At 47.2% G+C, this 72,089-nt stretch overlaps 2 protein-coding genes across 2 annotated transcripts; both read left to right on the top strand.

Moving 5' to 3' along the window:
• The first annotated feature begins 13,619 nt into the window (after window positions 1–13,619).
• On the top strand, window positions 13,620–15,078 carry LOC125549605 (gibberellin 2-beta-dioxygenase 8-like). Its single transcript, XM_048712964.1, has one exon. It carries the CDS (start codon window positions 13,902–13,904, stop codon window positions 14,889–14,891), a length of 990 nt encoding a protein of 329 aa, XP_048568921.1. The 5' UTR covers window positions 13,620–13,901; the 3' UTR covers window positions 14,892–15,078.
• Window positions 15,079–34,533: 19,455 nt separating this feature from the next.
• Window positions 34,534–38,075, top strand: LOC125546424. The gene is made up of 2 exons (XM_048710689.1): window positions 34,534–35,380; window positions 35,900–38,075. Exon 2 carries the CDS (start codon window positions 36,149–36,151, stop codon window positions 37,910–37,912), a length of 1,764 nt encoding a protein of 587 aa, XP_048566646.1. The 5' UTR covers window positions 34,534–35,380; window positions 35,900–36,148; the 3' UTR covers window positions 37,913–38,075.
• Window positions 38,076–72,089: the final 34,014 nt, after the last annotated feature.

The raw sequence follows: 72,089 nt of genomic DNA, 5'->3' as shown, positions 1-72,089 counted from the left end.
TGAGTTCGCCCTTCGCCTCGAGTTCCAACACCCAAGGCTCCAGATTTCAGGCGCTTCGGACCTTCGACAATGTCCGGTTCCGACCTTCGAGGCCGATGGATGCCCTCCTCCGTCACGGAGGAGGACGTGCTGAAGTTGAGAGAGGCCAGGTTCTTGACCGGCGAAATCTCGCATAGGCTGCCTACTCAAGGGCAGGTCATTCCCACTCCCAAGCCTGGTGAGAGTGTGGTGTTCATGTCTCACTTCCTTCGGGGGCTAGGATTCTCGACCGATCCCTTCGTGAGGGGTCTCATGTTTTATTATGGGCTGGAATTTCACGACTTAGCTCCGGAGTCCATCCTCCATATTTCCTCATTCATCGTCGTGTGTGAAGCCTTCCTCCGTATTACTCCTCACTTTGGACTATGGCTCAAGACCTTCAAAGTAGAGCCGAAGATGATCGAGGGACGGCACGCGGAGTGCGGAGGTGCTTTTATAAGCAAGAATGCTGGTTCTCCACGGCCCGAGGGCTCTTTTCCAGGGGAGTCCAGCTTATGGCAACGAGAGTGGTTTTATGTCACAGCTCCCAGGAGCACCAAGTGGGTGGCCCTGCCTACTTTCCGCTCGGGTCCCCCACCACGACTGGCGTCATGGGTCAATAAGGGGCTGGACTGGGGGCCGGCAAAGGACGTGCCCCTGTTGCAGGGCCGCATCCGAGATCTCCTAGAAAGAGACATCAGTCTGGTCGTGGTGACACAGGTTATGTTAATTCACCGAGTTCTACCCTGCAAACATCGCCCCTCCACCTGTGGGAGTTCAACCCGGAGGGACCATGAGTTCTCCAACATTTTCTTGGCATGACGCCCGTGGAGATGTACAAATTGTTCTTCAGACCACAAGTAGTGTGTCCGGATTCTACGGAGGATGCAGGTCTGAGCTGCAATCGTCCGGATACTCAAGTAAGTAGCCTTGTGCCCGGACTCGCTATCTGTATATTTATCATAAAATTGCCCCTAAAAGAGCTGTCCTTTAAACAGGAGTGGATAGCGAAAGCAAAGCTAATCAGGTGTCCGGCCCCCCTCCCCGAGACCATGCTGGGTCCCGTGCTTGTCAGGATGTTGGAGGTTGTGCCTTCAAAGGAAAGCGAGGGAGGGGACAAGGAAGCTACAGCCTCCTCGAAGGAGGTTGTCCGGAAGGGAGGAATCGAAAATTCCTCTCCTCGGGGGAAGAAGAGGACCGCCTCTGAAGACCCGGAGACCATGGCCTCAAAGCGGGGGAAGAATTCTTCGCCAGAGGGTCCTGTGCTGGGGGATACTTCGGCCGAATTATGCCCTCAAGGGGATCAGCCCTCCACCGTGCCGTAAGTAGAGAGGAGTTTTCTTTTTAAGGAACGAGAGAAATCCTTGCTTTGTATCTGAGAAAAGTAATCGAAAATTTACCTTGTAGCTCGGACCTTAGCCCTTCTCAGCAGAGCTCGTCTTTGGGGGATCTTCTTCCGGAGATGATGGAGAGCGGAACGCCTCCCCCTGCCGTACCGCCTCGCGAGGCGGGTGACCCTGAGGTATCGTCGCGGAGGGTTTCTCCGAATCCGGCAGGGCCGGAAGGCAGTCATATGGCCCCCCAAAGTCCTCCGCGTCTCGCCTTCGAAAAGGGCCATCGGACGAGTCCGGCTCCGTCTGGTGCTCGGTCGGAGGAGCTGAAGGATCTGCTAGGGCGAGCATCTATCTCAGAGGAGCACCATGCATTGATGGGTACGGTGATTGAGAGGATTTCATCCGCGAAGAACGGATTGCACGAGGCCGTCAGGAGTTTACTGACAGGTTTTGAGGTACGCAAATAATGTACCCTTTTTGGACAGTTGCGCATAAATAAGATGCGCCCTGTGTAGATAGTAGCCCCTGAGACTCTGTGCGTTGTCAAAAGTGACGGCACGCGGAGGATCATAATCCCAGGTCTAATATGCCACCTTCATACGTAGGTGGCGAAGTGTCCAGTGGCAAGCCGGACTGATGAATTTGCCGAGCTAAAGCGGCAACTTGACGTCGTAGATGCCGACATCGCGCTTGTCAACAAGCGGCTTGACGAGGCGCAAGGTATGTAATTCCTCCGGCGGCACCTGGTAAGAGGAGCTTTATGCCAGTATCTTACAATGTGTGCGCTTGATGCAGATGGTGCTGCCGCCATGGAGAATCTTCGGGCGGAACTTGCCCAAGCCAAGGAGCAAGCCAGGAAAAGTGATGCGGCTGCCGGAAAGGCAATTGAAGAGCTGAAAGCCGAACAGGCTGCTCACTGCCGAAGCAAGAAGGAAATGGCCGAGATGGCCGTGAAGCTGAAGAACGCTGCTGACCGTTACAAGCTTCTTGAAAAAGAAGATCGGGCGGAACAGACGGACCTGGAGAAGGCCGTTGCCGATGCCAAGGATGCTCGCTCTGCGATGAGGGCTATGAAGGAGGAGCTGCGTCAGGTCGGAGAGATCGCGGCTAGAAAGACCTTTATGCTGCGGAGGAAGTTCTGTGATCCTAAACATGCTCCGTTAGACCAGATGTGGAGTACAGCGGACACCTATCTGGATTTGGCAGCGAGTGCCGCGGATGCGGCCGAACACTTCCAAGATCAAGAAGATCGCGAAGTGGAAAAGCTCTTTTGGTCGCAGATCCACAATCCGGAGCGTCCACTGTCATTAGCCGATCATTTGGCCGAATGGGCCGAGCTAAATAGGTTGTCCGGACTCGCCATGAAGTATGTCATGAGTCATCTGTGGCCAGAGAGGCCAGGGCCGAAAAGTTATTTCAACTTGGTGCAGCAGTTCCTTGGTGCGGCACCGCATATTAATGCGATGAAGAGGTCAGCGTGCATAGAGGGTGCGCGGATGGCTCTTTCCTGTGTGAAAACATACTGGGCGGAAATGGAGGCCACCGCTGTTGCATCCCCAGACTCGGATGGAAGCCGAGTACCTGTCGAGCACTATTTTCAGGAAGTTCTGCAAGGCGCTCGTTTAATAGAGACGCAGTGCTCGAAGGATACTATATTTGAATAGCATATATTATTGTAAAACAATATTTTGATAAATTGTAGAAGCTTTTTATACTTTTGCCTGCAAGTATTATAATACCTCCTGTGCGGCCGTTTAACATATATGTATATATAATCTGAAAGATGGTAGTCGTAGGCTTCAGCCCCCATGCACATAATGCGGGGGTGTTCGCAGAAGGCGCATTTTCACACTTGATCCAACGTCTTGGTCCTAGAAAGGAGGTGATAGCGCAGCGAACTAGGCAATCGGACTATGATGCTTTATCACTTTCACTTAGCCATAGGAGTTTGACAGTGAGGCTACTTATATAGCCCCTGGTGGCGCCTGCGCTCGCCCGAACTCGGGGCGCGTATGTGCCTGGCCGGGAAGCGGCCCTTCGTTAATGCGGAGGAATCCTAAAGATTCCGGTAAGTCATCGAGTGGTTGACCAGCCTCACGCTATATCATGACAGTCAGTTTTCGGCTTTCTCTACTGAGGTGCTCGCCTGGCCGAACCGGGGCACAATCGCAGTAGTTCTCCTGGTGCCGCCTTAGCCGATAGAGCGGAACGTAAGGTAGCAAAACATAGGAGCCGGGCAAACCCAACATGTGACCAAAGACATGATTCGGAGCTGATGCATATAAGGCCAAACTCGCGACATCGAACACTCCCTAAGGTATTCGGTCTTTATGAGGGCGGGCGGGATAACGCCCTTAGTAATAAGCCCCTGGTGTCCAGGTACGCGCAAAAACTCTGACGTGGCCACATGCCAAAACGCCAGCCTCCTCCTTGGTTATACCAAGAAACCAGGGGATGTGTATCAACAAGAGACAGTAAAAAAGGTTTATGCAGGGTCTTAATCTGAAAAGAATCCTTAGAACGGGTCCCTGCTGCACGTCTGCGCCTGTGTCTCCGTTGTGCCATATCCTGGACGGGTGTAGCACGGTGTTCATCTGTAAAAGAGAGGAACTTAGTTAAAGAAAGATCGTGCCGAACATGAGTTATACTAAATAAACGAAGTATAAATCAAAATGGGTAAAATTGAGCTTTATTGTCTCTTGTTTTATATGCGCGGAGCCCCTAGTACAGGGGCATACGGCTATTAAGCCTTTATCAATTGTATGTTTATGCCGGACTCTTCTAGCCGTGTCCGTGGTCTTGACGACCTGTTTAGGTGCTTTGGCTGGTGAAGCCGCTTTATTGTGGGGCTGTCAAGGCAGCCGCACTGTCTTCCGCGCGGGGGGAACATTCAATGTTTTCCCTTTAATGAGATGATGCCTCATGGACCGGGCATCTTAAGCGTGAGAGATGCATAATGCGGTATTGCGTTAAAGCGGGCGAAAGCTTCGCATCCCAGCAGTGGTTGATAGCTACTTGAGAATGGGGCAATGTGGAAAGTTAGCTGTTCGCAATGGAAGTTATCAAGGGAGCCGAACATAACTTCTAGCCGGAGAGAACCCATGCAACGGGCATCCGGGCCTGGCGTTACCCCTTGAAAGGTGGTTTTGCTATGGCGAATTTTTGTTGGTTCTATCCCCATGTTGCGGATTGTGTCCTGGTATAACAGGTTTAGAGCACTGCCGCCGTCCATCAGGACGTTTGTAAAGTGGAGTCCGCCGATTATTGGATCTAATACCAAGGCAGTCTAGCCTGTGTTCCGGATACTTCTAGAGTAATCCTGATGGTCGAAGGTGATCGATTTTAACAACCATTGGTGAGACTCCTTTGGGATAGGCCGTATGGCGCATATTTCTGTTGGCGCCATTCTGTTCGTCATGTGAAGTAAGTTTACTGTTTTGACTTCTTGTGGGAAATCCTTTTGTTTCCTGGTGCTCTACTTGTGGGGTTCATCATCGTCCTCACTTGGTGTGTCGAGCCCCTTGTGTTCGGCGTTGAGTTTGCCGGATTGCTTGAAAACCCAACAATCTCTGTGGGTATGGTTCGCAGGATTCCCGGGAGTACTGTGTATTTGACATATCTTGTCCAAGATTTTGTTTAAGTTGGATAGCTCGTCCCTGTTATCCTTGAGGGGCGGCTTTCTCTGATTCTTCCGCGAGCTTTTGAATCCAGTGTTGACCGCCGTGCTCTTTGGGCTGTTTCTCTTATTCCGGCGCTGGTCCTTGTTGCGTCGGGGTTTTTCGTTTCCATCCCTAACTTCGGATGTACTTGGGTCACTGGTGCTACATCTTGCCAACCAGCTGTCCTCTCCTGCGCAAAAGCGGGTCATGAGGCTTGTTAATGCGGCCATTGTTCTTGGCTTTTCTTGGCCGAGGTGTCTGGCGAGCCATTCGTCTCGAACGTTATGCTTAAAAGCTGCTAGGGCTTCGGTGTCCGGACAGTCGACTATCTGATTCTTTTTAGTAAGAAATCCGTTCCAGAATTTCCGGGCTGACTCTCCGGGCTGTTGAGTTATGTGACTGAGATCGTCTGCATCCGGAGGGCAGACATAGGTCCCTTGAAAATTTTCCCCGAAAGCATCCTGAAGCTCTTCCCAACTTCCAATGGTGTTTTCGAGAAGGCTTTTGAGCCAATGCCGGGCTGGCCCTTTAAGCTTGAGGGGTAAGTATTTTATGGCGTGGAGGTCATCTCCTCTGGCCATGTGTATGTGGAGGATATAATCCTCGATCCAGACCCCAGGGTCTGTTGTTCCGTCGTACGCCTCTATGTTTACGGGCTTGAATCCCGCTGGAAATTCATGGTCCAGCACCTCATCGGTGAAACATAGGGGGTGTGCGGCACCCTGTATTTGGGTGTGCCGTGATGTTCGGATATTTGTTGTGTTACATTGCTTACTAGAGCTTGCTTTCTTGGCCCGTAGATAGATCTGGCTGGGCCATCTTTTTGATGCGGATCCTTTGGTGGATCGCGTGCCGGCTTGTGTGCGTCGCCGCTTGCCGCTCCATGCTGGCCATGCGGTCGTCTATCCAACCGGGTGGATTTCCTATTTTTTGACTGTGGGGGCTCTAAGGCCTCCTCGTCAAATTCAGGCAGTAGCTTTCGCTTTGGATAGCTTTTTGTGCGGCGACTACCGCCATATTTGTCTGCGGTGTTGCGTACTTTGCTCCATCTGATTCTGAGTGCATCTTCCACAGTTTTGAGCTTCTGCTTCTGCTTTTTCAGGCTACGTGCAGTAGCGACGAGCCCTTCGTGGAGGTTCTTCTGCTCCATGAGCTTATCCGGCGTAAGGTCATCCGGACTGTTGTTTTTGCCGGGGACGGGGTGTTCGGTTTGTTTATCCAAGTTGCCCTGTTCGGACGGTTGCTCGAAGGCATGTTCGTCGTCCACCGGCTCATCCTGCTCTATGGCTGGGTCTGTATGGCTGCTGTCTCTGTCGAGGCGGGGCTTGGAGCAGCGCTTACGTCGCCGCTTTGATTGCTTTTCGAGTGAACGATCCCTCGTTGCATCCCTGTGTTCCTCGTCGTCGCTTCCTTTGGGTGTGTCCACCATGTATACATCATGAGATGAGGTGGCTGTCCAGTGCCTTATAGGCGTTGGTTCATGTTCATCTCCTACATCATCGTCCATACCGTCGATGTCTTCGGAGTCGAAGTCGAGCACATCGTTTAAATTATCGACAGTGGCTACGAAGTGGGTGGTGGGTGGGGTTTGAATTTCTTCATCATCTGCATCCCAACCTTGTTGACCATAGTCCAGCCAGGGCTCTCCTGATAAAGAGAGAGACTTTAGTGAATTCGGAATATCGCCGAAGGGCGAGTGCTGAAAGATGTCCGCGGCGGTGAACTCCATGATCGGCGCCCAATCGGGTTCGATCGGTAGGGGCGCGGAGGGCTCGAAGTCTAGAGAGGAGTCCGGCTCCTTGGAGTCACGGGCTTCGCAGAGAATAGGGCTGGTGTTCGGCTCGATCGCCGTAGAGATTGCAGCCCCCGAGGCGGTGTCCAACCACCCATTCTCGATTGGCGCAGTTGGCTCCGAATTAAGGGTCGGAGCTGATGCGGGTGCGGCCTCCAGGGCACTGTTCGGCGGCAGAGCTAGATCATGCCCATCGTGACAGTGCATCGCGCTCGGCTGTGGCTCGAATCCGTCGAAGATCAAGTCTCCGCGGAGGTCCGCTGTGTAGTTTAAACTTCCAAATCTGACCTGACGGCCAGCGGCGTAGCTTTCGATCTGCTCCAGATGGCCAAGCGAATTGGCCCGTAGTGCAAAGCCGCCAAATACGAAGATCTGTCCGGGGAGAAAAGCCTCACCCTGGGTCGCATCGTCGTTGATGATCGGAGGAGCCATCGGGCCTAAAAGTGATGACACAGAGGAACTCTCAATGAAAGCACCAATGTCGGTGTCAAAACCGGCGGATCTCGGGTAGGGGGTCCCGAACTATGCGTCTAGGCGGATGGTAACAGGAGGCAGGGGACACAATGTTTTACTTAGTTTCGGGCCCTCTTGATGGAGGTAAAACCCTACGTCCTGCTTGATTAATATTGATGATATGGGTAGTACAAGAGTAGATCTACCACGAGATCAAGGAGGCTAAACCCTAGAAGCTAGCCTATGCTATGATTGTTATTCGTCCTACGGACTAAAACCCTCCGGTTTATATAGACACCGGAGAGGGCTAGGGTTACACAGAGTTGGTTACAATGGTAGGAGATCTACATATCCGTATCGCCAAGCTTGCCTTCCACGCCAAGGAAAGTCCCTTCCGGACACGGGACGAAGTCTTCAATCTTGTATCTTCATAGTCCAGGAGTCCGGCCGAAGGTATAGTCCGGCTATCCGGACACCTCCTAATCCAAGACTCCCTCACCCATGACTCACCATATTCGATTCACCCAGGAAATACCAAGATGTACCTGGATCTGAAAGATAGATTCTGGCGGACCAGAATGAAGAAGGATATTGCAGAGTATGTAGCAGTTTGTGATGTATGTCAGAGAGTGAAGGCAGAACATCAGAAGCCAGCAGGATTGCTGCAACCATTGCCGATACCCGAATGGAAGTGGGATAAGCTAGGCATGGATTTTATCACAGGATTACCCAGGACTCGTTCAGGCTATGAATCGATATGGGTTGTAGTCGATCGCTTGACGAAAGTAGCTCATTTCATCCCAGTGAAGACCACTTACACCAGTGCTAAGTTGGCAAAGATATACATGACCAGGATCGTATGTTTGCACGGAGTTCCGAGAACAATTGTATCAGATAGAGGATCCCAGTTTACCTCAAAGTTTTGGAATCAGTTGCATGAAACTTTGGGAACCAGACTGGAGTTCAGTACAACTTTTCACCCGCAAACAGATGGACGGACCGAGAGAGTCAACCAAATTCTGGAGGATATGCTGAGAGCTTGTGCACTAGATTATGGATCTAGTTGGGATGACAACTTGCCCTACGCAGAGTTCTCATACAACAACAGTTACCAAGCCAGTTTGAAGATGACCCCTTTCGAAGCATTGTATGGAAGGAGGTGCAGAACACCATTGTTATGGGATGAAGTTGGAGACCGACAGTTGTTTGGACCAGATTTGATTAAAGAATCAAAAGAGAAAGTTAAACTAATTCGCGATAGACTCAAGGTAGCCCAGTCCAGGCAGAAGAGCTATGCGGATTCTAAACGCAAGGAGACAGCTTACGAAGTTGGAGACAGAGTGTATCTTCGGGTATCACCACTCCGAGGAGTTAAGCGCTTTGGAGTTAAGGGAAAGTTAGCACCACGATTTGTGGGACCATACAAGGTTTTGGAACGTATGAGAGAAGTTGCTTACAAGTTGGAATTGCCCAAATGATTGACAGGAGTTTACGATGTGTTCCACGTTTCTCAGTTGAAGAAGTGCCACACGGAGATGGCCGATATTCCTCTGAAAGATACAGTGCCACTGAAAGCGATACAGTTGGGAAGCGACTTGACTTACGAGGAGAAGCCAGTCAAGATTCTCGAGTTTGCCAGCCGGGTTACACGCAACAAAGTTATCAAGTTCTGTAAAGTTCAGTGGAGCCACCATACCGAGGATGAAGCCACCTGGGAACGAGAAGAAGACCTACGCAAGGACCATCCACACCCATTTTCTAGCCAACCCGAATCTCAAGGGCGAGATTCATCTTAAGGGGTGTAGGTTTGTAATATCCCAAATTTTCAATTTGGAATCTTATGCATTAGATCATCATTGTATATCATATTTTCTGCATTTTGGCGTGATCCTAGAAATTCTACGCAACTCAAGGACCTATGGAGAGAGTTGGGGATTTCAATATTTTCATATTCGTGTTTTCGCGAATTTTGAAAAGAGGGTCGTTTGATTTTAATTATTTTCTCTTCGAATATTTCTTTTATAAAAATAAAGAGAGAGGATAAAATGACTTCCTCAAAATAGAGAAATATCGAAGATTTTATATTAAAATCAAATAAGATTTTTATTCGGAGTTTTATTGTTATTTATTGGAATTAGGAAAAAAGGTGTTTTTCAAAATTGCATTTTAGGTCCAAATAAATGTTCACCTTGTCCGGCTTATTTTAGAGGACGGGGAAAATTTATTTCGGAATTTTTGAAGTCCGTTTAGTATTTCTTTTCTTTCTTTTTCTGCATGTCGGAATTTTTTAAAAAAAAAGTCAAACCGACACCGGGCCGTACCCGAGCGGGACTCCGCCCGGGGAGGCTTTATAAGCCGCGCCGGCCGAGCCCCGAAACCCTAGCCGCCGCGCCGCCGCTGCCGCACCGCGCCGCGCCGCCTTCGCCGGACCACCGCCGGACCCGAGGTAGCCAGCTCGGTTTTCGCGAGAAAACCGTTTGGTTTTTTCGAAACCCTAGATCCGTTTTTTTATTTTAGATCCGGTTCAGTTTATTTTCGGTTTAGTTATTTAGCGAACGCCTGTTTTTACATTCGTTTTAACGAACGGTTTTCATTGTTTAGCCGCAGACAGCAAACGTTCGTTCGTTAGCCTGTTCGTCAGTTTTCTTTTTCTCGGGTTTTCCGCGGTTATTTTTCGATCGCGATTTCTGATCCGATTTTCGTTTTAGTATAACTTTTCGCTCGTTTATCGGAATCAGGCGATTCAAGCGCCTAGAGTTTCGTCTCGAAACCCTCTTTTCGTTTAATCAACTTAAACAAGTTTTTGCTACTGTAAAATTTGACTTTAGTCTAGATTAGTAAACGAAGCTTGTTTCTTTCGCAGTTTGAGTTTCGTTGCTCCATTTGATTTGATTTTTTTGCATACCAGAGTTCTTAAGTTGAACTTTATGGTTAGACTTCTTATTTGAATTTTACCGGTGCCCTAGCTTGATTGCTTATTGTATGCTTGTTTGATTGCGATAGAGTAACCGGAGTGCGAAGCGTGCTACATCGAGTCTCTAGGTTTCCCGGATCATCAGCAAGGCCAGTAACACTTTGATCATACCTCTTTACTACCCAGTTTTATTGCATTAAATCAATCCTGAAACACTTTCATGGTTAGGATCTGAAAAATTATGGGTTGGGAAGTAGATGAGGTAGTATCTATTCACCTGTTTCATTATCAAACCCTGGGAGTTATTTCTACGTTGCTTATATTGCTATGCTATGCTAGTAGACGTGGTTTGGGTTTGAGTGTATTCCATGACAGATTGTGAGATTGTTTACTTAATGGTTCAACTTAAGGTGGCAAACTTTAATGCACATCTGGGTGGATTGAGGCACCTGGGGAACCCAGTGATTGCCTGTATTTTTTAAAATCCCGGGGTACCGTGTGATTTTCCTATGGACCGCCACCCAGGCTCAAAGGGATCATAAGATTATTCATGCTGGAAACTTCCGTGTGCAGCCACATGCCATTATGGGCTCTGGCATAGTTGATTAAGTCATGTGAACTCTTACAGTGGTAGACTAGCAGATGTAGGGGATGTAGGTGTACCGGTCTACCCATCGTAAGGTGCTAACGCTTCTGAAAGATTGTGTCTCGGTCATCCGTTTCTCAAACACCTTGTAGTGCGAGATATCCAACGGAGGAGATCGAGTCTTGTGAGGTAAAGTGCACAAACCTCTGCAGAGTGTACAAACTAATCATGGTTAGCCGTGTCCCCGGATATGAACATCTTGAGTATCTAGTTCTTGGATTATCATGTGGATCTCATCACTCTAAATTAATTTTGTTGGGTTAATGATTAATTTTAATTGGGATTGAGAGGGGGTTTACCTTCTCAATGTTTTCAACCAACTTTGTAGTTAAATAAAATATATTCCTTTGCAGTAGGGAAAAATTGGCTTTTCGCAGAACCTATTAATCATACAGCCTCCACCAGCCATATATGCATGTAGTGATAGCTTTACATTGTTCATTACTCTCTTGTGTTACAATTGCCAGCATATTCCATGTGCTGACCCATTTCGGGCTGCAACGTATCATGTTGCAGACTTGTCAGACAACGAGTAAGGAGCCTTAGGTCGTGGTCTTTCACTCAGTGATGTCGTTGGAGTTGATGGACTCACTTTATCGTCCAAGCCTTCCGCTGTTATCGTATTAGATGGCCTTAAGCCATATTTATTGTAATAAGTTCTCTTTTGAGACATTCGATGTAATAAGTGTGTGATTGCTACTCTGTTATAAATCCTCAAATACTGTGCGTGTCAGCATTACCGATCCAGGGATGACACTGATGCACAAAGATCAGACTGTTTGAGGTCTGGTCGCTACAATAAGGCACAACACAACATAAAAACACTAAAAAAATCATTCCGATCTAAACGATGATAATATGAAGTTCTTATAAGTAGTTTGACATATGTGTAATTGATTACTTATGCATGCTTACTCAAAGTCCTACTATTTTATAGATGGTGCATTATATTGAGGTAAAGTCTTGATTGCTTCAATTTGTTGGCTGGAATGAACCAAAAGCTGATTTTTTTTTCTACTCAAAATGCATCATACCGTGCTAATTTAATATTATAATTGTCAGATGCGGTGAAAGGTACATGCGTCACAGGTTTTGGCATACACTTTTCAGTTTTATATATATTGTTATTGCAACACGCTCGTTCTGTTGGCTGCTAGTTTGAAATGAAAGGTGCATGAAGGCCCAAAAGCTAGCAAATGGTTTGGCTCTCGTAGTGCGACTACAAATAGTAAGACATGATAATTATTGGCAAAGCAGTGACTTGCAAGCTTAACATGATAATCTGAGCCAGCATTTCGCAAAGCACAATAACTAAGAAACTCAATCACCCATTAATGTTATTATCGCTACAAGGAACACATGGCAACCATATATAAACTCAATGAAGATATAGAGTCACATTATACTCGATGATATCTCCCTTGGACGGGTTCACGGAGTTGATGCAGTTAATGCATACGGTCCTGAGCAAGCCGTACCCTTTGGCCATTCGAAATGCACCACGGCCTCCAATAACGGGGAGCTCTCTGCTTGGTTTACTGAATTGATTTCTTGAGAACATCACGAACGAGCTGCCTTTGAACGGACCATCTGTCATCTCACAATCAATAGTTTCCAATATCGTGTACCCATCTTTCCCCGTTTCAACGTACATACCCTGTGCATTCCCAATCACCTTAGAAGTACTCGCAGGCCCCTCGGTGAGCACGTCATCAAACACGTAGACGGAGCTAAAGGGCACTAAGCCATGAGCATGAGCTGTGGCATTCTTGTTTTCAGCGACAAGGACCGAGGATGGATCATTCACACTATGGGTGTTGTGAAGGTAGAAGCGGATGTTTGTCACCTTCTCGCTTCCACTAACCGGATAAGCATTGCATTGGAGAGATATAAGGAGGACGGTGAGGAGTAAGAATCGAATTCTCATCTTGTGTTCTTGTGGTTTTTGGATTGTGAATTGAACATGATCGGTGAGAAGGTTTGGTCTGTGTATTTATAGTTGGGGAGAGCATATCATTTGGTATTCTTTATATGGAAAAAAATTAATGAATATAGATAGGAGGATATCTTTTGGTATAAGATATGTACACATAATTAATGATTATACTTAAGTACTGCCTATCTTTGGAAAGAAATTAATATGAGCCATCTATAGAATATTTGGTGAAATGACGATAATATATTTTATCATGAATCTAATGCTACTAATTTGATGGCATAAATGTTGGTCTATTATTGTGTAAATGCGATCAAACATAAAAAAGTTTGACTTTCCAACAAAATTGGAAGTACACTGTTTCAAGGACGAAGGGAGTAGCCTACTTAAAGCCAGGACATTGCAAGCCAGTGGGCATCACCTTGGTTGGCCGTGTGTGGCTCGACCACAGGACAGAAATGGGCCCAAACAGGATGTGGCATCCAGGTGGCACATTTGGTGGCTGAGGCTTAGTACATCCAGGCTCCACCACAACGACATGCTAAGATGAGATGCATGGAAAAAGATGAATCAAACCATTCAACCATGCATGTCAAAACTATTACACTACTTGTATTCCACAAATATCTTACATATATTCAATAATCAAATATCCATGTTTCAACTTCATCAAAATATATAACAAATAATTTCCACAACAACATGCGGAGTATCATCTAGTTCGTTTTATGTCGTCGTTTGTTGTCTTCGTGTTGAGATTCACATTGAGGTGGCAAAAAATCGAGATTGAATGACAAATTAGCAAACATAAGTACATCTAAGACATCCTGGAAAAGCTAAGCCAACTCAAAGTATCTATAACCCCTCCCTTAAAAACGTTGAACCTCTCAACTAAAACTAGCCCTTCTTCTAAAAAATAAAAGCTTTAGCCCCTTTGCCTGATAAAAGGGAAAAAGAAATAGTGAGGCACACTAGGCGACAAAAGAAGGTAACAGACAAAGAGCAAAGTCTGCTCATCATCAGTTGTCCACTAGAGTATAAAGAAAAAGTAAAGGTTGTCCCTTTGCCTGCTCTCTTGTACTATCTCTAGTAGTAGAATTCTAGATCCATCAACTCAAGTAGCGCTTGATCCAGCCGAGCAGGGGATCCATGGAGCAGCTGCCGGACGAGTGCGGGCTGGAGGAGCTGGAGCTGCCCACTGTAGACCTCGAGGCGGAGGAGCCGAGCCTGACGGGGCAGCTGGTGGCGGCGTGCCGGGACCCGGGCGTGTTCCGGCTGGTCAACCACGGCGTCCCCTGCGACCTCACCGCCCGCCTGTTCGGGCTGGCGCGCGGCCTCCTTGAGCTGGACGCGGCCAACAAGTCCCGGCTGCCCGGCTACTTCTGTGGCACGCCGGCGCTGGCGGCGCTCCCCGTCAAACAGCTCAACTGGCTAGAGGGGCTGCACGTCGACGGCGACCGTTGTCATTCTTGTCCTGACGCTGCTGACGGTGAAGCAGACGGCAGTGCCTTGTCGCAGTTCATGGAGGCGGTGAGCGGGGAGTACGTGGCGCACATGGCGCGCATCGCCCGGAAGCTGTTCGACGCCCTGGCCAGCGGCGAGCTGGGCCTGGATGAAGAGCAGCGCGCGTCGTACCTGACGGAGCGCGGCAGCATCTTCCGGGCGTACCGCTACCCGGCTACTGCGTCAGGGCGGCGGCAGCTGGGGATGGAGGCGCACACGGACAGCTCGGTGCTGTCCATCCTGAACCAGGACATGGTGGGCGGCCTGCAGGTGCTCTGCCGAGGGCGTGGGGATCGGGATAAGGAGGAGGCGAGATGGCTTGCGGTGCGGCCTGTGGAGGGAGCGCTGGTGGTGAACGTGGGGGACATGCTGCAGGCGATGAGCGGGGGCGCGTACCGGAGCCCGGAGCACCGGGTGGTGGCGCCGGCCTGGACGGAGGTGGACAGGATGTCGCTCTGCTACTTCGCGTTCCCGCAGGAGGACGCCGTGATCGTGGGCCCGGCGTCAGCTTGTCGTCAGGAGGTGTACAGGGCGTTCAGCTACGGTGAGTTCCGGGAGCAGGTGCAGGCGGACGTGAAGGCCAGCGGCTCCAAGGTCGGCCTCGCCCGATTCCGCGTCGCCGTCGGCCAATCATAATCATTAATCATTGGACCAAGCCTGATCGATCAATGGATGGATGTTTTTCTTCTTCTTCTTCTTCTTCTTGTTGTCATTTTGTATATGTATATGTTTGTAGCGGGCCGAGAAAGCTTTTACTAATTATTAATTAGTGGGCTGGGCTGGGCTCTCGTGCGTGCCCACCCACGATGCTCTTTGTTTTGTTTGGATCCTCTGCGTTCTCTCCCCATGCGCCATCTTCATCGTCCTGCTCACAGTCATCGTCACGGAACATGGCCGGCGACCAACGGACCAACTGGCCAAAGCCGACCACCCCAACGGACGGCCCAAAGTCGTCGTCGTCGTCGTCCTTGTCGTGGATCCAGAGCCAGAGCCAGAGCCAAAGCGAGCCATCTTACTCCTGGGTCTGGTGACGCTGTCGATGATGGCCTTGACCATCCGCCTGCCGGGCCCTCAGGATCCAGTGTTGGACTTGATCATGAGGATCGTGTGCATCGCCGCAGCCTGCAGCTTCTTCATGCTCATGCTCATGCTCGCGCTACTCGTCACGGAGCGACCACCTTCCCCTCCAAGTCCACGGACCCACCTTTAGCAGGCTTCTTCTTCTTCTTCTTCTTTGATTCATTTTATTTATTTATAGATTGATTTTCTGGCCCCTCCATACGCGTATGCACATGATGACATATTTTCTTCCTCATGTTTCCTACTCTCCACAATTATACTAGTATGCACGCTGCGCAACACAAAATAACTACACAGAATTGAGACAATGAACACACGCCGTGCGGAGATTTTGGGAAAAGTTTACCAATTAAAAAAATAACGAATTTTGAGAAGTTCACAAATTTTAAAATAGTTTGTGGACTCAAAGAAAATCATAAGTTTGATTTTTTTTCTGAATTTAATAAATGTTCATAAATTTTAAATAATGTTCAACGATTGAAATAACTTGACGAATTTGAAAAACCTTCTCGGGCTTAAAAAAAGTTCATAGATTTTGTGGATTTGAAAATTGTTCATGGATTTGAAAAGAATTTGAGAAAAATTCACTAATTCTGTGGATTTGAAAAACTTTAACAAAGTTGATTCACGGCCGGTGCATGGCGATCGTGTTCATGGGTCTGGTGACGCTGTCGGTCGTGGCCTTGTCCATCTGCCTGACCCTCCCACACGACAGATGTTGCTCTTGTCCGGAAGGATCCTGTCCGTCGTGCTCGCACTAGTCGTCACGGAGCAGGGCCGTTGACGGACTTCTTTTTCTTCTTCTTTGATGATTTGATTCATTTTATTTATTTATAGATAGATTGATTTTCTGGCCCCTCCGTGTATGCACACGATGACATATTTTGTTCTTCTTTGATTCTTATACTCTCCAAAAATATAGTATGCACGCTTCACGAGACAAATTTACTATTTATAAATTTCTGACTAGCTAAAAATCATCCGAGTCTAATTTTGAAATCAATGTAAACAAAAATTAATAGCCATCGTTTGAGTATATAAGTTGAGGGAGTTTTATGTGGTAATTTTACAAAGCACAACAAGTCAATATCAACCATTATGTGATCATCATCGCGCTACAAACAAACCCAAAATACATCAACTCAACTAATGGTGCCAGAGCGTCACATTCAATGGGAGGGTTCACAGAGTTGAGACAGTGAACACACACTGTCCGGAGCATGCTATACCCTTGGGCCATCCGGAATGCACCACGGCCTCCAATAACGGGGAGCTCCTTGGTTGAACGCAATGGGTTTCTTGAGAACAATACAAATGAGCTGCCATTGAATGGGCCGTTTGTGATCTCGACGTTGATGGCCATCACAATCGTGCACCCATCTTTTGCTGTTCCGATGTACTACATGCCTTGTGCATTCCCAAGCACCTTGGACGTAATCGCAGTTCCAAACATGTCACAAAGAATACATGATCATAGATAGAAATCTACCTCACTAAAGAATACATGCAAGTAGGCAGCGACCAACGCTGCGCTGGATGAAACCACCGGATCCTCTACCAACGCTGCGCTGGGCGGCGACCTTTTCCACCGCCGGGATAGATGGTTCGCCGGAGTGGCAAAGTGGCTCACTATTCCTAGATCGACCCGGCCTGTGTTTCCTCCGGAACGGCGACGGAAAGATCGTCGAGGGGCGGCATCTCCGATCAGGTGAGAGGATCAAGAGCGGAGATGAGGTGGTGCTTCTCGGCTGCGTCGTGCGTGTCGGCGTTCGCGTCTTTCTGGATCGGCGGCGGCTGACGCTAGCTCCGGGTGCCCTTTCGCCGGCCTCGCGGTCACCCTCCTTGTCTTCCTCCTCGCCATGCTCCGGATCAAGATTTCAAGCCTTAGCTGACGTCGGGGAGGAGACGGGTGAGGTCTCGGCTGCCGGGCGCTTAGCAAATGAGGTGGTGGACGCTGTCCTCTCCAGGGATGATGTTCACGGATGCGATGATACCCCGGAGGGTTCCTGGTCAATGGTGCGGCCCAGGAAGAAGAAGTCGGACGCAGAGCTACTGCAGGAGTTCTGGAATGACGTGGGATACCCCACACCGGCGTCCAGGGTGTGGGAGAAGGGCAGCGGCAGCTCATCCGGCAAGGAACAATCAGATTCTCCTCACGATTCTTTGTTGCCGTGCAGGAATGAGACTACTGCTGGTTCGGTTGGTTCGCCGGAGTTGCCACGGCCGCCGACGGTGCCAGCGCGTCAACGTCGCGGGGTTTGCATCCGGCCATGGAAGGGACCGCTCCCGCGCCCCAGGATAACGCCGCCGGTGGCGCTGGCTGCGTTCCTGCCGGCTTCCCAGACGGGTGCGTTGGCAGCGGCGGTGCAATCTCCATCGGAAGAAACGGCCGCGCTTTCAGCGGCAAGCGATGATTGCGCTCGCGGTCTCACCGATGGAGCCTCGGTCTTCAGCTGCCGGTGATCGCGCTTCTGTTCGGATCATGCAGACTCGGCCTTCGGCCTTGTTGCAGGATCGTGGGCCCTGCCCTAGCGTGGCCAATCAGGCCTTGCGGTTGGGCCGTACGATCAGGAGGGTGGACCTGTTCCAGTACGAGGAGTTGGGATGCCCTAGCCGTGTCTTTGGTCATCCACATCGGCACACCTCGTCATCTCGGGATCCGCCGCCGCCGACCTACGCTGCTGTGCTGCGCCGGAGCTCCTCGCCACCCATGGCTGGCCGGAATGGGAGCCAGCCCAAGGGGCCGCCGCCGCTGGTTCAAGTTGCTCCGAGCCCTGGAATCGCCGCCGGTTTTGGTGTACAAGCCGGGCCTCTTCGCTTTGGAGTGCCGCATGCATCGAACTCCACTACTCCTCGGGCCGTCCAGCAGGCCGCGGCTCCGACGCCGGCACCGGTCGTCTTCAGTGCACCCAGCAACCAACCTGCGCCTGATGCACCCCCCGCTCGCCGTCCAAGGAACAAGCGCAAAGGGGGACGTCGTGATGCTGCTGCGGTCACCACGGCTGCGCGATCTTCGCCGCCGTTTCCACCGCCGGCAGTGGTGGCAGCCCCTGCTGCTCAGTTACAAGATACAAGAGATATCAAGTCCGTACCTTTGGCCACTGTTGACGCAACTGGACAAATGCCGAAAGGAAAAAGAACTGGTCTATGGTGTTTCAAATGCAGATCAGATGGTCATCTTTCCAAAGATTGTACGGTGGTTCACTATTGTCATATCTGCAACAACCACAAGCATCCTATGCACCGCTGCCATGTTCTCAAGCAACCAAGGCCATGTGCTTTCCTCGGTGGTTGTGGTCTAGTAAACGCAATGTTCGTATAGCTACCAGACTCGCTCTTCAAGGAGCATCTTGCACCACCAACTTTGCCGACAGCTTTGGTTACGATCTCTGGTGGTTCTTTGTCTGCTGCTGTGGTCGAGGTTGAGGTTGCTAAGATTGCCTCGGTCCAGACTTCGTGGAAGTGGGAGGCCGTCCCTCATGAAGCCAATACTTTCTTAGTTTCCTTCCCGTCTGTCGAAATTTTGCAGCGTGTTGCCACTTTTGAGTACAATGTGAAATCGCATGGCGTGAAGATTACTTTCAGTGAATGGAAAGCTGAGGAGCTTCCATCCGTTCTTCCTTTGCAGTCTGTATGGGTTCATGTCACGGGAGTCCCACCACCACTGTGCCATTTCCTTGGTCTATGGGCGGCTGGATCGGTTATAGGCGCCACTCAGGACGTTGACTTGGTTTGCTTGCGCCGACATGGTATAGTGCGAATCCAGGTGGCTGTTCATTCCTTGGATATTTTCAGCAAAAAGCATGGGTCTGATGAAGCCTCGGTCTCCTCTGATGTTTACGTCAAGCTTAATGGATATGCGTTTCGGTTTGTACTGGAGGATGATTTTGTCCCCGACGCTGACTTCATTCCGCGGATTTGGGAAAACCATGATGATGGACATAATGACGGTGCTAACGGGGATGAAGATATGCCAGATAGGGATGCGAACAAGAGAACAAAAAGTGTCCAGTCCGTTGGTGAAAATGCAGCGTCTGGAGCTTACACAGGTCCCAATGTTCCCATGCAGACTACTCATGCGGGCTTTCAGAATGCTACAGTTCCAACCAAAGGCAGTTTAGTGCATAATGATCTGAGGCCTTCTTCGCTACAGGTGCAGGCGTCAGTTGACTGTGCAAATATTGTGTCCATGCAGAGGGCCTCAACTATGTCCGCACCAGGCCATGCAACGGCTTCTACTGCGCCCATGCAAAGGCCAGAACCTACGCCTACACTTGGCCATGCAGTGGCTCCTATGGCGCCCGGACAGCAAGCCGTGGATAGGGCTGCTGCGGGGCCCGTGGCTGCATGTGCACCCAAGCAGTCTTATGCAGAGGCTCCTGCTAATCATGTGCACGCCTCACCTGTGCACCCTGCCGTGGGAGGTGGGGTACTGCATGCGGCTGCTCCTGCCTCGGTGCTTGTGCAGCTGGGCGTGGGTGCGGGTGCGCCGTCACCCGTGCAGGCTACAGCTGCTGCTTCGGTGTATGCGCAATGTTCAACGACGCCGTCCATCCAGACTTCTTCAGCTCCTGCTCCGGTTGCCGTGGTCCCCCTTGGCCCAGCTGCGGATCGTCCGAGTGGATCAGCCACGACACCCCTTGTGGCCGTTTCAGTGGGACTTGCGGCGCATCCCTATTCACCAACCTTTGGGACAGTTCAGATGCCGCCGAGCTCGCAACAATCAACACCAACATCTCAACATAAGACACCGATGTGTACTATGTCTGGAGGGCAGGCTTCGCCCCTTCGACGTAGTAACCGTCACGCCGTCTCCGCGGATGGTTCCTCTCCGACCGATGAACATTCACTTGTAAAGGCAATGCGTCGACATGCCTCGAGGAATTTGGACCCCACACCAGGTGCCTCGTCTCCTCAATCTTTTCTTTCATTTTTGAATACCGGCATTTCCTCTAGCTTAAATAATGTTGGTATATCTATGGGGAGAAATGACAATGAAATTAATATGTCGGTTGGGGCACTTAAACATATGGAGATTGACCGTTTAAAGGTTTCTCCAAAGTGTAATAGCACCCCACCTAACCCTGAGACCGAGGAGGAAGATGAAACGGATGCCAAATATGATGGTCCGCTTATCTCCCACTTGGTTGGTGAGGTTACCGAGGTTGGTTTAGATGATGCAAGACATGGGTCCATGTTTTGTGACTTCACGGCGTCTTCGTAGAAATCTAAATCGCATTCCTTGAAAAAGAAACAAAAACCGCCCAAGAAGGCGAAATGTTCCACATCGACCCGAGTTTCCACATGAGAGGCATGTTTTGGAATAGCAGAGGTCTCTCAGACTTGGCTAAACATAGACACGTCAGTGATTGTGTACGTGAACATGGGTTGGACTTTGTGGCAATTTCCGAGGCTGGTAAATGTGACTTCAGGCCAAATGTCCTCGAGCACCTATCAGGTGGTTTCGACTACACATGGCATAGTCTACCAGCTCGTGGAAGGTCTAGAGGAATCCTTCTTGGGATACAGACCACGACCATGGACTTGTTGGCTTTTTTGACAGGTGAATTTCATATCAAATTTCACTTACGAAACAGAGCTGATAATCTTACATGGAGCCTGGTCGCAGTCTATGGGGCTGCCCAAGATGAACACAAATCGGCCTTCCTTCATGAATTGGTGAACCTGGCTAAGGATAACCCGTATCCAATGATTATTGGAGGGGACTTTAATATCCTTAGGTACCAACAAGAGAAAAATACTGACCGCTTCGACACTCATTGGCCCTTCCTATTCAATGCTGTGATAGACAGTTCGGATCTTCGGGAGGTCAGTATGTCGGGGCGGCAGTTCACCTGGGCTAATAACCAATCTGTGCCGACATACGAGAAGCTCGATAGGGTACTCGTGGACACCGAATGGGAACTAAAATTTCCTATGGTAACCGTGCGAGCCCTAGAGCGTATCGAGGCATTATCGGATCATGCACCCATCATTCTGGGTTCTAACTCTACGAACCCAGCAGCCCGTCGCCCTTTTCAAATTTGAATTGGGATGGCTTCATCGGGATGGATTTGTAGACATAATCAAGAATGTTTGGGAGAGGCCCGCCATTGGTCGCACACCTATTCAGAGATGGAACTTTAAAATAAGGGCCATGAGGCAACACCTCACTGGATGGGCGAAACACACCAATGGGATATATAAAAAAGAAAAACAACGGCTCTCTACCATTATGACGACCTCAACAAGATTGCAGAGACACGCACCTTATCTCAACAAGAGATCGAATTAAAAAATCAATCTAATGAGAAGGTCGCCCGTCTTTTGCGAGAAGAGGAGATCAAATACTACCAGAGATCCAAAGCTGACCTAATATTGATGGGTGATAGTAATACAAGATACTTCCAATTGATCGCCAATGGGCGACATAGGAAGAAATGTATTTACAGTCTCCAACAAGATGAGGGGCTGATCGAAGGTCAGGAGGAGCTCAAAAAGTATATCACCAAATACTATAAATCTTTGTTCGGCGCGCCAGCTGAGGGGAACTTCACCCTTGACGAGACCCGAACAGATGATATTCCACAAGTCACGGCAGAAGAAAATGATATCCTAATGGCACCATTCTCAGAAGAGGAGGTGAGAGCAGCGGTGTTCCAAATGGAACATAACAAAGCTCCAGGCCCAGATGGTTTCCCTGCAGAATTCTATCAGAATTTCTGGGATATCATCAAGACTGACCTTTTGGAGTTATTTAATTGTCTTCATGCCGACCGACTAGACCTATTCAGACTTAACTTTGGCGAGATTGTCTTGTTGCCAAAGATTAAGGAGGCCGAACGGATCCAACAGTTCAGACCCATATGCCTCCTTAATGTTAGCTTCAAGATCTTTACCAAAGTGGCTACGAATAGGTTAAACTCAGTAGTTGACCATGTTGTCAGGCCATCTCAAACGGCGTTCATGCAAGGAAGGAATATACTCGATGGCGTAGTAATTTTGCATGAGACCATTCATGAGATGCACCGGAAAAACATGAGTGGAGTAGTATTTAAAATCGACTTTGAAAAGGCCTATGACAAGGTCAAATGGTCTTTCCTCCAACGGGCCCTAAGAATGAAAGGTTTCTCTGATAAATGGCGCCAATGGATCCAAAATTTTGTAACTGGAGGTAGTGTGGCCATCAAAGTCAATGATGATTTAGGCCATTACTTTCAGACAAAAAAAGGACTACGGCAGGGTGACCCCATGTCCCCAATGTTATTTAACATTGTTGTCGACATGTTGGCTATTCTGATTGAGCGCGCCAAGCAGGACGGCCAGATTGCAGGAGTAGTGCCACACCTTGTGGATGGTGGTCTCTCTATTCTGCAATATGCCGATGACACAATTCTTTTTATGGAACATGACCTGGACAAGGCGCGAAACGTGAAACTCTTGCTTTCAGCATTTGAGCAAATGTCGGGTCTCAAAATTAACTTCCATAAAAGTGAACTATTCTGCTTTGGAGAAGCCGTTGAGGCGGCTGCAGATTACGCTGACCTGTTTGGTTGTGCACATGGTCAATTCCCAATTAAATATCTGATTGCGGAGTGGAAGCATGTTGAGGAGTGTCTAGAGAAACGACTGAGCAGTTGGAAAGGCAAGTTGCTCTCAGTTGGAGGACGGTTGGTTTTAATTAACTCTGTCCTCACAAATATGGTTCTCTATATGCTTTCTTTCTTCCAACTCCCAAAAGGGGTCCTCCAAAGATTGGACTATTTTAGATCTAGATTCTTTTGGCAGGGAGACGGTGAAAAGAAAAAATATAGGCTGGCAAAATGGAGCGTGGTTTGTAGGCCGAAAGACCAAGGTGGCCTTGGAATTCATGACCTGCAGGTCAAGAATGAGGCCCTACTTAGTAAATGGTTGTTCAAACTTCTTACTGAGGATGGTGTTTGGCAAACCATATTGCGCAACAAGTACCTAGGCCAAAAGGCGGTGTCTCAGGCTTATTGGAAACCTGGTGACTCACACTTTTGGGCTGGCCTAATGGTGGCAAAGAAACATCTTTTTCGCTTTGGGTCTTTCGCGATAAAGGATGGGTCAGAGGTTCGTTTCTGGGAAGACATATGGCTAAGCAATGCCAGTCTCCGAGAGCAATACCCAGCCTTATACGCCATTGCTCGCGATAAGAGTAATACTATTGCGCAAGTGCTTAGTTCATCCCCACGGAATATTTCGTTCAGGCGGGATTTGATTGGCCCCCGACTTTTGTCATGGCATAATCTTTTATCCCGTCTGGATTCGATTAATCTGACACAAGGTCGGGATGTGTTTCGCTGGAAACTCACAACATCAGGGTCTTACACAGTAGACTCGATGTACCGTGCGCTTATGCATTCCGAGGTGCCAGTGAATAATAACAAGAAAATCTGAAAGTCAAAGATTCCACTAAAAGTTAAAATCTTTATGTGGTATCTTCGTAGGGGAGTTGTGCTAACCAAAGACAATCTTGCACGGCGCAACTGGCCAGGAAGTAAGAAGTGTTGCTTTTGTGCTCATGACGAGACAATCAAACACCTCCTTTTCCAATGCAAGTTTGCACGGTCTACATGGTCAGTCATCCAAATAGCGTCAAATTTGTATCCGCCAACGAGTATTGCCAATATATTTGGTCATTGGTTGGACGGAATTTCAAATAGTTTCAAAACGCTAATAAGGGTGGGGGCGTATGCCTTACTATGGTCGCTTTGGCTATGTAGAAATGATTTGATTTTTAATGACAAAAATGCTTCTCCTCTGCAGGTTATTTTCCGTTGTACGCACTCGCTTCGTACGTGGTCTACGCTACAACAGGCGGAGCACCAACCGCTGTTCAAGGCGGTGCGTACGCGGTTGGAGCAGGCGGCTATGGAGGTTTTTTCCCAACATGGGTGGCAGCATAACCTCCGGATCCATCCACCGCCGAGTTCGACATAGGCAAAGTGTCGGTCCATAGGACTCTACTGTTGTCGTATTGTCGGTTTTCTTACTTTTTCTAGTGTCATACTTTGGTGTTTGGCTGTGTGCATCCTAGTTATGTAGAGGCCGGGTGTTACTCATAATGTTTTGTATCCGCTTGATGCTACATTTGAGATAATAAAATCGCCCTTTATCGAAAAAACTAAAGAATACATGCCCAATTGATTTTTTTTCTCACAAAGAAATCTACCATCCATGCCCAATTGGCAATTGCCCATCCTTTATTTTCGATACATTTTACATCACTAAAGAATACATGCTTGCCATTGTAGTATAAAGAAGGCATGACAAACAATACTGTGCAAATTTCTAACATACAGGCTTGCCATTGTGCTATAAAGAAGGCACTAAAGATTGAGGTATCGAGATCATAGATCATAGATCCATGTGGACGCCATTTTTGTAGCCGTTACATCACGAGAGACCCGTGCCTTCTCCCATTTGTTTCCCATGACTTGTCGGTTATCCTTTATAATAGTGGCTCTCCCGTTCGTGACGACAACATCATCCTCTTCGTCGTCCAACCCAATCGATTGGTGGGAGCTTGAGTCATCATTCCTCTTCTTTCCGGCCTTGAGCTCGGCCACAACTTGGTTCCACTTCGGCTTGCCATTCAATAAGATCCAACAATGGCTAAAAGCAAACGGCTTCTTCTCGAACTCGTGATACATAGTAGCCGCCATCACCGTCTAGCAAACAACATATGTATGAGCACGAGAATGCAAACACAAGAAGTATATGCAAATGACGACAAGATGAAGCAATTGAACCCGTTGTAAGTTCATGATAAATTTAAGTTCAATTTAATCATATTACTTAAGAACTCCCACTTAGATAGACATCCCTCTAATCCTCTAAGTGATCACGTGATCCAAATCAACTAAACCATGTCCGATCATCACGTGAGATGGAGTAGTTTCAATGGTGAACATCACTATGTTGATCATATCTACTATATGATTCACGCTCGACCTTTCGGTCTCCGTGTTCCGAGGCCATATATGTTATATGCTAGGCTCGTCAAGTTTAACCTGAGTATTCCGCGTGTGCAACTGTTTTGCACCCGTTGTATTTGAACGTAGAGCCTATCACACCCGATCATCACGTGGTGTCTCAGCACGAAGAACTTTCGCAACGGTGCATACTCAGGGAGAACACTTATACCTTGATAATTTAGTGAGGGATCATCTTATAAAGCTACCGTCGAACTAAGCAAAATAAGATGTATATAGAAGATAAACATCACATGCAATCAAAATATGTGATATGATATGGCCATCATCATCTTGTGCCTTTGATCTCCATCTCCAAAGCATCATCATGATCTCCATCGTCACCGGCATGACACCATGATCTCCATCATCTTGATCTATATCAATGTGTCGTCACATGGTCGTCTCACTAACTATTGCTCTTGCAACTATTGCTATCGCATAGGGATAAAGTAAAGCAATTATTTGGTGATTGCATCTTATGCAGTAGAGAGACAACCATAAGGCTTTTGCCAGTTGCTGATAACTTTAACAAAACATGATCATCTCATACAACAACTTATATCTCATCACGTCTTGACCATATCACATCACAACATGCCCTGCAAAAACAAGTTAGACGTCCTCTACTTTGTTGTTGCAAGTTTTACGTGGTTGCTACGGGCTGAGCAAGAACCGTTCTTACCTACGCATCAAAACCACAACGATAGTTTGTCAAGTTGGTGCTGTTTTAGCCTTCGCAAGGACCGGGCGTAGCCACACTCGGTTCAACTAAAGTTGGAGAAACTGACACCCGCTAGTCACCTGTGTGCATAGCATGGCGGTAAAACTAGTCTCGCGTAAGCGTACGCGTAATATCGGTCCGGGCCGCTTCATCCAACAATACCACCGAACCAAAGTATGACATGCTGGTAAGCAGTATGACTTATATCGCCCACAACTCACTTGTGTTCTACTCATGCATATTACATCAACGCATAAAACCTAGCTCGGATGCCACTGTTGGGGAACGTAGTAATTTCAAAAAAATTCCTACACACACGCAAGATCATGGTGATGCATAGCAACGAGAGGGGAGAGTGTTGTCCACGTACCCTTGTAGACCGATAGTGGAAGCGTTAGCACAACGCGGTTGATGTAGTCGTACGTCTTCATGATCCGACCGATCAAGTACCGAACGTACGGCACCTCTGAGTTCAGCACACGTTCAGCCTGATGACGTCCCTCGAACTCCGATCCAGCCGAGTGTTGAGGGAGAGTTTCGTCAGCACGACGGCGTGGTGACGATGTTGATGTTCTACCGACGCAGGGCTTCGCCTAAGCACCGCTACAGTATTATCGAGGTGGAATATGGTGGAGGGGGGCACCGCACACGGCTAAGAGATCAATGATCAATTGTTGTGTCTATGGGGTGCCCCCTGCCCCCGTATATAAAGGAGCAAGGGGTAGGAGGTGCGGCCAGGCAAGGGGCGCGCCAGGAGGAGTCCTACTCCTACCGGGAGTAGGACTCCCCCCCTTTCCATGTTGGACTAGGACTTGGGGAGGAAGGAGAGAGAGAGGGGAAAGGAAAAGGGGGGGGCGCAGCCCCCCCTCCTTGTCCAATTCGGACTTGGGAGGGTGGGGGGGAGGGGCGCGTGGCTGCCCCTTGGCCTCCTCTCCTCTTCCTCCACTAGGCCCATTAAGGCCCATTAGTACGGGGGGGGGGGTCCGGTAACCTCCCGGTACTTCGGTAAAATGCCGATTTCACCCGGAACACTTCCGATGTCCAACACATAGGCTTCCAATATATCAATCTTCATGTCTCGACCATTTTGAGACTCCTCGTCATGTCTGTGATCACATCCGGGACTCCGAACAACCTTCGGTACATCAAAACATATAAACTCATAATGAAATTGTCATCGTAACGTTAAGCATGTGGACCCTACGGGTTCGAGAACAATGTAGACATGACCGAGACACGTCTCCGGTCAATAACCAATAGCGGAACCTGGATGCTCATATTGGCTCCCACATATTCTACGAAGATCTTTATCGGTCAGACCGCATAACAACATACGTTGTTCCCTTTCTCATCGGTATGTTAGTTGCCTGAGATTCGATCGTCGGTATCTCAATACCTAGTTCAATCTTGTTACCGGCAAGTCTCTTTACTCGTTCCGTAATACATCATCCCGCAACTAACTCATTAGTTGCAATGCTTGCAAGGCTTAAGTGATGTGCATTACCGAGAGGGCCCAGAGATACCTCTTCGACAATCGGAGTGACAAATCCTAATCTCGAAATACGCTAACCCAACATGTACCTTTGGAGACACCTGTAGAGCTCCTTTATAATCACCCAGTTATGTTGTGACGTTTGGTAGCACACAAAGTGTTCCTCCGGCAAACGGGAGTTGCATAATCTCATAGTCATAGGAACATGTATAAGTCATGAAGAAAGCAATAGCAACATACTAAACAATCGTGTGCTAAGCTAACGTAATGGGTCAAGTCAATCACATCATTCTCCTAATGATGTGATCCAGTTAATCAAATGACAACTCATGTCTATGGCTAGGAAACTTAACCATCTTTGATCAACGAGCTAGTCAAGTAGAGGCATACTAGTGACATACTGTTTGTCTATGTATTCACACATGTATTATGTTTCCGGTTAATATATTTCTAGCATGAATAATAAACATTTATCATGATATAAGAAAATAAATAATAACTTTATTATTGTCTCTAGGGCATATTTCCTTCACACTTGTCCTAAATTTCTGCTTCTGTTCATTTGAGGCACAATTTCTGCTAATATAATTTTTTTGGATTGAAACAAAGAGGACAACAGAGTTGAAAACATTTATGCTTGAACATCTTCAATACATTTGATCACTGCATTTGTTCAGTACTTAACTAGAAACTCTGACAGTGCATACAGAACTGCATTTCTCCAGTACTTAACTACAAACTTAACTGCATTTCTCCAGTACCTAACATAGAAACTTAACTGCATTTCTCCAGTACCTAACATAGAAACTTAGCATAGAAACTTAACTGCATCTCTCCAGTACCTAACATAGAAACTCTGAGTGCATAATGAACTAGACACTTAACTAGAAACTTAATTCCAGTTCATTTCTCTGTCTTCACTTCTGCATGTCCTTCATCTTCTTGATGCGGTCGGAGTGGCGAATGTCGACGCGGATGTAAGTCTCCGCCTCGATTGGCATGCTCCTGTCGCCGAGCTGTGGGATCGCCGGCGCCCCCACGTACACGTCGTCGTCGGCAGGCGCCACCTCCCCCTCGTTGTCGTCCCCCACATCCACCACCACCTGCTCCTGCTCGCTGTCCTCCACATCCAGCACCACCTGCTCCTGCTCGCTGTCCTCCTCCACATCTTCACTGCACTCTCCGTCGCTGTCAGAGTGCACAATAACCTGCTTCACTGCAGCTGGTACAACGACCACGACGCCGATGAGACCTTCAACTGGAGGTGGAGGGGGCGACGGCGGGAGCGGTAGTCGTACCACCTGGCACGCTGACGTGGATCTGGTGACTTCTCCGCCTCATTCATAGCCTAAAGGAAAACAGAGATAGCTGGAATGGGACAGCCGTTGGGGAACATTGTCTTCTTCTCAACATCAGTTGCCACATCGATGAGGCCCCTAGCATGGTCCACGCACATCTGCAAGCTCGGAAATCTGTTGCAGATCTCCTCCACATCGGCCCTTTTCTCTGAATCACCCTTGCAGAACCTGCTCACAGTTTCCTCCCACCGCTCTTGAGCACGACGAACATCTCTTGCAGTCTTCTTCTTGGGCGCCATCGCCGGCGTTGAGAAGCGATGGGAGTAGTGGGTGAGAGGCGAAGGGAGTGGATGAGAATGGGGAACGACTGGGCGAGTGGATGAGAATGGGTGGGCGATTGGTGTCTGGGCGAGCGCTGGCTTTAAATGGGTGGGTGGGTGGCTGTCAAAGCGGTGGGTGCTGAAAGTTCGGACAAAAGTTCAGTTAACTTCAGACAACGATTCAGAAAAATTCAGACAAAAGTTCAGTTAACTTCAGACACAAGTTCAGACTTCCTCTTTTGAAATTTTAAACTCAAATACAATTGTTCACTCCAGCTTACATAGGTGGTTGACTAAGACACTGCATCCTACATAGTACATCACATCTTAAAAGCCATGATAACAACACACACAATGCAGGAAAAGTTGTACATCAACTTGCTTCTCTGAAATTCCTTCGCAAGAACATCCATTTGTTGAGCATGCGGCGCTTTCAAATCCAACACATAAACATCAGCATCACCAATGCTGCACTTGGCATCCATGAGAGCATGCTCCAGCTGTGAATTCTCGGTCTTGAGCTTCCTAACCTCTGTCTTCAGCCGATTCACAACATCTCACAGATCACCTAGTAGCATACCGACAAACTGATCCAGGGGATCATCATGCCACTTGAAGTACCGACAGTCATATCCCTATTCAACAATTTGTGCAATTTCGTCAAGAGAATTGCACAAAGACTATAACTTTGCTGCTCAAGAAAACAACAAACAGAAACGGCGGGCACAGATCAACGGGTACTAGAGACTGGCTGCAGTTGTAGTATCGATGACTGGGGTTGGCAATGCTCCATGAAATCCACCTCGGAGCCTTGACGTTGCAGTGGCACAACTTCTCAGGCGAGTACGCCATCGGTGCCTCCCGATATGGCACCGGCGACTGCCCTGAGAAGGCCATTGATTGCGGCGACCGATGACTGCTTGACGAGCTAGCAGACGCCATGGACGGCGGCGAGGGGGCGGCGAGGGGGACGGCGACACAGTGCTACGCGGCGAGGGGGCGGTGACAGACCTAGGGATTGCAATTAAGAATTGGGAAAAGTTGCATATGTCCAGTCAGCAAGGAGACTAGTCAAAACCACCGAAATCTGGTCCAAAACCACCATGGGGGAGAATTGATCCGGTTTTGGAGAGTTTAGGGGTTGATTGATCCGGTTTTAGACTATGGGGGGAAATCGGTCCATCAGACATGATTTGAGGGGGAAAACCATACTTTCCTCCCTCAAAAATAAATGAATCAAAGTCCCTTTAGGGCTCCTTTGATTCAAAGGAATTCTATAGGATTTCTGGAGGATTGAAATCCTTAAGAATTTTTCCTATACTGGTCCTTTGATTCATAGGATTGGATCCCATAGGAATTTTTCCTATGGAATCTTTTGTACTACATTTCATAGGAAATCTAACATCCACTCCAATCTCTTTTTACAATTCCTTTGCTTTTCCTGTGCCATCAAACACTCCATGCTAATTCTGAAGGATTCATGTGTGCATGCCACTCTAACCCTATACTTTTCCTATTCCTACGATTTGAAAATCCTGCGAATCAAAGAGGGCCTTATTGTTAGCCTTGGTTCCGTACTAGGTACGAGTTGCTTGCTTGCGGCACAGTCCAATTGACGCACGCACAGGCACGATCGGATCCAGAGCGATGGCCGGCGGTGGCATCGAGAGCGGCGGCCTTGGCCTTAGGGAGGCAGACGACTGCGAACGGTGCATGGGGATCGTCTTCCTGGGTCTGGTGACGCTGCAGATGGCGGTCTTGTCCATCTGGCTGCCGGGCCCCAACCCTCCGATGTTGGATTTGGCCATGAGGATCATGTGCGTCGCCGGCCCCTGCATCCTCTTCACCCTCCTCACCACAATAATTGTCACGGAACGGGGCCGGCGACGGACCGACAGACGGGCCAAAGTCGACCGCCCCAATGGACAGGCAAAAGTCGTCGTCACCGTCGTGGTGGTGGTGGTGGATCCAGAGCCAGAGCCAGAGCGAGCGACCGCGGCCGGTGCACGGCACTCGTCTTCCTAGATAGCTAGGTTTGATGACGCTGTCCATGTCCATCTGCGCTGACGTACGCTCCCACACGACGACCCATGCATGTTGATCTTCATGCTCATGATCCTTCTACTTCAATGGTTGTGAGTGCCTAGCCTGGAGTAGCATATGCTTCTTCTTCTTTGATGCGATTGATTGATTTATAGATGGAGTTTCTGTCCCCTATATATGTGTATGCACATGATGAGACATTTTGTTCCCGATTCCTACTCTCTCTCTCTCAAAAAAGAAAAAAATGCAGTGTAAGAGCAAATAACCATCTCTTAAGTTTCCAGCTAGCTAAAAATCATCTGATCCTAATAATATTGAATGAAATCATTTGAGTACATAAGTTGAGGGAGTTTTATGTGGTAATTTTATAAAGCGCAACAAGTCAATAACTAGAAAACTCAACCATCCATTATATTAGGGATCATCATAAGGACCCAAAATACATAAACTCATTTAATGGTGCCAGAGAGTCACGTTGTACTCTATGACATCTCCACTGGCAGGGTTCACAGAGTTGAGACAGTGAACGCACACCGTTCGGAGCATGCCGTACCCTTCGGCCATTCGGAACGCACCACGACCTCCGATGACGGGGAGCTCCCTGGTTGATCTCAACGGGTTTCTCGAGAACAATACAAACGAGCTGCCATTGAATGGGCCAGTTGTGATCTCAACATCGATGGCCATCAAAATTGTGTACCCATCTTTTGCTGTGCCGACGTACATGCCCTGTGCATTCCCAAGCACCTTAGACGTGATCGAGGGCCCCTCAGTGATCACATTGTCAAACACGTAGACAGAGCTAAAGGCCACGATACCACGAGCATGGGCCGTGGCATTGGCGTTTTGTGCAACAAGGACCGAGGATGAATCCTTATCGGCATGGATGTTGTGGAAGTAGAAGAGGATGTTGGTCTCCTTATCTCTTACAAGCGGGGAGGCAACGGGAGCCTTGCACTGGAGAGAGAGAACAAGGATGGTGAGGATCAAGAATGGAATTCTCATCTTGAGTTCTTGTGGCTTCTGAAAATTTGTTTGCGATTGAGAATGTGTTCGGTGAGAAGGTTTGGTGTGTGTATTTGTAGCTGATGAAGAGGAGGATATTGTTTGGTATTCTCTACATGGAAATAAATAACGACGTGCATTTATAGCTGGAGATGAGGATATCTTTTAGTAGTATTTGTATTCTATACATGGAAGTAAATAACGACCTGCACTTATTGCTGGAGATGAGGATATCTTTTAGTGTTTGTATATACGGTAATAAATAATGGCGTGTATTTATAGATGAAGAGGAGGATATATTTTGGTATTCAATATACGGTAATAAATGACGGCGTATATTTATGGCTGAAGAGGAGGATATATTTGGATATGGAAATTAGTTTTGTCTATGCAATTTTTTATTTGGAAATTAGTTTTTTTTTGAGGCAACGTCACTAGGCTTTATTAATTCGTCACAATGTTTACAGAGACGAAAATTAGTTTGTTTAGGCTAGGATACGGAAATTAGTAGGAGCACGCCGGGTTAGTCGGAAATTGTAGAGGCCGAATCCCTTTCTTATCTTCTATCAGGTTTGGCATGGGCCTTGCAGGCCATACGTACTGACTGCAGTCCAGTCCAGCCCAATTGGCAAACGCGTGAATACGATGGAGAGAGTCAGCGGCCGGCATACCTCCGTCGGTCGATCCAAGTACTAGTTTGATTTTTTTTCATGATAATATGTATCTCATTCATATAAAAAAACAAAATACAAGCCACGTAAAAACCGACATGACAAAATTAAAAAAAATAATAGAACATATCTGAGCTTGACACCAACGTCCGTCCGTCACCTGCCTCAGACACTATCACAATAGCCACCGAAACGAGTTTGATTTGACTGTCCAACCCGTCAAACAACAAAAGGTTTGATCCACCGAATGACCCCTTTAGAATGAACTGCAACGTAACCTGATCGTGGCCTTGTGCATCTCGTCCGTCTTCCTGATGGTACGTAGTACATTACATACGCGTTGGACTTGGACCCCGATTTGGTTCATCCACTTGGTCTTGGGGAAGCACGTGCGGGATTGGGACCGGCTCACTAACTGGACTACTTGCTCCTCCGACGGGGTCCAATCGGATTCCAACACGTATCTCCGACTCTCCCTACTATTTATAAATATACTGTATAATCGAACGGTTCTAGATCGAACAGCACAAACAAACTTGTGTACTAGCAAAAAAGCGACCATGGCACAGTCGCTGGAGACGCCGTCGTCCACGGAGGACCTCACGCAGCGCCTACCCGCCGACCTGCTGCGCCGCCTCCAGACCATGTCGCCGCAGACAGCATATTTTATTCATTCCCATACACGTCATGTCCGATGGGGCAGTTTTTGAGCAAGGAGTAGTAGCTCAAGTAGTAGAATGGATGTTGGATCAGCGGCATGTTCTTGAGGCACAAGTGTGATATATTTGTATAGGGAAATGATGATGATGTTATAAATCAATTTATTTTCCTTTCGCTTATTAAGGTATAATATATATATGGTGTATGCATTTGACAAGGAAACAAATTAGCCATTGATTGATTGGTGGTGCATTGCTTACGATTTTGTACTTGTGATGTATGAATGAACTTTCAATCATATAGTCCCATTCTTCTTTTTTCTCTTTAACTTGTGATCTTCCCATTTGGGAGACAGAGAAACTCTGTGGTTCAAGCAAACTTATGTTCATTCCTTGTTTTTTTTATCAGCACATACACCACTTGTCCAAAGTCCGCACAAGTGTAATAACAGATAGATTATAAAAGGAGCAGTTTTAACATGCTCCCTCTTACCCCCTCTTTTCACATGAGAGGTAAGAGAAAAATATGTAGTCATGTGATTTATAAACCCGAGTGATATTTTATCGGGATGGTGTGAATAGGTTTTTCATGCCTCGGCCAAGTGAGACACCTATTAGCACGCACGGATCTTGGTGCATACCGGAAGACTAGGAAATGTTGATGCATATATATGTGGTGAAAATAGGAATAATTCTGAAAGATAAATTTGGATTGGAATATACTGCTACAGACCAAGCAGCCTATCACTGACGGGGTGAAAACAAACGAATAAACAAGGTGCAGCTGCCTTGCACTTGAAGCTTTGATTTTCTTTTTCTTTCAGTACATACATACATACATGTAGATACAATAGTGAGAGTTGTTGAACAAGCAAACCAAGCAAGCAAGGTATGAAGATGGATGGAATTCATACAGTACAAGAGGAGTATCTATCTATCTGAATCTGAAATCAAACATCCATGCTGTTGAGATATATTGTCCGCCTCTCTCCATCAGTTGGGACTTTTGAAGCAATTAGCTGGAGCATGAATTCAATACATACATACGGGAGGGAAAGAGAAGTCAATCATGTGAAGGAAGGAAGGAAGGAAGGAAGGAAGGCGGGTTTTAGTTGGTTGAATTTTCTAGACCAACTCTCTGGAGGGACGAATGGACCTTTCTTTTTCTTTGATTTGGTTTTGTGTGACCTTAGCAGGCACTTGACGAAGACAACTTACTACTTTTCTTTCTTCCTTTCTTGTTCCTTGTATCGATCTCTTGTACAACTCAGAGACTTTTCTTTCTTTCTTTCTTGTTCCTTGTATTGATCTCTTGTACAACTCAGAGACAGAGAGCATAATAATATTGAAATCAAAATGTTATAGAATTTACTAATACTCTTGTGTTGTGCGTGCGTGCCTGGTGGCGGCGAGAGGCCAAATCAACAAAATATCCGCCGGCCCAATCTTTCTTCTTCTTCTTGTTCCATTCATCAGTTGGCTCCTCATCGGTTGGTTCTCTTGAGCTGCTGCTTTACTTTCTTCCTCTGCACTATCTTGAAGCTTCTCCTCAATCAAATCAAATCAAATCAAATCTCTCCATCTCTTAATCCTATCTAGCAAGAATTCAACTTCATCCATCCTCCTCCTCACTTGTCATCTCTCTCTCTCTCTCTCTCTCTCTCTCTCTCTCTCTCTCTCACAATCAAAAGAAAAAGAAAAAGACAATCAAAAGAGGAGAGCAGAGCAGAGGAGAGGGCAATCCAACCATCTGTCCGTCTCTCGGACTCTGAGTTAGCCGCCGCCGCACGCACGTACGATTAGTAGTAGGCCTCCTAGGAGGGCTAGCTAACAAGGTATGTATGTACCATCGCCTAAATGATTGATTTGATTCACATCTGCTGCCTTTTAATTAATTTCTTCTAGCTTCCTTTGGAAACTTGCTACACTAGTATGTACTGACTGCTTTGATTGATTGATTGATTGATTGATGCATATATGAGCGATTTCCCCCTCTACTTAATATCGATCGATCCATCATATGCAATTCATTCTAAACAAGGGGCCTTTTCCTTTCCTTTTTTCTTTTTCTTTTATTTAAGAATATATAGTATAAGCTAGACCTGGGCTATCTGCAACAAGCTAAAACTCAACTTGTTTTTTCTTTCCGATTTAACTTTCAATCATATAGTCCCATTCTTCTTTCATTCAGACTCTTGTACAAATTAAAAGGGGCATATCCTTGTGCAACTAGATGCCTTGACTTACTTTTTCTCCTTCTTAAGTTACGACGATATATTAGATTGTGCATCCAACATTATTGGTATTACTTAGTGGTGGCAATTTCAAAACCTTTCTCTTTAATTTGTGTGCAGCAAATCCTAACCAAATGGGAAGATCAAGCACCCTAGCTACTACAAGTGGATTATTTATCAGCATCTTTTTGGCTTCGTCCAGTCCTTATCTGAACATCTAGCTCTACGAAAAAGAAGCAACATTATACTTACTGGTTCAATCAGAGGGTGAAAAAAGTTATCTTCAGTTGCGATACTGCAAACAGAGCATCATACGGCACCTGTTATTTCATATATATCCTCCAAGTCTGCCCGTCCGTCTGTCGAAACATGGTTGCAGGTGGTGGCACTCACAAGAGGCCTGCTGCTGACATAATGCACCAAGAGGAGCCTGCAAACACAGATGCAAAAAATGATCATCACATAGCCATCTATTTCATCGACTCACCCCAACAAACTCAAAGACAAGTCCTGGGTGACAAGACCAATGGCCAGGAGGATTACTCCTTTCAGCACCACCTGCAAACACCAAGCTCGCCGCCCTGCTACTCCACGGACCACATGCTCGGCGCTGCTGCTGACCAAAGACACTACAACACCAACAATGGCTCCCCTTCTTCTCCTTCTTCTTCTTCTTCTTCTTCTTCGCAGCAGCAGCAGCAGCATGAACACTCTTCCCGCCCACCACGAAGAAGACAGTCCAGAACAAGGCGACGCTTGGCGGCAGCGGTGCCGTTCGTGAGGAAGATCAAGTGGGGACCACTGTGGGATAAGTCCAAGGAGTGGATCAAGAACCCCATGAACATGGCCCTCTTCGTGTGGATCGTCGCCGTCGGCGTCTCTGGCGCCATCCTCTTCATGGTGATGACCGGGATGCTCAACGCCGTCCTGCGGACCAAGTCGCACAAGGACACGTGGTTCGAGGTCAACAACCAGATATTGAATGCATTGTTCACCCTCATGTGCCTCTACAACCATCCCAGAAGGTTCTACCACCTGGCGCTGCTGTGCCGGTGGCGGGCCGGCGACATGGCCGCGCTCCGGGAGGTCTACTGCAAGGGCGGCACCGTGAAGCCCAACGAGAGGAGGCACATGATGGTTGTGATCCTGCTGCTCCACCTCAACTGCTTGGCGCAGTACGCGCTCTGCGGCCTCAACCTTGGGCTCTCCAGGACCCGCCGGCCTCCCGTGGGCGTCGGCCTCACCGTGTCAGTCGCCATCTGCGCGCCCGCCGTCGCCAGCATGTACAACAACCTCAGCCCCCTGGGCAAAGACTACGAGGTCCAGGCCGCCGACGACGAGGAGCAGGAGTCTTCTTCTTCGGGCTCGCGGCAGCGGCTCCAGCACAAGACCGTCGAGAGGAGGTACTCCTTCTCCCCCTCTCCGCCGCAGCGACAAGGACTAGAAACGGCCGCTGTTGTCGTCGCCGTCGGCGCGGAAGAAGATGGTATGTTATCGCCGGAGTGGTCCGGCGGGCTGGTGGCGGACCTGTGGGAGGACATCTCGCTGGCGTACCTGTCGCTCTTCTGCAGCTGCTGCGTGTTCGGGTGGAATGCCGGGCGTCTCGGGTTTGGCAACGCGTACGTGCACGCGGCGACCTTCATCCTCCTCTGCCTGGCGCCCTTCTTCATCTTCACCCTGGCGGCCATCAACATCGACAACGAGGCGGCCAGGCTGGCGCTCAGCCTCGGCGGCACCCTGCTCTGCGTCCTGGGGCTTCTCTACGGCGGGTTCTGGAGGATCCAGATGCGCCGGAGGTTCGGGCTCCCCGGCAGTGGGCTCTGTTGCGGCAGGCCAGACGTGACGGACTGCTTCCAGTGGCTCTTCTGCTGCCCCTGCTCGCTTGCTCAGGAGGTCAGGACCGCCGACGCCTACGACATTGTGCACCACAGGATGGTGTCTCGCCGCCGACCCGGAGACGGCGACGACCAAGAAGAAGATGCCAGCAGTAGCTCCCGGGTCCAGATGCAGCAGCCACTGAGGTTTGCAGGCGTTTTCGCTTCAGATGGTGGGGTGACCAACACCAACACCAATTCAGATACGAGTACGAGTACAATACCCCCTGCTGTCCCTGTTGGCATACTGAAACAGTAAGTAAGAATAAGATGGATGCATGGCTAGATGAGTAGGCTTAATTGTACATCTTTTTTCACAGCAATCCATTGTACGTACATAGCAGAGGCAGGATACAAGCAAGTACTATATGTTGTCAAAAATGCTTTTATATTATGGGACGGAGGGAGTTGAGTATATTATATATCCGGTCAAATAGTATTCTATAGTAGTTATGAATTATGATCCACTTCTCCCTGCTGAATTTTGAGAAATGATGAAAATTTAATTCTTCTTATTTGCATTGTTGCACATGTCAACAAGTGAGCACACATCGAGATGCAGTTTGTTAGCTGTAACACCCTCGATGCGACTATAGCTCCCACGTGTCGAGGCACGACTTAGAGACATAATCGCATTGAAGGCATATGTCGCAAGTTAGGCAATCTTCACAACATCCCGTGTAATATGAATAATAAAGGGGAGAACATAGTTGGCTTACACTCGCCACGTCAATCAAGAACATAAATAACATTACATCAACCATACACTCAAGGCCCGACTACGGCGCCAAAATAAAACAGAACCCAACATGCGACAACGGTCCCAATCACCCCCAACTGGGCACCACTACTGATCATCGGGAAAGGAAACATAGTATCGTTGAGAGTCTTCGTCGAACTCCCACTTGAGCTCATACGCGTCACCTGGAGCGGAATCATCAGGCCCTGCATCTGGTGTAATAGTAATCTGTGAGCCACAGGGACTCAGCAATCTCGCACCCTCGCGATCAAGACTATTTAAGCTTATAGGTAAGGCAAGGTAAAATATGAGTGGAGCTGCAGCAAGCGACTAGCAAGTATGGTGGCTAACTTATTCGCAAAAGAGAGCGAGAAGAGGAGGCAAAGCGCGAGCGAGAAACTAGAGAGCAACCTGCGCAAACATTACTCCAACACCGTGTCCACTTCCCGGACTCCGCCGAGAAGAGGCCATCACGGTAACACACTCGGTTGATTCATTTTTAATTAATTAAGGTTCAAGTTATCTACAACCGGACATTAACAAATTCCCATCTGCCCATAACCGCGGGCACGGCTTTCGAAAGTTCAATCCCTACAGGGGAGTCCCAACTTAGCCCATGACAAGCTCTCACGGTCAACGAAGGAATAGACCTCCTCCCAAGACGTTCCGATCAAACTCGGTATCTCGGTAACTCAAGACACTTCGACAGGTTAAAACAAGACCAGCAACACCGCCCGAATGTGCCGACAAATCCCGATAGGAGCTGCACATATCTCTTTCTCAGGGCACACTCAGATGAGCCAGACGTCGGGTAAGCCAGCCCAGAGTTGCCCCTGGTAGCCTCGGACATCGCTCGGTGGGACCAACACTCAGAGGAGCACTGGCCCAGGGGGGTTAAAATAAGATGACCCTTGAGTCTGCAGAACCCAAGGGAAAGAAAAGGCTAGGTGGCGAATGGTAAGACCAATGTTGGGCATTGCTGGAAAAGCTTTAATCAAGGCGAAATATCAAGGGGTTCCCATTATAACCCAACCGCGTAAGGAACGCAACAATCCGGGAACATAACACCGATATGACGGAAACTAGGGCGGCAAGAGTGGAACAAAACACTAGGCGAGAGGCCGAGCCTTCCACCCTTTACCAAGTATATAGATGCATTAAGATAACATAGCAATATAATGATATCCCAACAAGTAAATAAAAGATGTTCCAACAAGGAACGGCCTCCAATCTTCACCTGCAACTAGCACTGGTAGAAAAAGGGCCTATAGTCCCGGTTCGTAAGGGCCTTTAGTCCCGGTTCCGGAACCGGGACTAAAGTGTCGGTACTAATACCTCCCCCCTTTAGTCCCGGTTCAATCCAGAACCGGGACTAAAGGCCCTCCACGTGGGCAGTGCGCAGAGCCCAGTCAGGAGACCCTTTGGTCCCGGTTGGTGGCACCAACCGGGACCAATAGGCATCCACGCGTCAGCACTTCTGTGGCTGGGGTTTTTGTTTTTTTTTGAAAGGGGGTTGGGGGTTGGGGGTTTTGGGGGGTTAATTTAGGTGTTTCATATATTGTGTTAGCTAGTTATAATTAATAGAGAGAAGTGTCATCTGTTATGTCCGTGCTTGGTCGACGCTACGTACTATACATACGTATATAGAGAGGACTAGACACGCTAGCTAGCTAGTAAGCAAACGAAGGAAACAGAAGATCGTCATGAACATATATGCATATATACAGAGAGAAGTGATATCGACCACCTCTCCTTCTCCGAGAGATTGGTCGAACAACAAGTTCTCGTATATCTATCTGACACTACCGGCTACATATATACAATAATTATCTCTTACAAATATAATCATACGGACTCAGGGTCCACATAAAATTCTCTGTCTTCAGGGATCACTTGGTCAAGAAAGAATGCCGCCAATTCCTCTTGAATTCCTCGCATGCGAGCTGGTGCTAGGAGTTCATCCCGCTTCCGAAACATCTAATTTAAAGAAGGGGGTCAATACATATATATATATGAATGAATGAAACTCAACACAAATGATGGTAATAAAATAAAATTGTGAATGTTGTTATTTACGTACTTCATATTGTTCGTCAGTGTAGCCCCGCTCACAGGTCGTGTGGCGGATGGACTCGCAAACATAGTATCCACAGAAATCATTCCCTTGTTCCTGCCACAACCACTTTACAAGAAATAGAGGTTAATCAAACTGATAAGCAAGAATGCCAAATGGTATTGATGAAACTAGCGCTTGAATGACTAGTAGATGCGCTTAAAATGTTACTATAGCTAGTACTTACTTTCGGGTGTCTAAATTGCAGCTCCTTCGGCTGTCCCGGAGCTTTTCTGGTGAATTTTCTCCAAACCCTGCCGGACAAAGAAAACAATTACTTGATATATCAGAAAATGAACAAAGTTGCTAATATGGTGGATAATGATCGATTTAACTTACTTCTCGAGTATTTGAGTCATGTCTGCATAGTCCTTGGGATCTTTTCGTCTTGAGTCTAAGACGGTTACTAGTCCCTGCTCAAGCTTAATATGTAGGAGAATATAGTGGAAACTGCACACGCATGCATAACTCATCAATTACATTACTATAACCTTGACTAATATATAAGGGAAACCGAATACGCACAAGACAGTAACACTCACTTGAAGTTGTAAGGAAAGAGTATTATATCTTTGTTTTGATTTATTATCAACGATTCAAGCATGCTGGCCTCGGTTTCTGTGGCATGAAATTTAACCTGAGTTGCATCTAGAGATATGTGTTAATGAACCCAATATCACCGACTTGTCTTTTCTTCAATTCGATGATCTTCAATCTGCATAATATAGTGAGGATGATTATAAATACATGCAATGAAAGAGCTAAGCTATATAGAGAAACTTAATGACAGAAGTAGTACTACTTACAGACAGTAGCAGGCGACCGTTGTTTTATCGAGGGCCAATTGATTGAAAAACTAATAGAACTCCTCAAATGGAACAGGCAACAGATCAATTCCAACGAGGTCATGCTCATTTTTAACTTTCACATACAAAGTACTCCTCCCCCAGAGTCTCTGCAGATTTTCAAGTACCAATCATGCAATCTTCGCATCATCGTTGATAGAGATCTTTCATCTTTGACGAGAGGCTTCCCGTACTCGTATCTTTGTATCTGCATCTCCATGGGTTCATAATGTACTTCGTCGGGCAGGTAATCTGCAAGATTGCTATAACCGGGCACCATCCTCAGATCATTATCGACGTTGTGGCTAGGCACCTTGAGCGGGGGGCACGATTGCTTCGCTTGTTCGCCGAGCTGGGCAATTTGTTTCCCAGCTCGTCGTTCTTTCAGCCTTTGATCACTGACAGTACTTCCCGACCGCTCCGCTTCGGCAAATTCCTTTCCAATAATGCGGTCATAGTTTCCTTTCGGCGGATCAGACTTCGGTGGTTTTGTCAGGGCAGCCAGAGTGCGCTTCACTTTCACCCGATCTACCTTCTCCTCCGGAGGTGGATGTTTCTTTGCTTTCACCCCTTCAAAAGAATTTCTTCACTTCTTCTCGTGCGATCTCGGCGTTCTCCTCCTGGGTCCTCTCGTATGGTAACTTCTCTGGAGTCTTCAGAGAAGGACCGAATCTGTATGTCCTCCCGCCTCTGGTTGTACTGCTAGACGCTGACCGAACAGACGTAGCGGTTGTCTTCTTTACTTGCTTAAGAGGCGGAGGAGAAGGACTACGACGCGCCGGAGCGGCGGCAGGTCTCTTCCGCCCTTGTTGACGAGGCGGAGAAGGAGGAGGCTGGCTGCTCGGGCGCGTCGGCGCAGGCGGAGAAGGAGGCGGAGTGCCGCCACGCGCCGGAGAAGGAGCCGGCCGAGGGCCCTGATCGTCACTCGCCGGAGGAGGAGGCGGTGGAGGCGGAGTGCCCTGACTCGCCGGAGGAGGAGGACGAGGCGGTGGCGTCCAGTTCGGAAGGTTGATGAGCTCCTTCCGCCATAGGCATGGAGTCTTCAGAGCAGACCCCAGCCGAGTCTCCCCTTCACCGGTAGGGTGGTCAAGCTGGAGGTCCTCAAATCCCTCCGTTATCTCATCCACCATCACCCTAGCATATCCTTCTGGAATCGGCCGGCAGTGAAAAGTTGCGCCGGGTTCAGTAGGAAAAACAGAGCCAACAGCCGCCTTGACCTTCAAATTCATCCATTGCGTCATAAGGTGGCAATTTTGAGACTCCGTTATAGCATCCACGGGATAGCTGGAAGGAGCCGTCAAGGCATGCTCCGGCTGAAGCAGCTCGGTGGAAGCCACGCTGCTTCTGCGCTGAGATGGCGGGGTAGCTTCGGGGGAGGCTTCGGCAGTACGTTTGCTGCGATTTGCTTCTCGTTCCTCTATCGCGTCTACCCTTGCTTTCAGCGCCTGCATTTGGGTCTGCTGCACTTTTTTCCTCCTCTCATGGGGTTTGTAACCGCCTGCGTCCGGAAACCCAACCTTCCACGGAATGGAGCCTGGCGTGCCTCGTGTCCGTCCAGGGTGCTCAGGATTCCCGAGGGCCATTGTGAGCTCGTCGTTCTCTCTGTCTGGAAAGAACGTCCCTTCATGCGCTTCTTCGATATACTGCTTAAGCTTACTGACTGGTATGTCCATTTGATCGTTCGTCCAAATGCACTTCCCTGTTACAGGGTCCAGTGTTCCGCCAGCCCCGAAGAACCAAGTCCGGAAACGGTCTGGCCAGTTAATTGTCTCTGGTTCGATCCCTTTATGAACCAGATCATTCTCAGTCTTGGACCACTTAGGCCGGGCTACGAGGTAGCCACCTGACCCCGTGCGATGGTGAAGCTTCTTCTTCGCAGCATTTTGCTTGTTTGTCGCCGACATCTTCTTACTCTTTTCCGATGTCTTGTGGGCCACAAATGCGGGCCAGTGATCTCTGATATTCTCATATCTGCCCTTGAATTCTGGTGTCTCATTATTTTCGACAAACTTATTCAGCTCTTTCTTCCACCTCCTGAATAGTTCTGCCATCCTCTTCAGAGCAAAAGACTTGATTAATTTCTCTTTAACTGGGTTCTCTGGATTATCCTCAGGCGGTAGGGTGAAATTTGACTTCAGCTCAGTCCAAAGATCATTTTTCTGCATATCATTGACGTAAGAGACCTCAGGGTCTTCTGTAGCCGGCTTAAACCATTGCTGGATGCTTATCGGGATCTTGTCCCTAACCAGAACACCGCACTGAGCAACAAATGCGCTCTTTGTCCGGAGGGGTTCAATAGGTTGGCCGTCGGGTGCGATTGCTATGATCTCAAACTTGTTGGGGAACGTTGCAGAAAACAAAAATTTTCCTACTCGTTTCACCAAGATCCATCTAGGAGTTCAACTAGCAACGAGCCATCGGATGCATCTACATACCTTTGTAGATCGCGTGCGGAAGCGTTCAAAGAACGGTGATGATGTAGTCGTACATGACGTGATCCAAATCACCGATGACCAAGCGCCGAACGGACGGCACCTCCGCGTTCAACACACGTACGGGATGGGAGACGTCTCCTCCTTCTTGATCCAGCAAGGAGGAAGGAGAGGTTGACGAAGATCCAGCAGCACGACGGCGTGGTGGTGGATGCAGGGCGTCACAGTAGCAGGGCTTCGCCTATACTACGAGAGAGAGACGTAACGGGGAGAGAGGGAGGCGCCAAGGATGAGGTATGAAGTACCTCCTCTCCCTCACTATATATAGGGGTGCCAGGGGGGGCGCCGGCCCTAGTAGATGCCATCTACTAGGGGGGTCGGCGGCCTAGGGTGGGGGGCTTGCCCCCCAAGCAAGGGGCCGCCCCTTCTAGGGTTTCCCCTCAACCCTAGCCGCATGGGCCCTTGGGGGGTGGCGCCCCAGCCCACTATGGGCTGGGTTCCCTCCTACTTCAGCCCATGGGGCCCCCCGGGATAGGTGGCCCCACCCGGTGGACCCCCGGGACCCTTCCGGTGGTCCCGGTACAATACCGGTGACTCCGAAACTTGTCCCGATGGCCGAAACAGCACTTCCTATATATAATTCTTTACCTCCGGACCATTCCGGAACTCCTCGTGACGTCCGGGATCTCATCCGGGACTCCGAACAATATTCGGGTTACTGCATATACTTATCTTCACAACCCTAGCGTCACCGAACCTTAAGTGTGTAGACCCTACGGGTTCGGGAGACAAGCAGACATGACCGAGACGACTCTCCGGTCAATAACCAACAGCGGGATCTGGATACCCATGTTGGCTCCCACATGCTCCACGATGATCTCATCGGATGAACCACGATGTCAAGGATTCAATCAACCCCGTATGCAATTCCCTTTGTCAATCGATATGTTACTTGCCCGAGATTCGATCGTCGGTATCCCAATACCTCGTTCAATCTCATTACCGGCAAGTCAGTTTACTCGTACCGTAATGCATGATCCCGTGACCAGACACTTGGTCACCTTGAGCTCATTATGATGATGCATTACTGAGTGGGCCTAGTGATACCTCTCCGTCATACGGAGTGACAAATCCCAGTCTTGATCCATGTCAACCCAACAGACACTTTTGGAGATACCCGTAGTCTACCTTTATAGTCACCACCCAGTTACTTGTGACGTTTGGTATACCCAAAGCACTCCTACGGTATCCGGGAGTTACACGATCTCATGGTCTAAGGAAAAGATACTTGACATTGGAAAACTCTAGCAAACGAACTATACGATCTTTGTGCTATGTTTAGGATTGGGTCTTGTCCATCACATCATTCTCCTAATGATGTGATCTCGTTATCAATGAATCCAATGTCCATAGTCAGGAAACCATGACTATCTGTTGATCAACGAGCTAGTCAACTAGAGGCTTACTAGGGACATGTTGGTGGTTATTCACACATGTATTACGATTTCCGGATAACACAATTATAGCATGAATAAAGACAATTATCATGAACAAGGAAATATAATAATAATGCTTTTATTATTGCCTCTAGGGCATATTTCCAACAGGTCTCCCACTTGCACTAGAGTCAATAATCTAGTTACATTGTGATGAATCGAACACCCATGGAATTTTCTGGTGTTGATCATGTTTTGCTCTAGGGAGAGGTTTAGTCAACGGATCCGCTACATTCAGGTCCGTATGTACTTTACAAATCTCTATGTCTCCATCTTGAACATTTTCACGAATGGAGTTGAAGCGACGCTTGATGTGCCTTGTCTTCTTGTGAAACCTGGGCTCCTTGGCAAGAGCAATAGCTCCAGTGTTGTCACAGAAGAGCTTGATCGGCCCCGACGCATTGGGTATGACTCCTAGGTCGGTGATGAACACCTTCACCCATATTGCTTCATGTGCTGCCTCCAAGGCTGCCATGTACTCCGCTTCACATGTAGATCCCGCCACGACGCTTTGCTTGCAACTGCACCAGCTTACTGCCCCACCATTCAAAATATACACGTATCCGGTTTGTGACTTAGAGTCATCCAGATCTGTGTCGAAGCTAGCGTCGACGTAACCCTTTACGACGAGCTCTTCGTCACCTCCATAAACGAGAAACATTTCCTTAGTCCTTTTCAGGTACTTCAGGATATTCTTGACCGCTGTCCAGTGTTCCTTGCCGGGATTACTTTGGTACCTTCCTACCAAACTTACGGCAAGGTTTACATCAGGTCTGGTACACAGCATGGCATACATAATAGAACCTATGGCTGAGGCATAGGGGATGACGTTCATCTCTTCTATATCTTCTGCCGTGGTCGGACATTGAGCTGAGCTCAATTTCATACCTTGCAACACAGGCAAGAACCCCTTCTTAGACTGATCCATATTGAACTTCTTCAATATCTTATCAAGGTATGTGCTTTGTGAAAGACCTATGAGGCGTCTTGATCTATCTCTATAGATTTTGATGCCTAATATATAAGCAGCTTCTCCAAGGTCCTTCATTGAAAAACTCTTATTCAAGTAGGCCTTGACGCTGTCCAAGAGTTCTATATCATTTCCCATCAAAAGTATGTCATCTACATATAATATGAGAAATGCTACAGAGCTCCCACTCACTTTCTTGTAAACGCAGGCTTCTCCATAAGTCTGCGTAAACCCAAACGCTTTGATCATCTCATCAAAGCGAATGTTCCAACTCCGAGATGCTTGCACCAGCCCATAAATCGAGCGTTGGAGCTTGCACACCTTGTCAGCATTCTTAGGATCGACAAAACCTTCCGGCTGCATCATATACAATTCTTCCTTAAGGAAACCATTAAGGAATGCCGTTTTGACATCCATTTGCCATATTTCATAATCGTAGAAAGCGGCAATTGCTAACATGATTCGGACGGACTTCAGCTTCGCTACCGGTGAGAAAGTCTCATCGTAGTCAACCCCTTGAACTTGTCGATAACCCTTAGCGACAAGTCGAGCTTTATAGATGGTCACATTACCATCCGCGTCTATCTTCTTCTTAAAGACCCATTTATTCTCTATGGCTCGCCGTTCAACGGGCAAGTCAGTCAAAGTCCATACTTCGTTTTCATACATGGATCCTATCTCGGATTTCATGGCTTCTAGCCATTTGTCGGAATCCGGGCCCGCCATCGCTTCTTCATAGTTCGAAGGTTCACCGTTGTTCAACAACATGATTTCCAAGACAGGGTTGCCGTACCACTCTGGTGCGGAACGTGTCCTTGTGGACCTTCGAATTTCAGCAAGAGCTTGATCAGAAGTATCTTGATCATTATCATTAACTTCCTCTCTAGTCGGTGCAGGCACCTCAGGAACATTTTCTTGAGTTGCGCCATTTACCGGTTCATGAGGTAATACTTCATCAAGCTCTACTTTCCTCCCACTTACTTCTTTCGAGAGAAACTCTTTCTCTAGAAAGGACCCATTCTTGGCAACAAAGATCTTGCCTTCGGATCTGAGGTAGAAGGTGTACCCAACAGTTTCTTTTGGGTATCCTATGAAGACGCATTTTTCCGACTTGGGTTCGAGCTTTTCAGGTTGAAGTTTCTTGACATAAGCATCGCATCCCCAAACTTTCAGAAACAACAACTTAGGTTTCTTACCAAACCATAATTCAAACGGTGTCGTCTCAACGGATTTCGACGGAGCCCTATTTAAAGTGAATGCGGCAGTCTCTAAAGCATAGCCCCAAAAAGATAACGGTAAATCAGTAAGAGACATCATAGACCGCACCATATCCAATAGAGTGCGATTACGACGTTCGGACACACCGTTACGCTGAGGTGTTCCAGGCGGCGTGAGTTGTGAAACTATTCCACATTTTCTTAAGTGTGTGCCAAATTCATGACTCAAGTATTCTCCTCCACGATCTGATCGTAGAAACTTGATTTTCCTGTCACGTTGATTTTCAACCTCACTCTGAAATTCCTTGAACTTTTCAAAGGTTTCAGACTTGTGTTTCATTAAGTAGACATACCCATATCTACTCAAGTCATCAGTGAGGGTGAGAACATAACGATAGCCACCGCGAGCCTCAACACTCATTGGACCGCACACATCAGTATGTATGATTTCCAATAAGTTGGTTGCTCGCTCCATTGTTCCTGAGAACGGAGTCTTGGTCATTTTACCCATAAGGCATGGTTCGCACGTGTCAAATGATTCATAATCAAGAGACTCCAAAAGTCCATCTGTATGGAGCTTCTTCATGCATTTGACACCTATGTGACCAAGGCGGCAGTGCCACAAGTATGTGGTGCTATCATTATCAACTTTACATCTTTTGGTACTCACACTATGAATATGTGTAGCAATACGCTCGAGATTTATTAAGAATAAACCATTCACCATAGGAGCATGACCATAAAACATATCTCTCATATAAATGGAACAACCATTATTCTCAGATTTAAATGAGTAGCCATCTCGAATTAAACGAGATCCCGATACAATGTTCATGCTCAAAGCTGGCACTATATAACAGTTATTGAGGTTTAAAACTAATCCCGTAGGTAAATGTAGAGGCAGCGTGCCGACGGCGATCACATCAACCTTGGAACCATTCCCGACGCGCATCGTCACCTCGTCCTTCGCCAGTCTCCGTTTATTCCGCAGCTCCTGCTGTGAGTTACAAATATGAGCAACGGCACCGGTATCAAATACCCAGGAGTCACTACGAGTACTGGTAAGGTACACATCAATTACATGTATATCAAATATACCTTTGGTGTTGCCGGCCTTCTTGTCCGCTAAGTATTTGGGGCAGTTCCGTTTCCAGTGACCCTTCCCTTTGCAATAAAAGCACTCCGTCTCAGGCTTGGGTCCATTCTTTGGCTTCTTCCCGGCAGCTTGCTTGCCGGGCGCGGCAACTTCCTTGCCGTCCTTCTTGAAGTTCTTTTTACCCTTGCCTTTCTTGAACTTAGTGGTTTTATTGACCATCAACACTTGATGTTCCTTCTTGACTTCTACCTCCGCAGATTTCAGCATTGAGAACAACTCAGGAATGGTCTTTTGCATCCCCTGCATGTTGAAGTTCATCACAAAGCTCTTGTAGCTTGGTGGAAGCGACTGGAGGATTCTGTCAATGACCGCATCATCCAGGAGATTAACTCCCAGCTGAGACAAGCGGTTATGTAACCCAAACATAGTGAGTATGTGCTGACTGACAGAACTATTTTCCTCCATCTTACAGCTGAAGAACTTATCGGAGACTTCATATCTCTCGATCCGGGCATGAGCTTGAAAAACCATTTTCAGCTCTTCGAACATCTCATATGCTCCGTGTCTCTCAAAACGCTTTTGGAGCCCCGACTCTAAGCTGTAGAGCATGCCGCACTGAACGAGGGAGTAGTCGTCAACACGTGTCTGCCAAGCGTTCATAACGTCTTGGTTCTGTGGGACGGGTGGATCACCTAGCGGTGCTTGTAGGACATAATCTTTCTTGGCAGCTATGAGGATGATCCTCAGGTTCCGGACCCAGTCCGTATAGTTGCTGCCATCGTCTTTCAGCTTGGTTTTCTCTAGGAACGCGTTGAAGTTGAGGACTACGTTGGCCATTTGATCTACAAGACATATTGCAAAGATTTTAGACTAAGTTCATGATAATTAAGTTCATCTAATCAAATTATTAATGAACTCCCACTTAGATTAAACATCCCTCTAGTCATCTAAGTATTACATGATCCGAGTTAACTAGGCCGTGTCTGATCATCACGTGAGACGGACTAGTCAACGTCGGTGAACATCTTCATGTTGATCGTATCTTCTATACGACTCATGCTCGACCTTTCGGTCTTCTGTGTTCCGAGGCCATGTCTATACACATGCTAGGCTCGTCAAGTTAACCCTAAGTGTTTTGCATGTGTAAAACTGTCTTACACCCGTTGTATGTGAACGTAAGGATCTATCACACCCGATCATCACGTGGTGCTTCGAAACGACGAACTTTAGCAACGGTGCACAGTTAGGGGAGAACACTTCTTGAAATTGTTATGAGGGATCATCTTATTTACTACCGTCGTTCTAAGTAAACAAGATGCAAAACATGATAAACATCACATGTAATCAAATAATTAACGTGACATGATATGGCCAACATCACATAGCTCCTTTGATCTCCATCTTGGGGCTCCATGATCATCTTGTCACCGGCTTGACACCATGATCTCCATCATCATGATCTCCATCATCGTGTCTCCATGAAGTTGCTCGCCAACTATTACTTCTACTACTATGGCTAACGCGTTTAGCAATAAAGTAAAGTAATTTACATGGCGTTTCTCAATGACTCGCAGGTCATATAAAAGAATAAAGACAACTCCTATGGCTCCTACCGGTTGTCATACTCATCGACATGCAAGTCGTGATTCCTATTACAATAGCATGAACATCTCATACATAACATATAGATCATTCATCATTCATCACAACTTTGGCCATATCATATCACAAACCACTTGCTGCAAAAACAAGTTAGACATCCTCTAATTGTAGTTGCAAGTTTTACGTGGCTGAATTAGGGTTCTAGCAAGAACGTCTTCTTACCTACGTTAAAGCCACAACGTGATTTGTCAACTTCTATTTACCCTTCATAAGGACCCTGTTCATCGAATCCGCTCCAACTAAAGTGGGAGAGACAGACACCCGCCAGCCACCTTATGCAACTAGTGCATGTTAGTCGGTGGAACCGGTCTCACGTAAGCGTACGTGTAAGGTTGTTCCGGGCCGCTTCATCCCTCAATACCGCTGAAGCAAGAAAAGACTAGTAGCGGCAAGAAAGTTGACAAATCTACGCCCACAACAAATTGTGTTCTACTCGCGCAAGAAGAACTACGCATAGACCTAGCTCATGATGCCACTGTTGGGGAACGTTGCAGAAAACAAAAAATTTCCTACTCATTTCACCAAGATCCATCTAGGAGTTCAACTAGCAACGAGCCATCGGATGCATCTACATACCTTTGTAGATCGCGTGCGGAAGCGTTCAAAGAACGGTGATGATGTAGTCGTACACGACGTGATCCAAATTACCGATGACCAAGCGCCGAACGGACGGCACCTCCGCGTTCAACACACGTACGGGACGGGAGACGTCTCCTCCTTCTTGATCCAGCAAGGAGGAAGGAGAGGTTGACGAAGATCCAGCAGCACGACGGCGTGGTGGTGGATGCAGGGCGTCACAGTAGCAGGGCTTCGCCTATACTACGAGAGAGAGACGTAACGGGGAGAGAGGGAGGCGCCAAGGCTGAGGTATGAAGTCCCTCCTCTCCCTCACTATATATAGGGGTGTCAGGGGGGGCGCCGGCCCTAGTAGATGCCATCTACTAGGGGGGCGGCGGCCTAGGGTGGGGGGCTTGCCCCCCAAGCAAGGGGGCGCCCCTTCTAGAGTTTCCCCTCAACCCTAGCCGCATGGGCCCTTGGGGGGTGGCGCCCCAGCCCACTATGGGCTGGGTTCCCTCCTACTTCAGCCCATGGGGCCCCCCGGGATAGGTGGCCCCACCCGGTGGACCCCCGGGACCCTTCCGGTGGTCCCGGTACAATACCGGTGACTCCTGAAACTCTCCCGATGGCCGAAACGGCACTTCCTATATATAATTCTTCACCTCCGGACCATTCCGGAACTCCTCTTGACGTCCGGGATTCATCCGGGACTCCGACCAACTTACGGGTTACTGCATATTCATATCTCTATAACCCTAGCGTCACCGAACCTTAAGTGTGTAGACCCTACGGGTTCGGGAGACAAGCAGACATGACCGAGACGACTCTCCGGTCAATAACCAACAGCGGGATCTGGATACCCATGTTGGCTCCCACATGCTCCACGATGATCTCATCGGATGAACCACGATGTCGAGGATTCAATCAACCCCGTATGCAATTCCCTTTGTCAATCGATATGTTACTTGCCCGAGATTCGATCGTCGGTATCCCAATACCTCGTTCAATCTCGTTACCGGCAAGTCACTTTACTCGTACCGTAATGCATGATCCCGTGACCAGACACTTGGTCACTTTGAGCTCATTATGATGATGCATTACCGAGTGGGCCCAGTGATACCTCTCCGTCATACGGAGTGACAAATCCCAGTCTTGATCCATGTCAACCCAACAGACACTTTCGGAGATACCCGTAGTCTACCTTTATAGTCACCCAGTTACGTTGTGACGTTTGGTATACCCAAAGCACTCCTACGGTATCCGGGAGTTACACGATCTCATGGTCTAAGGAAAAGATACTTGACATTGGAAAACTCTAGCAAACGAACTATACGATCTTGTGCTATGTTTAGGATTGGGTCTTGTCCATCACATCATTCTCCTAATGATGTGATCTCGTTATCAATGACATCCAATGTCCATAGTCAGGAAACCATGACTATCTGTTGATCAACGAGCTAGTCAACTAGAGGCTCACTAGGGACACATTGTGGTCTATGTATTCACACATGTATTATGATTTCCGGATAATACAATTATAGCATGAATAATAGACAATTATCATGAACAAGGAAATATAATAATCATTTTATTATTGCCTCTAGGGCATATTTCCAATAGTCTCCCACTTGCACTAGAGTCAATAATCTAGTTACATTGTGATGAATCGAACACCCATGGAATTCTGGTGTTGATCATGTTTTGCTCTAGGGAGAGGTTTAGTCAACGGATCTGCTACATTCAGATCCGCTACATCGGGAGGTTGCCTAGTGTCAAAGGATTCAACAAAAACCATGTCTTCATCATTAGGCGAAAGTAACATGTGCATGATGGTACGAAGCTCTTCAAAGTTGTTCTGGAACGGAGTCCCAGATAGGATAATTCGCTTTTTGGTACAAAGTTCAGCAAAGAGCCTTCCGAATATCGCTATTTGGAAGGCCTTTGCTGAATTCGTACCAAAAGGCGGATTATTCTATCCGGGACTCCATTCCAGAACAACTTTGCAGAACTTCGTACCAACATGCCCTGGTTACTTCCGGCTAATGATGAAGGCATGGATTTCTTCAATACTTTGACACTAGGAAACCTCTCTCGACCCCTCGGCGATCCTCGACCCCTCGAACCCTCGACGACCCTGGAACCCTCGACCCCTAGACGACCCTCTTCTTCCTCTCATGTTCGAGAGGATCGCCGAGGGGTCGGGAGGTTGCCTAGTGTCAAAGGATTCAACAAAACCATGTCTTCATCATTAGGCGAAAGTAACATGTGCATGATGGTACGAAGCTCTTCAAAGTTGTTCTGGAACGGAGTCCCAGGATAGGATAATTCGCTTTTTGGTACAAAGTTCAGCAAGAGCCTTCCGAATATCGCTATTTGGAAGGCCTTTGCTGAATTCGTACCAAAAAGCGGATTATTCTATCCGGGACTCCATTCCAGAATAACTTTGCAGAACTTCGTACCAACATGCCCTGGTTACTTCCGGCTAATGATGAAGGCATGGATTTCTTCAATACTTTGACACTAGGAAACCTCTCTCTACTTCCGGCTAATAAGAAGAAGAAGAAGAAGAAGAAAAGAAGAAAAAAAAGAGGAGAAGAAGAAAGGAATAGTGGAGAAAAGAGAAAATAGAATATATTCTATTTTCTCTTCTTCTCCACTATTCCTTTCTTCTTCTCCTCTTCTTTTTCTTCTTTTTTCTTCTTCTTATTTATTTCTCCTCTTCTTTTCGGTAGAGGAAACCCTAAATAGCTAGCAAGTATCGTGGGTGTGAGATACATGTGGCCTTCGGTGTCGGACACTACATCCACGTCCCACAAGTGACGTGGGCGTCGAAGCCCGCGCCACTTGTGGGATGTGGGTGTAGTGTCCGACACCGAAGGTACATGTATCTCACACTGACGATACTTTCTATTTAGGGTTTCTCCTCTACCGCTCGGCGACCCTCGTTCCCGATAAAATAAAGAAGAAGAAGAAGAAGAAAAAAGAAGAGAAGAAAGAATAGAGGAGAAGACTTCCTCTTCTTCCTCTCCTCTTCTTACCCTTCTTCCTCGCCTCTCTCATGAATGTCCGGCGTTCTCGACCCCCCCCCCACGTGTCGAAGAAAAAAAGAAGAAAAAAAAGAGGAGAAGAGAAAGGAATAGAGGAGAAAAGAGAAAATAGAATATATATTCTATTTTTCTCTTCTTCTCCTCTATTCCTTTCTTCTTCTCCTCTTCTTTTTCTTCTTTTTTCTTCTTCTTATTTATTTCTCCTCGTCTTCCTCTCCCCTCTCGGCGACCCTAGACCCCCTCTCGACCCTCGACCCCTAGGCGACCGTCGACCCCTCTCTTTTTTTTCTTCCTCTTCTATTTTATCCTCTTCTTCCTCTACCGCTCGGCGACCCTCGACGACCCTCGTTCCCGATAAAAAGAAGAGGAAAAAGAAGAAAAAAAGAGGAGAAGAAAGAATAGACGAGAAGATCTCCTCTATTCTTTCTTCTCCTCTTTTTTCTTTTCTTATTCCTCTTCTTTTTTTATCCTCTTCCTCCTCTCATATTCGACGACCCTCGACCTCTCGGCGACCCTAGACCCCCTCTCGACCCCCTCTTCTTCTCCCTCTTCTAATTCATTTGTTCATATGAATATACAAACATTTTCATATTTACAATAATTAATATCACCAAAAAATCTATGAACAGAAAAAAAATCCTAATTTTTCTAAAAAACTATCTTTTGCATATATACATGAACATAGATATATACACAGAGAACATATATATACATATATATAAAAACAAGCATATATATGAAAAAAGCATATATATGAAAAAAATGCTAGCTAGGGCGCCGGCCGGACCAGAGGAGGACCGCGGAGTCGGCGGCGAGGATGGCGACGGGGCAGTGGGCGCGCGCTTGGGGTAGGAGACGCGGGCGACGGCGGGCCGGGGCGGCGGGCGTCGGGCAAGGGGCCGGCGCGGGCGACGGCGAGGGCGGGACGGGGTGGTGCGCGTCGGGGCAGGGACGAGGGCGACGATGACAGGGGCGGGCCGGGGCGGCGCGCGTCGTGGGCGATGGCGACGATGGGCGCGGGCGACGGCGACGATGGGGGCGGGCGGTGTCGGGGCAGCCTGGCGGCGTCAGGGGCGGCAACTGCAAGATGAGAATGAAAAATTCCAAAGTGTGGCCTTATATAGAAGAGGCTTTAGTCTCGGTTCGTGGCAGCAACTGGGACTAAAGGTGGGCATTAGTCCCGGTTGGTGCCACGAACTGAGACCAATGGCCTCTTTTCGGCAGCCCAAAGGGCGGGAAGCGAAGGCCATTGGTCCCGGTTGGTGCCACCAACCGGGACCAATACCCTTGTGCTGCCCCGCGTCCAAAAGTTTAGTCCCACATCGCTAGTTGACAGCGCCCAACACCAGTTTATAAGCTCTGCTGCCTCCTCCCTCTCGAACTCCTCTGAACTACAGGCCTATGGGCCTAATTTGACACTGCTTTGCCTGTGGGCCTATTGGGCCTTCTGCGGGCCTGAATCCTGGCCCATGTAGGGTTTCTAGTCGTATTCAGGCCGTGGAGGCCCAGTAGGTGGCATTTTTTTGGTTTTTTCTTTTTTATTTCTACATTTTTTTTCTATTTATTTTTTATTTCTACTTAAAACTAAATACTTACAGTTTTTTAGTGATTTCTTTTTGCTTTTAGGTCACAAAAATTATAAACTTTCTGTTAGTGCCATTAGTTTTAAATTTTAAATAGTTTAAATTTGAATTTTTAAAAATTTGTGTGAATCACTAGTTTATGAATAACTTTACTATAAAATTAGAATTTTTTTTCTATTTATTTTTTATTTCTACTTAAAACTAAATACTTACAGTTTTTTAGTGATTTCTTTTTGCTTTTAGGTCACAAAAATTATAAACTTTCTGTTAGTGCCATTAGTTTTAAATTTTAAATAGTTTAAATTTGAATTTTTAAAAATTTGTGTGAATCACTAGTTTATGAATAACTTTACTATAAAATTAGAATTTTTTTCTTCTTTGCTATTTATTTTTTATTTATACTTACAATTAAATACTTATAGTTTGATTTTAGGTCACACAAATTATATTCTTTTTGCTATTGAAGAATATTATAGTTTTATTTTATTTGATCATAACATAATATTTTAATTGATTGTTTTTATTTTCATAAAAGTTTTGTAGTTCATTCTGTTTGCTATTAATTCATTCTTTGAGCTAAATGACTCTGAAATTGGAAAGCATTTCAAAATGAACTCTGAAAAGGTTGAAAGTTGGCATGGTATCATCATTTCACCCACATAGCATGTTCCAAAAAGTAGAGAGGGTTACGACAAAAACTTGATGCACTTCGTGTACAAAATGGACAATCACTTTCGAAGTATCAAAGTTTCGAACCATAAGACATGAAAGCATTTCAAATGAACTCTGAAAAAGTTGAAAGTTGGGATGGTATCATAATTTCACCCACATAGCATTTGCTTATTGCGGGAGAAAGTCTTCACTTTTTCTTCGCTTGTGTCATTTGCTTATTGCGCCGTAACCATGGATAATCTTCATTGTTTATCAGGATGCTTGGGTCAGCCTTGACATTGAAGGGAGGAATTTCATGAAACTTTTCATAATCTTCAGACATGTCTGTCTTGCCGTCCACTCCCAGGATGTCCCTTTTTCCTGAAAGAACTATGTGGCGCTTTGGCTCATCGTATGATGTATTCGCTTCCTTATCTTTTCTTTTTCTCGGTTTGGTAGACATGTCCTTCACATAGATAACCTGTGCCACATCATTGGCTAGGACGAACGGTTCGTCAGTGTACCCAAGATTTTTCAGATCCACTGTTGTCATTCCGTACTGTGGGTCTAACTGTACCCCGCCGCCTAACAGATGGACCCATTTGCACTTAAACAAAGGGACCTTAAAATCAGGTCCGTAGTCAAGTTTCCATATGTCCACTATGTAACCATAATATGTGTCCTTTCCGCTCTCGATTGCTGCATCAAAGCGGACACCGCTGTTTTGGTTGGTGCTCTTTTGATCTTGGGCGATCATGTAAAATGTATTCCCATTTATCTCGTATCCTTTGTAAGTCAATACAGTCAAAGATGGTCCCCTGGACAACAAGTACAACTCATCACAAACAGTGTTGTCACCTCTGAGACGTGTTTCCAACCAACTGCTGAAAGTCCTGATGTGTTCACATGTAATCCAGTCGTCGCACTGCTCCGGGTGTTTGGAGCGCAGACTGTTCTTGTGTTCATCGACATACGGGGTCACCAAGGTAGAGTTCTATAGAACTGTGTAGTGTGCTTGAGACCAAGAATATCCATCCCTGCATATTATTGAGTCTCTTTCCAGAGTGCCTTTTCCAGTCAGTCTCCCCTCATACCGCGATTTAGGGAGACCTATCTTGTTAAGGCCAGGAATGAAGTCAACACAAAACCCGATAACATCCTCTGTTTGATGGCCCATGGAGATGCTTCCTTCTGGCCTAGCACGGTTACGGACATATTTCTTTAGGACTCCCATGAACCTCTCAAAGGGGAACATATTGTGTAGAAATACGGGCCCCAGGATGACAATCTCGTCGACTAGATGAACTAGGACGTGCGTCATGATATTGAAGAAGGATGGTGGGAACACCAGCTCGAAACTGACAAGACATTGCGCCACATCACTCCTTAGCCTTGGTACGATTTCTGGATCGATCACCTTCTGAGAGATTGCATTGAGGAATGCACATAGCTTCACAATGGCTAATCGAACGTTTTCCGGTAGAAGCCCCCTCAATGCAACCGGAAGCAGTTGTGTCATAATCACGTGGCAGTCATGAGACTTTAGGTTCTGAAACTTTTTCTCTGGCATATTTATTATTCCCTTTATATTCGACGAGAAGCCAGTCGTGACCTTCATACTGAGCAGGCATTCAAAGAAGATTTCTTTCTCTTCTTTCGTAAGAGCGTAGCTGGCAGGACCTTTATACTGCTTCGGAGGCATGCCGTCTTTTTCGTGCAAACGTTGCAGGTCCTCTCGTGCCTCAGGTGTATCTTTTGTCTTCCCATACACGCCCAAGAAGCCTAGGAGGTTCACGCAAAGGTTCTTCGTCACGTGCATCACGTTGATTGAGGAGCGGACCTCTAGGTCTTTCCAGTAGGGTAGGTCCCAAAATATAGATTTCTTCTTCCACATGGGTGCGTGTCCCTCAGTGTCATTCGGAACAGCTAGTCCACCGGGACCCTTTCCAAAGATTACGTAGTGTAAATCATTGACCATAGCAAGCACGTGATCACCGGTGCGCATGGCGGGCTTCTTCCGGTGATCTGCCTCGCCTTTGAAATGCTTGCCTTTCTTTCGACATTGATGGTTGGTCGGAAGAAATCGACGATGGCCCAGGTACACATTCTTCCTGCATTTGTCCAGGTATATACTTTCAGTGTCAGCTAAACAGTGCGTGCATGCATGGTATCCTTTGTTTGTCTGTCCTGAAAGGTTACTGAGAGCGGGCCAATCGTTGATGGTCATGAACAGCAATGCCTTAAGGTTAAATTCCTCCTGTCTGTGCTCATCCCACGTACGTACACCGTTTCCATTCCACAGCTGTAAAAGTTCTTCAACTAATGGCCTTAGGTACACATCAATTTCGTTGCCGGGTTGCTTAGGGCCTTGGATGAGAACTGGCATCATAATGAACTTCCGCTTCATGCACATCCAAGGAGGAAGGTTATACATACATAGAGTCACGGGCCAGGTGCTGTGATTGCTGCTCTGCTCCCCGAAAGGATTAATGCCATCCGCGCTTAAAGCAAACCATACATTCCTTGGGTCCTTTGCAAACTCATCCCAGTACTTTCTCTCGATTTTTCTCCACTGCGACCCGTCAGCGGGTGCTCTCAACTTCCCATCTTTCTTTCGGTTCTCACTGTGCCATCGCATCAACTTGGCATGCTCTTCGTTTCTGAACAGACGTTTCAACCGTGGTATTATAGGAGCATACCACATCACCTTCGCAGGAACCCTCTTCCTGAGGGGCTCGCCGTCAACATCACCAGGGTCATCTCGTCTGATCTTATACCGCAACGCACCGCATACCGGGCATGCGTTCAGATCCTTGTATGCACCGCGGTAGAGGATGCAGTCATTAGGGCATGCATGTATCTTCTCCACCTCCAATCCTAGAGGGCATACGACCTTCTTTGCTGCGTATGTACTGTCGGGCAATTCGTTATCCTTTGGAAGCTTCTTCTTCAATATTTTCAGTAGCTTCTCAAATCCTTTGTCAGCCACAGCATTCTCTGCCTTCCACTGCAGCAATTCCAGTACGGTACCGAGCTTTGTGTTGCCATCTTCGCAATTGGGGTATAACCCTCTTTTGTGATCCTCTAACATGCGATCAAACTTCAGCTTCTCCTTTTGACTAATGCATTGCGTCCTTGCATCGACAATGACCCGGCGGAGATCATCATCATCGGGCACATCGTCTGGTTCCTCTTGATCTTCAGCAGCTTCACCGGTGGAAGCATCATTGGGTACATCGTCTGGTTCCTCTTGATCTTCACCAGCTCCCCCCGTTGAAGCATCACCGTATTCAGGGGGCACATAGTTGTCATCGTACTCTTCTTCTTCGCCGTCTTCCATCATAACCCCTATTTCTCCGTGCCTCGTCCAAACATTATAGTGTGGCATGAAACCCTTGTAAAGCAGGTGGGAGTGAAGGATTTTCCGGTTAGAGTAAGACCTCGTATTCCCACATTCAGTGCATGGACAACACATAAAACCATTCTGCTTGTTTGCCTCAGCCGCATCGAGAAACTCACGCACGCCCTTAATGTACTCGCGGGTGTGTCTGTCACCGTACATCCATTGCCGGTTCATCTGCATGCATTATATATAATTAAGTGTCCTAATTAATAGAATTTCATCATCACATTAAAACCAAAGTGCATACATAGTTCTCATCTAACAACATATAGCTCTCCAGAGCATCTAATTAATTAAACCATACATTGAAACTATGTAAAACATTTCAATGCGAAAACAAATGCGATCATAATCGCAACCAAGGTAACAATTGATCCAACGGCATAATGATACCAAGCCTCGGTATGAATGGCATATTTTCTAATCTTTCTAATCTTCAAGCGCATTGCATCCATCTTGATCTTGTGATCATCGACGACATCCGCAACATGCAACTCCAATATCATCTTCTCCTCCTCAATTTTTTTAATTTTTTCCTTCAACAAATTGTTTTCTTCTTCAACTAAATTTAACCTCTCGACAATAGGGTCGTTTGGCATTTCCGATTCACATACATCCTAGATAAATAAAATCTATGTCACGTTGGTCGGCATAATTTTCATAAACAATAAATGAACCAATAGTTATGAAGATAATATACATACCAAATCCGAATCATAGACAGGACGAGGGCTGATGGGGGCGGATACCAAAACCATCGCACTATATAAGATGCAATAATAAATGTAAGAAAATGATACAAGTATCTATCTAAACATACAAGTAATAAATGTAAGAAAATGATACAAGTAAGAACAAGAGGCTCACCACGGTGGTGTCGGTGATGAGATCGGCGCGGGTGATCGACGGCGGTGAAGACGGGGACGGGGCGTGACGGACCGCGAAATATAGACAAATCTCGAGGAAAATGGAGCTTGGAGGTCGAGCTTCGAGAGGAGAAAGCTTAAGTAGTATGGCTCGGGCATTCCATCGAACACCTCATGTGCATAGGAGGTGAGCTAGAGCACCACAAAGCCCTCTCCCCCTCGGCCAGAAAAAACAGAGCACTATGCTCTGCTCTTGCGCGAGGGGGTATATATAGGCACCTCATTGGTCCCGGTTGGTGACATGAACCGAGACTAAAGGGGAGCCTTTGGTCCCAGTTCAAGCCACCAACCGGGACCAATGGTGGTGGGCCAGGAGCGAGGCCCATTGGTCCCGGTTCGTCCCACCAACCGGGACCAAAAGGTCCAGACGAACCGGGACCAATGGCCCACGTGGCCCGGCCGGCCCCCTGGGCTCACGAACCGGGACCAATGCCCACATTAGTCCCGGTTCTACACTGAACCGGGACTAATGGGCTGAGCCGGCCTGGACCATAGCCTTGTTTTCTACTAGTGTAGCAACGCTATAAGAGGGGCTGAGCAAAGCGGTAACATAGCCAATCAACGGTTTGCTAGGACAATGGTGGGTTAGAGGTTTGACATGGCAATTTGGGAGGCTTGCAAGCAAGTGGTAGGCATCGTAGCAATGGCATAGCAAAGAGCGAGCAAACTAGCATAGCAAAGATAGTAGTGATTTCGAGGGTATGATCATCTTGCCTGCACAGTTGTCAGAGTTGACTGGATCCTCAAGAGCAACTCAACGGGCTCCTCATTAGCGAACTCGTCTCCCGGATCTACCCAAACAAGACAAACAAGCAACAAGGATACAATCAACCACGTGCAAACTCAATCAACACGAAGCAAAGATGATATGCTATGCGGGATACGATGCGGGATGCAAAATGCAAGATATGAAAGGAAATGCATGAACCTGGCCTCAACTTGGAATTCCAATGGTGCCACTGGAAAGATGAGATGAAATCGCTTGAAAACGATATAAAGAATGCCGGAATTGGAGTTACGGTTTGGAAATGGCAAGCGATTCAAATATGACACCGGTCTGCGATTTACAGCAAGTAGGCATCTAAATGCAATGAAATGAACATGCTACAGCACCCAAACATGACAACAAAATACATGGCAGTGATGCACACAAGATGCTTAACAAAAGACTAGCACTGAGCCATGGCCAAATCATCCATTAACAGGTTCAAACAAGCATGGCAAAAACGCAAATGACAAACAGTTCTCAGACTTAGTGAAATTAACACTTGTCTGGAATTTCAGATCATATAGCCCTCTTCGGAGCAACAAAACAACATGCTACAGGACCTGAACATGACAAACAAAGACATGAAATGGAGCTACTCAACAAGCTTAACCAAAGTCCCTTAGTGACCTTGAGCCAAAAGGGATCACAAAATATACTAACAAGCACACGAACATAGCAAGAACACAATCAGTTTTCAGACTTAGTGAAAACTGGGACTTGCTGAAACATAACTCACGAAGGCATGTTTACGAGCTCGATGCACTCACTACGGTGCAAGTCATGGCAAGACAAGCATACACCCATAGAGAAGGCACAAAATACAAGCTAGACATGGCAAGAACAAAGACATAGCATGCACGGATCAACTACAATAACATCGGCAAAATCGCAAACAAGTTGACGATCTGCCCAGATTCACAACGAAGCAAAAGTAGAGCTCGTTTGACTCAAGCTAGGGTGCTCCATAATTGCAAGTAAAGACATGGATGGATAGAGCACTACGAGATTAACAAAACTCCTTTACTGATCATCCTCAAAAGAGGCACGGATCACTAGGAAACAGCAAGAACATATGGCATCATGAACTAAATAATCCCAGACTTAGTGAAAACTACTAAGTCCCTGAAAACAGATTTACCGGGTGCCTCACTTTGCAAGCTTGCACAAGTCACCACACACATCACAAAAATGCATGGGTTGCACCTCTGGAAAGATAACAAAATCCTTAACAAAACATATGAAGGACTCACAGGCATATCATGCACACAACAATCATGGAAAAAATGACAAAAGTCTAAGATGAACTAGCAGATCTGACAATTAACTCACGAAGCCTCCTTCTAACAGCATTTCGGGCATCAAGATGAGCTCAAATGAAAATGCTGCAATGGAATGAAATGATGTACTCTCTGAGATGAACATTTTGATACGCTATATGCATGAATCGGAGCTACAGAGGCAAAGTTACAGGGCCTCGAACCAAGCAACTTGGATTAAGAATTTCAGGACTTAGCAAAAAAATGACCTAGATCTAGGGTTACTGTAGCTGCGAACCGGATCGGATCTCGCGCACTGTTCACCGCCGGATCCGTCGCTCGCCGGCGGGCTAGCGTGGAGGAGGCGGCCGGGGTGGTCGCCGGCGGCGGGCGGCGCAGCCGGGAGGCGGCGGCGGGCGGCGCGGCCGGCTCGGCCTGGGGCGGCGCGGCGGGCTCGGCCGGCTATGGCGGCGCGGCGAGCTCAGCCTGGTGCGGCGGCGGCCGGCGAAGGAGGCGGCGGGGCGGATCGGCAGCGGGGACGAAGGCCCCGGGCGGCGGCGCGGTCAACGGGCCTCGGGGGCCCCTCCTGGGTCTCCCGGGCCGGCGGCGGCGAGGAACTGGGGACCGGGCGCGGCGAATGCGAGGCTGCCACATGGCGGCGGACGGCGGGATTTTCGTCCGGCGGTGGGCGGACACGTCCGGCCGCGCGGAGATCTCTCTTTTTTTTAGGGTAGGACGGGGAGAGATCCGGATTTGGAATGGGGGGTCTATATATAGGCATAGGGGGAGTTAGGAGAGTCCAAATGAGGTGTGGTTTTCGGCCACGCGATCGTGATCGAACGCTCTAGGACATGGAGCAGAGTTTGGTGGGTTTTGGGCCAAATTGGAGGGGTGTTGGGCTGCAACACACACGAGGCCTTTTCGGTCCCTCGGTTAACCGTTGGAGTATCAAACGAAGTCCAAATGATACGAAACTTGACAGGCGGTCTACCGGTAGTAAACTAAGGCCGCTTGGCAAGTCTCGGTCCAATCCGGAAATGTTTAATCCCCACACATGAAAGAAAGCTAGAAATGACCACCGGAGGAGAACGAAGCACCGGAATGCAAAACGGACAACGGGGAAAATGCTCGAATGCATGAGACGAACACGTATGCAAATGCAATGCACACGATGACATGATATGAGATGCATGACAACGATAACAACACACGGAGACAAAGACCCGAATCTGAGAAAATAAATATAACTTAACGCCGGAAACGGCAAGAGTTGGAGTACAAATTGGAAAAGTTACATCCGGGGCGTTACATTAGCAGAGCATCAGAAAACGAATATGTCTATGCCCAACCGGTTAGACGCACAACTCCAATCCCTGTCGTTGCTACTTTATGTGGATGTGTGCCCTTGCATGTGTATGGTACTTCTCCCTCTCTCTTCCACTGCTCACACTGACACATGCATGTCTTACATCAACACATGCATGCCTACTTTATCTTCCCTCTGTCCTCTAACTCCATCACTTTTTTTTGACAATTTATATGGCTCATATCTTTAAAACCAACATTGCATTTTTGATCTTTTTGACATATTTGAACTCGTGACGCCAAGCCCTTTAGAACAAGACCAGTCGTGGATACATTTGAAACACATTTTTGTTTCAAACAGTGAAGAACTTTCTGAATAGTTGGTTTGCACTTTGTAAGAAATATGAAAAAAACTTTGCTAGAATTTTTATCTAAATCCAAAGAACTTTGTTAACATGGTCTCCGAACTTTGCCATAAAAATTAGAAGAACTTTGTATATACAGCATGATTTTTGCTTTGTGGTGCGTTAAAAAAAAGGAAGCTTCGGAATATTAATTTTTATGTCAGATTTTAATTAGTATCCACGTAGTTTACGGGCACAACTAAAAGGAATTGCAGTCTACCATGCCGTCCCAAAACCTGATGAATGCAGCAACTTGTGACAAAAAATAAAATACTATACCATACATTGCATGGCTGACATAGTGATGGCCCACATCGATTGGATATCACATAAGATGAGCGGCAGGGATTCGCGTTGCGCGCGCAAGGCGTTAGGAAAAATCCACGTTCCAGGGCATTTTTCTTGTTAGGCAACAAATATCAGGGCAGAGTTTTGTTAGCAGGCACAGTAAAAGTAAAAAAAAAAAAGCGCCCACCGTGGCAGGTGCTCGAACCCACGACCACAAGGTTAAAAGCCTTGTGCAAAAAAAAAATTTGCATTTTTTTTGCATGAAAACTTTCGATCTATTCATCAACTATCAAGATAGTACAAAGAACACTAGAAGTAAAAATTACATCCAGGTCCGTAGACCACCTAGCGACGACTACAATCACTGGAGCGAACCGAAGGCGCGCCGCCGTCATCGCCCCTCCCTCGTCGGAGCCGGACAAACATTGTTGTAGTAGACAGTCGGGAAGTCGTCGTGCTAAGACTCCACAGGACCAACGCACCAGAACAGCAACCGCCGCCGATGAAAAGAAGCATGGACCGGAAGAATCCAACCTGCACACACAGACGTAGACGAGCGAAGACCGGATCCAGTCAGATCCACCGAAGACAAACGCCGACCTGATCCCATGAGATCCGCCGGAGACAAACCTCCACACGCCTTCCGACGATGCTTGAAACATCACCAGAACGGGGGCTAAGCGGGGAGGACCTTATTCCATCTTCAAGAAGCCGCCACCGCCTCATCTTCTTGAGCATGGCACAAACCCTAACAAAACTCAGAAAAGCATCTAAAAACGGAGCCCTCCCGCCGGCAAGGGCCGGGATCCACCGTGCCTCCATGATCCGAGGACCATAGAAGATAAGGCGGACCGGCGGCGCCGGCGAGAGGCAAGGAAACCCTAGATGCATACGATTTGTTGGGTTATACAACTTTAAAATCAACGTGGTCAAGAAATGAAAAGGTCCCTGTGCACTGCCCATTAATATTTTAGATTGTGTGGTTGGTCATTTTACACCACGGTTAACTAATAGTAAAAACTTTTTTTGCGAGAAACTAATACTAGTAAAAACTGACCAACACAGAACAGTATGGAAATCAGCTGGACAGAGGGCATCGTGTGTTCTCGTGCAGCTGTCATTTTGTGATTCTGAAATCATCTGCATCAACTGCATATAGTACATCTCAACTTGTATCTCTCAGAGATCTAACCCATCAACTGCTATTATTATCATTAGATTAGACAATGGATGGTTGAGTGTATACGGACATTATCCTGTTCAGTTTTCCTTTTCAATAAACTTCGATATTGCTCTCGCCTTTAACCGTTGGAGACCTCCAAGTAGCCTTGAGAGACCCCCTACCAGCGGCTAGGGTTAGGAAAAACTAGGAGTTATCATAAAGATAAAGAGTATATCGACTATAAATTAATCAATCACTAACAAGTCAACAACACACGTTGAATTATGATTTGAGAAGATGTTGATGCCATTTTAGCTACCCTTCCGGTTGGGTTTATAAGCCGGGCACCCTGGTGGGACAAACTCTGGTTGCACCTGTAATTGCATTGAGAATGCCAGAATTTTGTGCATTTAGAAAGCGGTTCCGTATCGGCAACCAGATCGATCTCTTCGACATCTTGGCCATGAACAGAGCACACCCCCTCCCCCTCCAATCCGTGCGCCACATCTCCGGCAGACAAGCCAGCCATTCACCGCTTACGGCCAACCAATTTGAGAACGCAAGACAAGCCAAGCCAAGCCGGCCGTCAGGACGCCGGAGCTTGGGCAGCTGATGGATGGCGCCATTGCCTGAAGCACTTGTTGGCTCTCTGCTAACTGACTGTATGGATGCTCGCTGGTGTGCACACAGCCGGCTAACCATGGTGGCTTATCATGGTGTGAGATCGTTTGATATTTTGTAGGGGCCGATAGCCGCTTGCCCTCGCTTCGCTGAAACAGGACATGGCCGCCCCGCCGGCGGCAATACTTGCTTCATCGTAGTACTTGGTAGCAGCCTGACCACGCCCCGCGAGATACACTGGCGGACTTTCTTTTTTATGATAATACATGTCTCATTCATATCATAAAGATCAAAATACAAGTCATGTAAGGACCGACATGACAAAAGCTGAAAAGATAACAGAACATCTTCAAGTTTGACACCAACGCCCGTCATCTGCCTCCGGCGCCCCTATAGCAGCCACCGAAAAAAAGAATGGCGGATCACCTCCTCACCCGAGCTTGACGCGGCTCCATCGTTGATATGCAGCTTGCGGACCTTCAAGGTGGCTCACCAAAACTGAAGCCCTTGTCGTTGAATGAATCGGATCGGGGCAACACCCCGGACACGCCACCGAACTCCAGATCTGACACCCCACCACGACTAAGACATCGAAGGAGGAAACCATACCTTCCATCCACGAACCATGAACCCATCACACGTTTCGTCTTCCAGATGTTGTCGATGCAGACCACAATCTGCATCCGCTCCTAGACTAGCTCCCAAGCTCCACGCCGACGCTGGAGCAAACACGGTTGCAACGACAAGTCCATCACGAGGATGCCGCCGCCGCTACACCATCCTTACTTGAACAAACTGGTTTCCAAATCTATCCCCAACCATAGGACCGATGGCCTTGTCAGGGAAGGATCCGAAGAATCTTTATTCAGTGCTGTCATCATCATCATTGCCGAAGCCAAGACGATGAACAACCTAAACAACCTAGACTGCGAGAGAGTAAAAACGATCCACACGCGTGGATCCGGCGACCCCCCTCACCACCGACGACCGAGGTCGCCGACGAAGGGAGTCGCCGGAGGACGGCGCTAGAAGATTGGACTCTCCTGGCGGCAACTAGGGTTCCAGCCACCAGGAGCGAGAGACGTCCACTGGCTGGCAGACTTTTCTTCCCCATGGGCGTTTCCACTAGCCGCCGCCACCATACGTACACGCGTATTCCCATCTTATTCTGTCCCTGTATACCAAATTCAATAATTGTTGTTCCAAATCCCAAAACGCAGTTGGACGGCCCAGATAACAGGATCACCCGGACCTGCGAGCCAAAACGCTCCTCCCACACTTGTGAGATGCTCTTTTTGGCTAAGATACTTATTACGCAACAGAGTTTGCCAAACGTCATCCACCCTAATTAGTTTGAACAATCACTTACTAAGTAAGGCATTATTCTTGACTTGAAGGTCATGAATACCAAGATCACCTTGGTCATTGGGCCTATAAACCATCATCCATTTGGCTAGCATGTACTTTGTCTTTTCACTAGCTCCTTGCCAAAAGAATCCAAATTTGAAATAGTTCAGCCTTTGCAAAACCCTTTAGGGAATTAGGAAAAAGAAAGCACACAGAGAACTATATTTGTGAGGTAAAGTCGATCCAGACCAGCCGTACTCCAACATAGAGTAACTTGCCTCGCCAACTGCTCAATCATTTCTCTAAGCGCTCCTCTACATGTTATCCGTCTGCATTAGTGAGACGCCGATAATGTACCGAAATTCTCAAATATTTAATCAAAATTAGCCTTGCACACAACCAAACAGTCCAGCGTAATCAGCACGCCGCCTCACTGGCTTCTCCAAACCTGAATTCCCAAATATTGAATCAGAAACATCAGTTTTGTTTTGATTGCTTAATGTTCTCAGTTGTGGCTTGACACTTCGTTTCCGATTGGCTACTGTTGACCACGCCCCAAAGAGGCCAAATGCGTTGTCAGTGTCACATGCGCGTCCACCATAATGCACAATACTCATCAGTGGGTAGTAGTCGTTTAGTGTAGCATCGCTAAGACGCCACAAACTAATCCTCCCCTAACTGGTTGTCGACGCAATGTCTAGGTATTCATTTACAAGGAAAATTTATTCAGATGCAACGTACATGGACCACTAGTTATAGAGACGTCAATTCCTGTATCTATGTGTTCATAATATCATCCTTTTTCAGCAGTTAGGACAATTCGAAATGACAAAATTATCTTAGGCAACATATCTTGGATAAATGGAGCTTTATTAAACATTTCAGGATATACTCTACGGCATGTCAGAGGAACAGAGTAATGCCAGCTACTACCTTCGTCTGGTTTCCTGAATTGTTTGTCGTAGAAATTGATAAAAATAGATGTTTTAAAATTAAAATACGTCCAGATACATCCAAGGGCGGAGCCAGGATTTAGACATGAGAGGGGCGAGAAAGATAACAATCGTTTGAGAGACACAACACAAGAATATAGTCCTTAAAATAGAATTGATATAATTGTGTTGCAACATATGTCTGATAATATATTAAAAGCTACATTTCTACCAGTTGCATATCAACAGGATTGGGGTTGGAATTATCATATATCTACAACCGGTTGTTTCTCAGGTGGATTTGTATTTTCGGTAACTTTTTAGTTAGAAGCAATGGCCTTAAAAAACAAATATGTTAGGCTGGAGAAAAAATGAATATGTTTTTGTTGTATCATTTCTCTTCATCCTTCAGTGACTGAGACATAATGTTTGAAACGTTAAACGAGGAGTAAATTTAGAATCATAGATTGTAATTTTACCGCCACTGTCTTCAACGGAATTGTATTAATTCACAAAAGATTATTATTTACTAGTGACGTACCTAGATTCTTTGTAAAAATAAGTAGCAACAACACCACCCAAGTCAACCTGAATGGATGGGATCCGTTCGGGACTTGGTGTGAGAGAGAAAGAAACATTGGGGAAGAGATGGATTTGACAAGAGGGTACCCCCTTTCCCAGTACGACAATGTTCGGTTAAACCTCTCTTGAGAGGTTTGAAGGGAATTGAGGAGGGGGATTTAATCCTCCACAATTCACTTTAATCCCTATCAAACCTCTTGGAACCAAACAGATCAGGCCCTGTTCGTTTAATCCCCTTGCCACAGGGATTGGAGGGGATTGGGGGTTTGAGGTGGATTTTGACTTGCAAGGGATTTAATCCCCTCCAATCCCTTTCAAACCTCTCCAAACCCTGTCTAACGGAACAAGACCTCAAATTAAAGGATTTTAGCCACCACCTACTTACATCGTAATTGATCTGTTGCCATACTTTATTTTGCACTTTGATTTTTTACCCTCTGTCTGGTGGGTCCCATGTAAAATGACTGGAATATCCCTGCCCTATAGATTGATGATCCTGCACGCAATCTCACCGGCAACAACGCCAGGAGACGGTGGTCGGTGGCGGCCCCAGCAGGCCGGCACCCGCCATCCCCGGCCAAGCCCCGCTCTGCCCCTCCCTCCCTTGATCTACGCCATGGCCACCGGCCGGCCCACAACCACGAGTCATGACCACGCACGTGCTGGGCGGACACCAGAACGCGCACCGGCAGACCTCCATTGCCTCGTCGCCGACAAGGTAATGATGGAGAGAGCCGTTGTTGCCGCCGTATGCACGTTGCTGCTCCTCTGCTTCTTCTCCATGGGCCGAAGCGCCGCTCCCCTCTCAACTCCAGCGAGCACAAGCAGCAGCACGCGGCGCTGGCTAGCATGCATGTACGCGCTGTACGTACACAAGCTAGCCAAGGTAAGCTAACAGGCTGCTTGATGGATTCTTTGGAAGACAAGCACGTACACAGCTTAATTGATTCCGGCGAGTTACACGACACGCCGGCAACACACGCGGAAACATATCGAATCCATGGACACATACACGCGGGCGCGGACAGACCAGAGGAGAGTGGCGCCCCACATCACCGGCGGCATCTGGTACTCCGGCAGCGCAGCCGCGGACAGACTGGAGCATAGCGCCGCAAGGAGGGAGGGGAGGCGACGGCGACAGGGCAGGAGGGGCGGCGGCGGTGAACGAGTTCATCCCCCCGTCCGATTCTCTGATTTCAATGGGTGAATCGGCTGGATGTACCGGTCAAACTAGTACGAAGGGTATTTTGGTCCACTGTTTTACGTATATATTATGTCAATCTTTTGCAACCATTGTTTTTGTGTGAACAAGCGGTAAAAGATCAAAGTGCAAAATAAAAGTGGCAGTAGATCATTTACAATGTAAGGAGTGGCAAATTATCAAAGTATAAAGTAAAGTGGTAAAATTAATATGTAGGGTTGTTTGATCCGTAGTTGTTTGGTACGCAACTCCTAGTTTGGATCCATGCTTAGTCTCTCATGGTTCATGATGTGATGAATTGCATTACGTTTACTACGTAAGTATGTCGAATTAAGCACACTCTGTACTCTACTTAGGATGGACGAGGCAATCATGGAACGCGACGTATTGGAGCCTATATTTGACGGAAGCATCAAACCAACAGATCTCAACTTATCATCACCGGAAATTTCTCACAAGAGCAATTAGTTGGTACGGGCGGATTTGGAAAAGTTTACAAGGTAAACTTCACTTTTTAGGGATTTATTTTGTGTAAACAACCCAAATATCTAGCGTGCTTGATCGAACTTTTTATTTGTTTGGATATAAGCACAAAATAAAACTACTACTACTGGAAAAAAAAAGTTCCATTGGTAGATGCAGAATTTTTTTCAATATTACCGCTGTGTCTATGTTGCCAAAACAAATTGTTGCATTGCATCTTCAGATAATTTCTAATGTCATCCAAGTTTAAACAGGGTGTCCTTCGAAATGGACAAGTTGCTGTGAAGAGGATAAAGAACAACCATACAATAGATGAGAATGTATTTCGTCGCGAGGTTAACAGCTTACTGAATGTCAGCCATAAGAATATAGTTCGGTTTCTTGGCTTCTGTTCTCACACGGAACATAAAGTATTCGAAAATGAAGGATCGAGAGATTACATTTACGCCGAGAATAGAGAAAGAATAATCTGTTTTGAGTACATCAACAACGGAAGTCTTGAAAAATATATTACAGGTACACTCTATATATGAAACTTTTCTCTCTCTTTTAAACTTCTACTCTTCAATAACAGGGCCACAGATTATAAGGGACTGACAAACAATTATACTATCATTTTTTATGTCTAACAGTGCACAAATAAATGTTGAAAGACCTCATGCTCTTCTTCCTTTTTGTTCTGCATATGAATTAAGAGGGCTTCAATGGGACACTCGCTATTTCATAATAAAGGGAATATGCGACGGTCTGCAGTATCTTCATGTGGAAAAACAAATTATTCATATGGATCTGAAGCCGGCAAACATACTAATAGATCATAATATGGTAGCCAAAATAACTGATTTTGGCTTATCAAGAATGGAGGAAAATGCACAAACCAAAAGTACAACCCGTGTTTCATCACCGTAAGCAATTTCCAAAACAACAAAGCTTCTTTTACCTTCGTTACAATTCATTTTCTATGTTCTATAATTAATACATTCTCATGCAGAGGATACACCGCTCCAGAATACATAGACAAAGGCAAAATGTCAGTCAAGTATGATGTGTATAGCTTGGGAATCATAATAATCGAACTGGTGACAGGACATAGGAGTACTCCCGATAGTAATAATGTAAGAGTTTTTCATATTGTAGGTGGCCTGTTTTTACAGATTTAGCAAAATTATTTCTGTTGCATACTGTTAGAAGGTTTGGTATGCCTATGGCTCGATGCAAAGATTAAACATACTCTTTCGATTAAGAAGGCTAATACAGTCGCATGTTTATGGATATTTAGCTTCATGACAATCCACAAAATTCCGCACGTGACACAACAAGCACCAGTTTTGTGCTGCTAATTTTTCTT

This window comes from Triticum urartu, chromosome 3 (assembly GCF_003073215.2).
Source record: "Triticum urartu cultivar G1812 chromosome 3, Tu2.1, whole genome shotgun sequence".
Lineage (NCBI taxonomy): Eukaryota > Viridiplantae > Streptophyta > Magnoliopsida > Poales > Poaceae > Triticum > Triticum urartu.
The sequence above is the reverse complement of the archived record's forward strand: the minus strand, read 5'-3'. Positions and strand labels throughout refer to the sequence as shown.

Excerpts from the sequence above, each read along its gene's own strand:
- LOC125546424 (XM_048710689.1), top strand. The coding sequence starts at position 36,149 with ATGGTTGCAGGTGGTGGCACTCACAAGAGGCCTGCTGCTGACATAATG.
- LOC125549605 (XM_048712964.1), top strand. The coding sequence starts at position 13,902 with ATGGAGCAGCTGCCGGACGAGTGCGGGCTGGAGGAGCTGGAGCTGCCC.